Source organism: Cavia porcellus, unplaced genomic scaffold (genome assembly GCF_034190915.1).
Source record: "Cavia porcellus strain 051 isolate PalLab524CR breed Dunkin Hartley unplaced genomic scaffold, mCavPor4.1 scaffold_31, whole genome shotgun sequence".
Classification (NCBI taxonomy): Eukaryota; Metazoa; Chordata; class Mammalia; order Rodentia; family Caviidae; genus Cavia; species Cavia porcellus.
In genome coordinates, this window is record NW_026947514.1 from 41939223 (window position 1) to 42011311 (window position 72089).

Sequence of the window (72089 nt, forward strand, 5' to 3'; positions counted from 1 at the left end):
CCTCATGTCTTCATGTCATCACTTCAAGTTTCATCAAATACAGCCCAAATTACAGTGGTCTATTTTGAGGAATTGTTTCTCTCTCTCTCTCTCTCTCTCTCTCTCTCTCTCTCTCTCTGTCTATCTGTCTCTCTTTCTCTCTCTTTCCCTCACTTCATGTTGCCATCTGTGGATCTCTGTGGGCTCCTTCCTACCTGCTGAAAGTTGCCAGGATTGACTTTTCATGAGTCTTAAGAATGGTGCCACCAGTGTATTCAAGTTCAGAATCAGATTGTCCACGGGACTTGATGCCAGATAAAAGCAGAGCTAAAGACCTAAATTGCCACAACTTCTAATATTTTACTTTTAAAACCAAATTGAAAAATTTGTATCTCAGTGCCAAGGGTTCTGCAGTGAGTAGTTACTGATCCTGGGCTACCCTGGACTTCTTCAGTATAGTTATGAGCAGGCTGCAATTCCTGCAGCAGGATCATCCTCACTTCTCACTTACTTTGCATTTTAAAATTGAATTGCACTTTCTGAATTTTGTTTTATTTTTTATTTATTCCTTTGTACTTCTCCCATTGTCCCTGACTAGCACCTCAGCTTTTTTTTTTTTGACTCTTCATGGAATGATACATGCTGTTCAGTAGACAACATAGATACAGGCTGATCCATTCGGCCTGTCTATAGATGCCACATAAACACAGGCTTACAACCATTCGTATAACTTGCACCAGTAGAGCTGTTTCTTTGAATAGCATCAGGTCCTGTGCTATTTCCCTTCTGGGGAGGATAATGTCTGAGCAGCCACTAACACACCAGGGTGGATTATATTTTCAAATTAGCTGTCCAGAGCAGAAACTAAAGAAAAGAGAGTAATACTTCCAACAAGGAACTGGGGTCCCAGTTCTTAGAAAACTGTAGAAGCATCCCCAAAGTGCTGAGTGGCAGGTGTCCAGAGAGGGGTAACTTTGTCTCTGTCACTGCTCCTGCCCCACAGTGTGCATGTTCTTTCATAAGTCTCTGCCAGCGTCTGCCCACTTTCCGGGGAGTGCAAGCCCCTCCTGTGTGGACACTGGGGGTTGGGTCTTATCAGAAGACACCCACAGGAAGGAGGCTGTGAGAAGTGGAGGGAAGGGGGCCTATGCACCCAGGGGTGAATCTCTCTCCTTTCATGATTTGTCTATGATGAGCTCTGTCCGAATATAGACTGTGGTGCCAGCGCATAGTACTTCTGTGGTTTACAAATGTTGTCTCTTGATGGAAGGAAGGGTATAGTCTCTATGAAGGTAAAAACAATGCATGCATAAGCTCTAGGGGGGGGGGCTCCCTGAATGCCAGACACAGTGCCCCTACATACACAGCCTCCTTTAACCACACAACAGAGGAGAAGGCATACATTATTAATTCTGCTTTACAGATGAGAGAGCAAGAAGTGACACATACAGGAGAAGTAACACTACCAAGTTCGGAAAGCTACTGAGTGACAGAGCAAGGGGCTCAAAAACTGCCTGCCTGACTCTGAAGTACAAATACTTCACAGAGGGCTCTTGCACTCTACACCATGAGCCCTCAGCAGCCCATAGAGGCTGTAGCTCTTGCCTCCATGTGCTCAGTTTAGAGCATTTAAAATTTCTACCCACACAATGGGACAGTGATGCCACTTCCTGACTCCCACATCCCCACAAGGTTCTAGAACTTGCTTTGCACTGAAAGGACCCACAACTCCAAAGGAATGCCCTTCCTTACCTCTCTGGTAGCAACCCAATTTCTCTCCACCACTCCTCACTGGGAAAGGAGAAATAGCCTAACATGAATGTCAGATACTTTCCCACTTGAAAAACGTGGAAATGGGAGAAGGAGGCTACAGGACATCCCTGCTGGAGGTTGTAACCAGAATCACCCAAAGCTTGTCTGGCGTCTACAAGATACAAATGAGAATAAGATCAGCATTATTCTGCTTCTCAGAGACCTCAAACTGTGTCCTGTTCCTGTGGACTGAAGGCAGCCACTGGGAAATCTGGCCTCTGATCTGCAAATGCACAGTCCAGAAAGTGAAAGCTCACTGTTCCTTGAAGCTTCCCTGGAAAGACTGAGAACTTCTTACCATGAATCTAATTAGCTCTTCTCAGTCTAGACTAAAGACACCTCAGAAGACCCAGTAGTGTCTCTTTATGAATAATTGGAACCCTGGGATTATGTATCCCTCTTCATGGTCACTACTGTTAGTTTATGTTATCATTTATTTATTTATTTCACAGACAGGTTGTGACTTTCTCAGTGTTGTGGTAATTTGGCCTCCAAAATCTCCCTTTTTGAGCAAAATCTCCTGGGAATTGTGCTATTTCAAAGAACCTGCAGAGTTCTGGATGCTTCTTCACCTTTGATAGGATGACTCCATGACAGCTGTAATACTTGCTTCCTCTAACAGTAAACCACCCTAACACAAGTCACAGTCTTACACAAAGTGACAGTAGAAGTTAACATCCATGTGTAAGGACGGTCCGGAAGAACATAGCAGATAGATAGCAGCAGCCTCAGAAGCTCTTTGAGAAACTGCACTTGAAATCCAGGAATCGTGCTGGGCAGGAAATCCTAGGCAAGGGGGGATATTCTTTGCTGACCCAGGAATGAACTAAATTAAGAGAAACCAACTAGAAACGCAATCCCAGTGATACAACAGGAACAGATAAGGTCTCAGCATGGAAGCCGGACCTCACGCCACTGGAAACTGCGATTTGAATTTCCTGCAGCTGCTGTTGCATCCCGGTTGGCACAGTGGGGAGAGAGGTGTGAAAGCTCGGAGAATGGGAAGCATTGAATGGAGTCTGGGAGCAGGGCTGGCCGGCTGCCCTGCATCAACCTGCGGTGAGTGAGCAGATCGGGACCCTTCCGTAGAGAAGAAGGCTTCAATGGAGGACATACTCGGACCGGGCAGACTTCCCGGCACAAGATGCTATAGTGACTTCAGTCACATATTCCCCCTCTCAAGTGGGATTAGTGGGGAGTGCCTGACCTGCGTGACGCCACTGGCTGAGACCCAGTAGGCTAGCTCAACCCAGGTCCCAGCGCCTGGAGGTGCGCCCTAGCGGTGAAGCTTTCAGTAGGTTGACCTGGAGGGGTGAGCCCAGCATAGACTGCCCAGGTCTGTGTCTCCCTGGTGCGCTGTGGTGGGTGGGAACACTTAGCCAGCGCAATTCAAACAGTCTGTGGCTGACGGGGAAGGAAGCTGGGCCTCCTATATATGCTTATATATAAGGAACAAAGAATATGGGAAGAGGGAGCAACAAGAAAGGATCCTCGGCCCCCAATCCTGAGAAACAGGCAGTAGCAGACACGGCACCAATAGACGTAAAGCGCTATCTCCAGAGCCTCATAGACGAGTGCAGGAATGTAGTTATTAATGACCTGAAGCAACACATAAGCAGAATAGTTAGAGAAATGCTAAGCACCGCCCAAGAAAAAATAGATGGTGGAATGGTAGAACAGAAAAAAAGGGGAGAATTGTTTGATGGAGAAAAGAGAGAAAGCATAGAATACATGAAGCAGGTTCAAAGAGATTACCAGGAAACTAAAAACTCTATCGAAAACTGGCATAACAGCTTAAAAGAAACTAAGGATAGATTATCTGAACAGGAGGGAAGATTTGTAATATGGGAGCATGAAATGAAAAACTTCTTAAAAATAACAAAAAAACCCAAACAGCAACAATCTACCTATCATCTTCTAGCAAAAAGCTAGAAGATGATAAGAGGATCTATAATTTAAGAATTAAGAACATAAGAGAAGAAGAGGGGACACAAACAAATGGACTAGAAAAGCTATTCACAGAAATAATCCAAGAGAATTTCCCTAATTTAGCAAATGGTAAAGATACTCAGATATATGAGGCATACAGGCCTCCAACCACCTACAACCCAAACAGAGTTACACCCAGGCATATAATAATCTAAATTCCAGAAATCCAATATAAGAACAGAATATTAAAAGCCGTCAGAGACAAGAAACAGATCACTTACAAGGGAACACCCATCAGAATTACAGCAGACTTCTCAGCACAAACCATCAAATCACGAAGAGCGTGGGGGGAAATAATTCAAGCTTTGAAAGATAATAACCTCCAGCCAAGATAGATATATACTGCACAACTGTCCCTAGAAATTGATGGAAAAACAAGGTGCTTCCAGGATAAAGAGGAACTAGGGGAATTTGCAACCACTAATTCAACTCTACAGACAATACTGCAGGACATTCTAAAAAAGAAAAATACCAAGATTCCAGAACAGTGGCAGAGAGACCACAATGAATGGAGCAGAAAACAAAATGAAGAAGACAAACTGACAACAAATGACAGAAAAAGAGCTCAACAGAAATGAGGCAGAGAAGACTGGATGGTAGGAACAGCTATTTTGGAGAAAACAAGACATCATAATAGCTAATGCTGATTTAGTATCATCTTGTTTTGAAGTCCCATCAAACTTGTATTCTTCTGTCTCCATCGGTCTTAAAAGGTTGTATCTTATTGGATTTTATTATATATAATAATATAAGCAAAAACTTTTATAGACAAGGAGTTTATATAGAAACCATTGTTCATTTTCTGTTAATTGGTCCTAAATACCCTGTAATAATATCATTCTCTTGAATGGTTTTATAGTGTCTTGGTATGTTTGGTGCTACAGTATACGAAGTTATACTCAAAGATTTCAAGGAAAGAGACACTATGGTAACTATTTTTATGTCAGGATATCTTGTGGTGAAACACTGTTTTGCTTAAATGGTTATGTTTTGACCTGCACTGTTCTGTTGTTATGCCCTCTTTTATCCCAATCCCCTTTTTTAAAATTATTTACTTTTTTCTCTTTATCCTTTTAATTAAGGGAAAAATAAATAAAAAATAGCAAATTATAGTAACCTACTTTGATTTTCTATTAACTTGATTTGAAATCCTGTATTGCCCTCACCATCTTGTTTTGACTGATTTTCCTCTATTCTGTTTTGCTTGATAGTACCAAGTTCGAAAGTATAGGCAAAACTGTGAAGACAATAAGATTCATTATGACGCCCATTCCAGTTGACTATTATTTTCTTTTAAAGTCCTGTAATGTCTCCAATGCTTTGGTTTTATTCTTTACTGTTTAGTTCAATTTTATTATAACTGGCAATTCTTCTTAAAATAGCAAGAGGCAGTATGGTAACCATTGTTGATCACCTTATATTTTGTTTTTACATTATCTATTATGTCCATCCTTTTGATTTGACTGACTCTGTTCTGAGATGTTGCATTTGGTTTTAATCTCTTCAAAGAAAGTAATAAGAACTGTGGGAGTAATAAAACCCAAAATGTGTAATTGTCATTGTACAAAAGAAAAGAAAGTGCTCTAAAGGTTATAATTGTATATATGTTTAAGTGTATAAGATAGATAACCATATTACTGAGTGTTTTTTGGATCATTGAACAAAACTGTTTGCACTCTCACTGTTTGAAAGTCCACTTTATATGCTTCAATAATGTAACTTGAACAACTATTTCTAAGATAAGAATATATAATCTATTAACTAGTGATTTCTTACTGTTTATTTTTTAAATTTTGTATTACTTGTACCCTTTTTCTGTTTTTTTTTTTTTCCTTTTTCTCCTTAAATTAAAAAAAAAAAGATCCATGTGTAAGGAAAGCACTCAAAGAGGTCACGGCTCAGAGGGGAAGTAGGGCCAGGGTGGGAAGTGAAGCAGAGGTCCGGTAAGAGCTGATGGTGGTGAGGCCCGAGCCCAGCCAGCTGGAGAGATCTGAATTTCCAACCAGTTATGGTTTTGAAGGTAGTCTATGCAGCAAAGTCAGCACAGATGGCATTAAGCAGGTTATGCACAGCCTGCTAGGAGTTAGCAGTTTACAGAAAAGGTTTTGTAGATCATTACTTCTGGGTCTAAAGTGAAGGAATCTCTGAAGCCTGATAGTATTATTATATGGCTGGGAATAGAACAACAAAAACATTGAGCTTTCAGAGAAATTAATTTTGACTTTTAAAAGAAATCCTTGGCCTAAGTGTGCCTTGTAAGAGGTAGGAAAAAATACTAAGCCTTTGAAGAGCTTGATTCAGAAAGGAAAAAAAGGCAGATCACAGGAGAAACTTAGGGGAGCTAAAGCAAGTGGTTCGCAGACATCTTGAAAGCAAGTGAGGATGAGAGAAGGCAGAATACAGATCATTAGCCTCTCATTTGCTGCTCCTCCTCGCCAAAAATCAAAGGAAGACAATGATTCTGCTACCGCTGTGGAATGACTGGTAGCAGATTTGCACCCAAGCAATTCATTACCCAGGGTACTTATCGTGCAGTTGGAGTGTGCAGGCACCACTTCTCACTTGTTGTGCTTTGTGTTTCCAAGTGACAGGACTGATGAATGAACCACTCCATACCAATATGCTCTTCCCTCTTATCTCCTCACAAGTGCTGGCTAAACCAGTTAAAGGAACACTAGATAAGCCATAATTGTTACAGGCTTTTAATGATATAAATGTCCACATAGAATCTGGTAGTTTCATTTCTAATTTCACTTTGAATGAAATCGCCGTGTACACAATGGAGAATAAGTGATGAATATAAATGCAATGTTAAGATAGGTAATACTGGATTGTGTAATCAATTAGGGCAAAACATCACTAGTGCACTAAGGCCTCTGTGCACCCCTCCCGGCCGTCATCTGTCCCCCTTCCCTGGAAGGTGAACCAGCTTTGCTGATTTGAGTTCATCATTCTCCTGATTTCCTCACGCTTTCTCTCTTTGGGTCTTCCTTCTTCTCTCCCTTCTTTCCTTTCTCATTCCCTACCACCCTCCTATCCTTCTTTCTTCTTTTTCTACCTTTCTTTCTTCTCTTTCTTTCTACCACAACTGTGTGCACCCCATAAGATATATCACACAGATTCTTACTATTATCACTGGAATCATGTGACAGTTTTGCTTTATCCAGCGTTATGTCGGTAATAACTGTTTTATCATTACCATTTTATTCTAGAACAGTTTTACATGGATCTTCTAAACCTACTTATTTCTTCTTTGATTGGTGGGCATCTTGGATGTTCCCAATCCTAGGCTATTGTGCTATTCTGAACATACTCATGTTTATCTGTGTCTAGTATCTATTTATCTATCTATCTATCTATCCACACATCATCCCAGATGAATTCCAGACCAGAGGAAAGAGAAAGGCAAAGAAGAACACGTGTGCCACCCTACTTCTGTGTGTATCTATAGACCTCTGATTAACTTCAAAAGACACTGGAAAAAGTAGTTCCAGTTATTATTCAGAATAGCCAGGATCCAGGTGAAAATCCAGAGAAAGACCAGAATAATGACCGAGAGTCATGACCAGCTTCTGCTAATGTCCTACATGTGTTAGGAATGAATATGTGAGAAGGATGTAATTATTGGGTATCATGTTCCATTTATGCTCACTGGATGAAGTTTTTAATGATACAGTTTAAATCATCATAGTTTTGGTGCATATATTTTAATTTAAAGGGAAAAATGAAAATAAAACAATTTCAAAATAATCTAATAGGGGAGTAACAATAATGAATATATTGCAAATTGTTACCTAAATTACTCAGAGTACAAGATATGGGCATAAAATATCATCCAAACAATAGAAGCACCAACATTTATTTTCAATGAACTAAAGAAACTAACAGTGTAACAATTGTAACTATCTTGTGTGTGTGTATATATATATACATTCTTTTCATTTTCCCTTCCTTCCTTTCCCCTTTCCCCTATCACAGTTTCTGTTTTCTTTTGAACCACTTCTTCCCAATTCACAATATCCATTGTATATTTGGATCTTACTTACTCTTTCAGCTTCTCACACTAGTGAGACAACACAGCGGTTGTACATGTGGGTCTGATTTATTTCCCTTATAGGTATGGTCTTGAGTTGTATCCATTTACCTACCGAAGTCTCAAATTTATCTTTCTTTATGACTGAGTAGTACTCCATTATATATTTTTAAAAAACACATCTTTTTTTTTTTACACCTATTCCTCAGTTGATGGGCCTTTGAGTTGTTTCCAAAATTTAGCTATTACAAATCAAGCTGCTATAAACATGGGTGCACATATATTGCAGTGATATGCAAAAACATTGCTTCTTCTGGGAAGATACCCAAGAGGGGAATAGCTGGATCAAATAGGACCTCTAATCCTAGTTTCTTGAAGATTCTCCACACTGATTTCCATAGTGCTTGTACTGGTTTACACTCTCATCAACAGTGCAGAAGAGTTCCTTTATGCCCACATCCCTACAGCGTTTGTTACTGGTTGATTGCTTGATATAGCCATTCTTCTGGGGTGAGATAAAATCTCAGGGTAGTTTTCGTTTGCATTTCTCAAATGACCAGTAACACTGAACATTTTTTATATATTTATTTACCATTTGTATTTCATCTGAGAAATGTGTATTCATCCCAGATGCCCATTTTTTGAATTGGATCTTTGAACTTGGGGTTCTGATTTTTTAAAAATTCTTTATATGTCTTACATATAAGTCCTTTGTCTGAGGGACAATTTGGCTGAAATTTTTACCCACTCTGTGGGCTTTATTGGTGATTTCTTCTCATGTGCAGAGATTTTTTAATAAGGTGAAATCCCATTTGTTGATTCTTTATAATATTTTGCAAGCAATCTAGATTTTGTTCACAAAGTCTCTGCCTATACCTATGTCTTTAAGATTTCTGTCTCTTTCCTTTTCCAGCAGATTTGACATTTCTATTTTAATATTTAGATCTTTGATCCACTTTGACTTTAGTGCACAGTGTTGGACATGGATCTAGTTTTAGTCTTCAGCATGTGGAGAGCCAGTTTTTCCAGCACTATTTATTAAACAGGCTATCCTCGTTCCAGTGAACATGTTTGGGTCCTTTGTCAAAGAAAAGGTGGCTGAGTGTGCTTGGAGTTGCTTCTGTATCTTCTGTTCTGTTCTACTGATCCTCAGGTCTGCTTTTTGCCAATACCATGCTGACATTACAGTAGCTTTGTAGTATAATTTCAGGTCAGGGATTGTGATATCTCTGCCTTGCCTTTGTTGCCCAGAACTGATTTTGCTATTCTAGGTCTCTTCTGTTTCCAAATGAACTTTAGGATTGTTTTCTCTAAGATTGTTAGATATCCTGTTGGAATTTTGATTGGAATTGCATTAAATCTGTATAATGGTTTTGGAAATACGGCCATTTTTACTGTAGTGGTTCCTCCTACCCAAGGGCAAGGGATATCTTACTATTTTTTGATGTCCCCTTCAATTTCTTTTCCAGAATACTATACTTTTTCAATGTAGGAGTCTTTTACTTCTTTTATTAGATTGATTCCTAAATATTTCTTTTCTTTTTATAAAAAAAAGAAATAGCATCAAGCTATTGTGAGAAGTGTTGTTTCCCTAATTTCACTCTCAGGGAGTTTGTCACTTTTGTGCAGGGAAGCTATTGATTTTTGAGAGTTGGCTTTGTATCCAGCTATGCTACTGAATTTGCTTATTAAATCTGTAAGTCTTTTGATGGAGTTTTTGGACTCTTTCTGTCCTATAGTTATTCCTTTCTCTTGTCTAATTGCTCTTACTAAAGTTTCCAGGACTATAATGAATAAGAGTGGCAACAGTGGTCATTCTTGTCTTGTTCCTGATTTTAGAGTGAAAGATCTTAGTTTTTGTCCATTTAATATGATGTTGGCTATTGGTTTGTCACAGGTGGCTTTCATTAGATCGAGCTAAAGACCATCTATTCCAATTTTCTGTAGGGTTTTTTTTTTCATGAATGGGTGCTGGACTTTATCAAAAGCGTTTTCTATATGTATTGAGATGAGCATATGGTTTCTGTCCTTGAGTCTGTTAATATGGTATATTACATTTATTGATTTACATGTGTTGAACTATCCTTGCATCCATGGGACAAATCATACTTGTTCATGATGTACAACCTTCTTGATGATTTGCTGCATTCTGTTTGCCAGTGTCTTATTGAGGATATTTGCCTCTATGTTCCTTAGGGAGACTGGCCTATAGTTTTCTTTCTTAGTTGGGTCTGTCTCTTGTTTTAGTATCAGGGAAATACTTGCTTTTTGGAAGGAAATTACACGTATTGAACAGAAATCAATGAAATTGGGACAATAATAAAAGCATCAAAGAGATAGGTCTTTGAAAGAATAAACAAAGTAGACAACCTTGTAGTCAATTGTACCAGAATAAAGGAAGGAAATTCCCAAGTCCATACAATTAGAAATAAAAAAGGTGAAATTGCACAACACACTACCAAAATCTAGAACATTATTAGTAACTATTAGTAACTTCCAAACCTGTACACCAATAAATTAGAAAATTCAGAAGAAATGGATAGATTCTTAGATACATATGAATGGCCAAAGCTGAACCAAGATTTCAAAACCCTGAATAATCCAGTAACAGGAAATGAAATTGATACAATAATAAAAACCTGTGAACTAAGAAAAACCCAGGTCTGGATAAATTCACTGATGAAGTCCATAAGAACTTCAGGGAGGGTTCAACAGCAATACTCCTCAAACTCTTTAATGAAATTGGAAGGGAACTAGTACTTTCAAAGTTATTCCTGGAAGATATTACTTCCCTGATTCCTAAATTAGACAAGGATCCAGCCAAGAAAGAAAGCTACAGGTTAATTTCTTTGGTGAATATAGACACAAAAATCCTCAACAAGATACTGGCAAACAGGATGCAAGAAATCATACCCTATGATCAAGTAGGTTTCATCCTAGGGATGCAAGGGTAGCTCAACATAGGCAAAATAGTAAATATAATACATCAAATAAATAGAAGCAAAGATAAAAACCACATGATCATCTCAGTAGATGTGGAAAAAGCCTTCAACAAAACTCAACATCCATTCATGACAAAAATCCTGAAGAAAATAGGTATAGAAGGACATGATGTCAGTCTGATAAAAGTCATTTATGACAAACCAATGGCCAGCATCATATTAAATGAGAAGCTGAATTCTTTCCTTATAAAAGTAGGAACCAGACAAGGATTAAATACTTAGGAATTAACCTAACCAAGAAAGTGAAAGACCTCTGCCACATTCTGAGAAAGGACGTCAAAGAAGACATCAAATAATGAAAAGATACCTCCTGTTTCTGTATGGGTAAAACAATATAGTCACAATGGCCGCACTTCCAAGACTGACATACAGATTTAATACAATCTCAAGCAAAATACTGATAGCATTTGTCACAGAAATGAAGAAAACAATACTAAAATTTATACAGAACATGACAAGATCCAGAACACCAAAGTAATCCTGGGTAACAAGAGCCAAGTGGGAGGCTACACACACCTGTGATGTCCAGCTATGCCCCTGTCATGCTGCCTTTGAAACAGTGTTTCCCAGTAGTGATCAGTCTGTTAAAAGGGCTGTGGAAGGTGCTTATGATTTCTCTAACCAACAGCTGGTAAGGAGCTGAGTTCTCTGTTCGACAGCCGAATAACTGGCTTCTATCAATAAATACATGAACTTGGAAGCAAACCCTTCCCCAGTGGAGCCTAAATGAAACCCTAGCCCTGGCCAACACCTGAGCTTCTGCTTTGTGAGCAATCTGAAAGCAGAGAGTCAAAGGCACTCAGACTGCTGTCCCATAGAAACTGAGAGATGGTACATGTGTTCTCCTTCCAGTTGCTAAGTTTGTGGCATTTGTTACCCAGCAGCAGATAACTAATGCAATTGGTGCTGCTGTCTTGAAAAGTAATGTGGAGCTGAGCTTGGACTTAGCAGGATGTTCACTGGGGACAGGTTCCCACAGTGGGACTGATCCAGCACAGTGTTCACTGGATTTAATATCAGGTGGAGCATGTGTGCTCGTTACTTCCAACCCCTAACCTAAACTATCAGAGATCCTTATATGGAGATCTTAGTTGCCACCCGAACAGTCCAGATCACCAACAATCTGAGGGCCCAACATGTGGTCCACAGCCTATTTATTACTTATTACCCAGAATTTTCTTGAAGTTATTTATCTTATGGAACAATGGGGCCCCCACTTGCCAACCGTTGTTTATAATGAACTCTCACTGGTTATTATGTTCATATACCTAGATTAACTAGTAATTGTTTTTGTACCAAATGCAGTTATTGTACAATTCTTAGCCTTTTAATGTTAATTCAGCTACACTGGAGCATCATTAAAAATGATGGACAGAAGTAAAATAATTTGAAATAAAGACTTGCAGATTTAATTAATATTTTATCTATGCTTCCTTCCCTCCTCCTGACGGCCAAGGCTGGGGCCAAAAACCCCAGTTCTAATCATGCTTCACTCCCTCTGCAGGCCAGCTGCCACCCAGAAACTATTCAGGGGCCCCCTGCCAGCAGCTACCTTTCTTTATATTCTTTTTCTCTTTTTTTAAAAGTATTCTTATTTTTTAAATTATTTTCCTGGTTTTAATTTTCTCTTTTATTTTTTATTTCTAAAATATAAGTCACATGGCTGGTAAATGATGGAATTGGGACAGGAATCCATCACCAGGTGAAGTCTAAGGAGGTCCCCCCAAAGGGGTGATGGGGACCTTAACTCACCCCTGACCATGGTGTAGGTTTGCTGACTTTCATCAAGAAAAGCACCCCAGGGTGCCCCAGTGAGACACATGAGCAGATTAGATAAGCAGAAGAAGAATGCACGCAGGAGGGAGGGTGAAACCTGGAAGTCTGGGGCTGGGGGTGTTCATGTGGTCTTGGGGGCTTCTTAGGACAGACCATCTAGGATATACACCCATAGTGCCTGTCAGAGGGCCTATTAGTGGGCTACATGAGGCTGCAAACCATCTGTGTGTGTGTGGCGTGTGTGTGTGTGTGTGGTGTGTGTGAAATTCAGTGACAGAGTACCTGATTGATAGCACTGTGTCCTAAGAGTGGGTATCTGGGATTATGAGTCATAGTATCAGGAACAGAGTTCAGGCCCAACCTGTATGTGAAAAGCATGAATCCAATTTACAGGATTATGGTGTCTCTCAGACTCACAGATTGTGGGGTGAGTTATCTGCATAGAAAAAGCAAAACAAACCCAAACCAAAAGCAGAGTGAGATGAAAACAGACATGGATACCAAAGGTAACAGACTGCATCCTGGACCTGCAATTTTCACACAGGTACAATTTTAAAATTGCAATCTTTCTTTGCCTCCTTTCAATCTGTCTTTATTCTTTCTATCCTGCCTCAGAAACATGTTGATTTGATTACAAATCCTGAGCTATTTTTGTTCTGTCACATCATCTCCCAGAAATTAGCCTAAGAAACATTTCCATCCTGCAAATGCTGCCTATTGTAAACCCAAATAACAAGTTCAGTCATCCACGTAGTATAATTCTCTTTTTAGTTTTTCTCACAATCCAAAAAGTTATATTTGTAGCCCCTCTGAGATGTTACTGGAATTCCAGTAAGTTAATTTTAATCTACTACCACCAATGCAACCGATGGCGAGAGTAAAGACACCAAGACATATTCCAAGTTAAGGGCAGCCTAGGGGTCCTAAATCCAATCCCCTTAAGAACATGTGGACAAAGGCCTTGATCCTAGGCCTCTCCTAGCTTTTATTATCTTGTGAAGAAGGCGGGTGGCTCAGGGATGAGTGATAGTGAGGACGTCAAATTATGTGAGTGACTTGAGCTGGCTGGCCAGATGAAAGATTGGCATCTCTGTAAACTGCAGAGATAAATATATGCAGAAGGATCAATTTACATAAGCCAGTTAAAGTGCAGTAAAATTGTTTTGGGGGGGCTATAGAGAGAAAAAACTACTCTAGCTAGCTTTTTACATATCAGTATAAAGATGAGTCTCCAAATAGTCAAAGTCACAGTAATTGTTTTGGATTCAAAGGGAGTCACTGGAGTGGTCTCCCACACTGCCCCTGCTGTGTGTCCTTCTCAACATCAGCACTGTCCTGCTCCAAAGCTGAGCCTCACCAGGCAATGACCCTTCCCTTCTCTATCCCACTGCCCTGCTCATGCTAGTTGCCACCTTAACAGGCTAGAAGCTCCACGTCAGCGCCCAGTATTTGGCAGCCAGTCCTGTTCTGTGCTCTCTGCTCCCTGATTTTGCGTATAAGAACACAACAAACAGTCACTGTGGAAATTCGCCTTGAGAATGAGGACTGTCAGCTGGGGGAGTATCTAGCTAGACTGGTGCTTAATGTATGATAAACATGAAGGAAAGCTAGTGCTAATGTTGTAGTACTAAAGGAAGGAGCACTTGTTCACTCATCGATTTCTATATTTTACAGCTATTGAGTGCCTCTTTTGCAAAGAACTGTGGCAGGTGCTCTGGAGAAGAGACACGGAGTGAGCATGGCGGGTGGATTAGGGAGGACACTGAACCTGGAAGTCAGTGGACTTTCCTGCCTTTCAGGAAAAAACCCGTTGAACTCTGTGAGGAAGAACAGTGGACACGAATGGCCTCCAAGCCCTCAGTGCCTCCTGGCACTGAGTCCTGCTTGTGGGCAAGGGCCCTGCTGCTTTGGATAAGGCTCAGACAGACACAGCCAAGAGGCAAGGTGGCGAAGGAGAAGGAGCAGCACCCCTGTGTGGCGCCGTCCTGCCATATGACATGGAATCTGTCCTCACCCATCTGGTCCTCAGTTTTCCATGCTCGGTGATAATCTGAAGTCCTCTTCCCTCCATCTGGCTGGAAGCACGGATCTGGGGCCCACTTCCGGGCCCTCTGGCCATGAGCCTGGCCTTTGTGCCTACTCCCTCAGTAGGGCTGTGCCAACCACACAGCAGGGTTGAGTGCATGCTCCGTGCTAAGGGCTGATGGTGACCAGGCCTTGCTTGTTCCTTGCCAGTCACATCAAGCGAAGACACACACATGCAGCAAAGCTTACAGTAGCTCTGTGACTGCCCCAGAGTGCTTGGAAATGGCTGAAATCAGTGGGGGCGGCTTACCGTGCCTGGCTACCAGCTACCAAGCCTGAGCCCCACATCTGGACTGGGTTTTCTGCATTTGGCTGGCAGCCCTTGGGCAGAAGATTGTCTTCATGCCTAGTAGGAGCTGCACAGGAACAGTGGATCAGTGTCAGGGGAGCTGGAAGGAGCAAGTGAGGCAGCCTTGTAGGTGAGTGCCAACAAGCTGGCACTAACAGGCCTGACCCTCCAGCAAGAAAAGCTTCAAAACTCAAAAGGCGGAGGCAGCAGGATGGGAACCTTGCCTCCTGTGCCAGGAGCAACTTCAACACAGTTCCACAAATGACTTTCCAGCCCCTGCTACCTGCCAGGTTTCTTCCTGACACACTCAGTACATCAGTAAGCAGGCAGACCAGGATCCCTACTTCCTGGAGTGTATACTGCACAGGAAAATAATAGATATGCAATAAACACAATGAATAGGAACACTCTTTGATATGTCACAAGAAAAATACTTCAGAAAACAAACCAAGTCTGAGGACATGAGATGGTTCGGAAGGGCACAAGCGTACATGATTGTCCTTTATTTACTTTTCTTCCAGGACCAATAAGATATTCCCAGACAGTCTTTCAGGAAACGGAAGCACTTAGGACAAGGAAGTCAGGATGGGACAGGACTCCATGAGCCATGTCTAAGGACCAGCCATGGCAGGGCTCACCTGCAGGAACACCCAGAACCGTTACTTGCCTCTGTGAGCCTGTGGGGGCAGATGGGTAGCTCGTGTGCTACCAAATTGTCTTTGAAGTGATAAGGAAGCTATCTACAAAAGGGGTCCAGCTTGGAGCCTGCAGCCCACCAAGCATAAAACCAACCGTTTGATTAAGTTTGTGTGAAAAGGGGGGCAAAGCTTTGCAGCTGGCAGTTTATAAGGCCAATGTTAAGAACTGAGGCTCTGTGGGCCTCCAAATGTGTGTTGAAGTCCCGCCCACTAAGGCATTGCTGCTTGGAGCGGGGGTTAGATTTAAAGGAACTGGTGAGAGACACCCTTGTAAGAGCAGAGAAACCAGTAATGGCCTCTTCTTCACAGATGAGGACCCAGGAGAAGCTGCCTGGGAGCCAGGGAGAGGCCCTAGCTGAGAACCGAACCACTGCGCTGAGGATAGACCTCCAGCCCTCAGAGCCCAGAGGTGTGGAGGGTATGCCCAAGCCCCCTCCCTACAGTATTTTGCTAGAGTAGCCTCAGCTAACACAGCTCTTGGAAGAGTAAACATCAAAAGGCCTTATAGTGTAAGATCAAGCAAACCATCCAGCTCATAGCTGCGGGGGCTTCGGGGCTCCACACAGATCAGAGTGAGAATTTAACTAAATGTCACCGGTTGTGTGCTTGTGGGACAACTCGGGAGCAGATATGAGGCTCGCATGACTCAGAGGATGATGCCAAAGCTGCCATGGAGTGGGGAAGCCTGGGTCTCCTGGAAGCACACACAGGGGACAGCAGGGTGGGCACCTTATGATGGTGGGGAGAAGAAGGAGCCCGTCACTGTTGCTCTGCGGGCACAGAGATGAGCAGCAATCAGGAGCGAGGAGAGGGGGCAACGCTGCTTCCCGAACAGACAGAAAGAATAGCGCAAAACTCATGGTTTTGTTTTCGTCTAATCACTTTTTAAAAAAGAAAACAACAACAACAAAAAAAAAAAACTAAGGGAAGCTGCAAATTCTTCTCACATGGGCCAGCGACAGGCACAGGGGGCAACGTGGCCTGGGCGAGGAAGTGCGAGTGGACGTGGGAGACCATTACTAAAGGGAGTCCATGTCACACGATCTCGGCACTTTGGGAGGCTGAGGCAGGAGATCGCAAGTGTGTAGCCCAAACTGGGTAACTTGGAGACTTAGTGAGACCCAGCCTCTAAAAACTAAAATGGAGCAGGGATATAGCTCACTGTGGAGGCCCTGGCTTCAACCTCCAGGCAGACACATAAAGCAAAGCAAGGCTAAGTGTCCAGCTGCACAAGAAGCAGGAAAGCCACAGTCCAGAAGCCGCAGCCCTGTCCTGTGTGGGGCTGCCTGCTGAGGAAGGACAGGCTGGCCGGAAGCTGCAGAGAGCTGGAGTCTCAGAAACCCAGGCTCCAGGAGCCCATGTCAGGGCCCAGCGAGAAGTTTCTAACTGCGGACCAGCAGTGCCCAGGGCTGCCCCACACTGGACCCAGCAGACAAGCAGTGCCCAGAGCTCCCACAGACTGGACGCTGCAGGTAGAACCTACACAGCCTGTGCCAGGAGCTAAGTCTCCACAAGCGTGGCAGACCGGGCCTCCCCCGGCTCTGCTCACATGGACTCCCTTGCAGTGGGCTGAAGTTTCTAACTGTTAGCTAGATTCTTCTTATTCTCGCTATACATTTCTATATTTTTTATTACTGCATGTTAGTTCCACAGACCGGGGCTTTTGTTCTGCATGCAGCGTGCTCCTTCATTTCCCTCCTCCTTACTCCCCTTCTCCTTGTCTCTTCCTTTTTCCTTCTGATTTCTTTTCCTCTTCTCATCTTTTTAATTATTTTTCCTCGTGTGAGAGAAAACATGCTATTTGTGTGAGCCTGGTTTATTTCACTTAACGTGATGACTTTTGCAGATGGCACAATTCCATTCTTATTTATGCCTGCTTAATATTCTGTTGTGTTTCTATTCATCTGCTGATGGGGATTTAGCTGCTCCCACAGCTTAGCGGTTACAAATTGAACGGTAATAAATATGGGTATGTAAGTATCCCTGTAACATGCTGGCTTCAATTACTTGGGGACTGTACTGAGAAATAGTATAGCTGGGAAAAATAGAAGTTCTATTTTCAGGTTTTTGAGGAGCCTCTGTACTGATTTCCATAAGGGCTGTCCTAATTCACATTCCCAACAGTGAGAAGGGAGAGGAAAATTATTTGTGGTTGACCAAAGGGTGTTCCTAAGTGCCCAGGACCTCAGCGAGTCCCAGTCTCCATCAGAGACTCTAAAGGCAGTGCCTTCCCTGAGAGAATAAAGTATTGTGCTGCTGTCTTGCAGGAGGTGGCTGGGGATGCCTGTGGTCGATCGTGGTTCTGTACAGGTGTTGTACTTGGCTTGTGGCATGGAACAGAGGGTAGAGCTGCTGGCTGCTGCAAAGCCACACGCTGTCATTTCTGTGTTGGTTTTTTGTACTGTTTCCTGCTCGAAAAGATTTCAGATGACACTGGAGGGTATAAATAGGTTCCCTAAGTTTTTGTACAACTGTTCCCAAGGCAGAACATCACTGAAACTTGGTATTTATAAATCTTTTTCTATGGTGTTGCCAATGACCACCCAACTGTAAATATGAATTACACAGTCCCGTGTAGTTATGCGCTTTTTACATATAGGTGGAATTGCATTGCATATGCAGCTAGGCATTCTCTTGGTTAATACATTGGTAAGCACTTCTATTTCTGTACACACAGATATGCCTCCTCTTAAAGACTGCTTCATTTTTCATCCTGAGTATGGCTCAAAACAGGCTCCCTATTGGTGGTTATGTTAATATTTCCATTTTTTTCTATTAAAAACTTTGCTATACAAAACCTTATATATTTGCGTCCATTTACACTTGTTGAGTATTTTCATATGAAGTGGGATTGCTGTGTTGGCAAGTAGGCACATTTAAAGTGATGACTGTAGTCCCAGGTTTCTCTAAAGGAAATTTCGGCCTATTCATAGAGCTGTTGACATAGAGTGGGTAGCTGTCCCCTCCATCTTCTCTTGTTTGTCTGCTGCCACCATTCTCATTCCAGGATGTACCCGGGCTGGATGTCGATGTGCTTATTGGATGTGAGCACTCAGCACCTGCCCTTTGCCACTGTCATCTCGAGAACGTCCTGTCATACCAACCCACTGTGGCTCAGCTTCAGGGCCACAACCAGAACAGTGCAGCCTCTGTGACAGCCATCAGGTGCGGTCATGCTGCTAGTGCAAGATACTACACCCTCATTTTATGCTGAGGAAATTGTGGGCACAACCTTTCTCTTCCTTACCTATCTTCAAGCCTGACCACTATCATGGAAATACTTTATTTTCTGATTTGCTTCCAGGTGTGGCTAACATTGCCAAGATACTTTATAGGATTTAGCCACAATTGGCCAAGGTTGAAAATGAACAATCAGAGGCAGTGGTTTTCCAGCTCTGATCTCTTGAGAGGCCTTCAGGGATTGGGAAGGGATGGAGGAGTCTCTGTGTCTCCCCGGCTTCATCCTCAGTGATGAAATGGAGGTTAAATGGCCCCTCCATCTTTAATAGATTGAGTGGAGCTCCACACCTCTCCCTTCTCTCAACTGGGAGACATCCCTCTGTCTGGTATGTATTGGGTTTACAATGTAAGGTTGCACTTTTTGGAGGAAATATTACAGTGCTTTATAGATTTTGAAAATGATTGGTGGAAACCCGGAAACAAGCCTGGTTCCAGCCAGTGAGTCAGTTCTCACGCTATCTTGAGTCCAGGCTCATGTGGGCAGCCAGTGGCAGCCCTGGCTGCTCTGTCTGTGTCCTTCAGCTCTGTGGGTTTCTTTGTCCCTGAATCTTCCTGGAGCATTTTAAAAAATTGTCAGTCAGGTGAAGGTATCAATGTATTTGTCATCATTGACAAATTCAGGCTGGTGAGATTTCAGGGCTACTGTGTCCAGGACAGTTCTATCGGGGCCACAGTGGACATAGTGAACACTTTTTATAGTTGATCTATCAACAGGGGACTCTAGTTTCACATTCCTTAGGTGGCATTAGCTTGGCAACCACCATTCCATGGGTTCTTTGCTCAAACCCTCTCAAATCTTATCTCCTGATTTATATAGATGCTTTCTAGATTAACCGCAATCTAGAATTTACCCAATCACCTGACAGTCCTGCATTTCTTCATATTGAATTTTTTTCTCAGATGCCTTTCATTCTTTGGTCTGACGCCTCAGCCACGTGAATGAATGTCACTCGGTGAGCCTGGTGGCTATCCACTGCTCAGCACTGCCACCAGTGGGCCCCAGACATGGGTCCTCTCTTTCAGCTTTTCACACAAAGGAAGAATCCAGTTTTCCCTGATTCAGAATCTTCACATATGTGGGGCCCTCTGTGCAGAGGGATTCCTATCAGAATTCCTTCACTTGTCTAATCTCTTCCCCTTCTTCCCTACCAGTTTAACATTTCTTCCTTGGGAAAATGTCCTTCCTGAAGCTAAGACTTCTTAATTCTCAATCCTAGAGTCTATCTTCAGGATGACACTCACTGAACCTTGACTTGGAGAATGACTCCTAGCCTGCAAAATATTTATTTATGTAAATTCTAAAAATTTTGATCCTGACCCCAGGCAGACATGGAGCATCATGGGAACCCCCAACACAGAGCTTGGTGCAGAATGAGCTCTTGACGAATGCATGGCTTAACAAGTAAATGAACTCTGGGCCAAATGCCTGAATGAGCTTCCTAGGAGAAAGAATGAGGTCACTAATATAATTAGACCTAGGGTTACATTCTCAGACAGGAAGGGTGTAAGATACCATGACCTTAGGTGACTGAGATGCATACTCTGAGATAGGAAAGGGACAGGTGTGTGTGAATCCTACTTACTAGGCTCTTTTCATGGGATGTAGTTCCCAGCTCATTATGACGGGCTCGTGAAGGGGATACAGATGAGTGAACTGAGTTTCTGAAAAGAACTTGTCCCTGGTTTCAACAGTAGTGAAAGAAAGAGGCAGGCTTCAAATTAAAGTCTATCTCCAAATACATAACAGATGAAATAGGAAGAAAATGTTCAAATAGGAAGGGGAACTGCGGATATGTGATGCTTCATGAGCAGGTAACATGGAGACCTGCCGCGGTCAGGATGTCAGGGGAGAGGACATCTTGGATTAGTCAGGACTAGAGCTGACGGAAGAGGGTTACAGGTAGAGGTCGCTCTAAGCAAAAGCCTGGCTAGCAAGAGGAAATATGAATATTCAAGAAGCGAAGTAAAGCGAGTGTCCAAAGGGGGCAGGCCCACTAAAGCTGTACCATGGGTGGTAACCAGAGTGCAAGTTCTCCGTGTTTTCCTAACACTGATGGAACATCATTGAGGCCACTGAAGTATGATAGTGGTGGAGAGGAAAATGGAGACAGTGGAGAAACTCAAGAGATATTTAAGACTGCACTGTCAAAGGCATGCGGTGATGGAAAGGAAGAGGTGCATAACAATTCCTGATGTTTTGGTTTGAATTTTTTGATGAAAGGTGGTGCTGCTCCTTGAGTTAAAGAATGATGAGAGAGGTTCAGGTTTGAGGAAGGAAACACTCAAATTCCTTATGTAAGTAACATAGTACTTGCGTATGATCTACCATATCCTAACTCATGTTTTAAATTATCTCGACGTTATTTACAATACCTAAGGCAATGTACACGGTCGTACAGTACCATCTAGAGAATAATGACTAGAAGTGTACATGTTCAGCATGGATGCTATTTTCCTCAAATATTTTCAGTTTACAATCCGATGCTACTTGCCCTCGATACAGGATCTGAGGATCCCAAGGGTGAGCTATACAGTAATGGAGGTGTGTTTTACAGCCCCTCTGGTAGGTGATCTTGGATCTTATGCCTAGTCAATTTGCAGAAAGGGATTTTCATCTTCTATAACAATATTAACGTACAATGCACGATGCTTTCCAGATCTCCAATCCCTTTCTGACCTACTGTGTAACTCTAGCTTCGTGACCCTCACTGAGTTACTGTTTACATTTCACATTTGAGAAAATGCTTGTTCATTCTGGAAGTGTGACAGGACACGCAGAATGGATTTCTTCTCCATCTCACCTATGGCATTTTTCCTTTAATTTCTCTATCATTCCTAAATGAGCATAAAAATTGTAACTCTTATGGAGTGAGTTACAGCACCATTTGCCAGGTGATGCACAGAGTGCCAGGGTTTTACTTCTTGTGGAGATGACTTCTTTGTCTGGGAAGACTTTTGCACAGTGACCACATCCCTTTCCAAGAGACAGCACATGGGAGATCCTGGTCAGGTTTATTTGTCCTCATTTTCTTCCAAAGCTTAATTTCATTTTCTTTATGGTCTGAGCTTCAAAGTTCTGAGATTCTTTGTGCTAGCCCTGCATTATATTTTGTGAGCCAGTTAAACCCAGAAAATGTCAGGTGATTATATGAAAGCTTTACATGAGTGTGAACTGCCAGGCAGATTAGTGGAGCTCTGCTAGTGTGCTTGGGTGGGTTGTAGAGGCAGGGCCTAGCACCATACGTGGCTCCTCCTCACCCCCCCCCACCTCTGCTTCCTGATTCCTATGAAATGAGCAGCTTTGCTGTCTGTCACCTCCCCTCATGATGCTTTTGCCTTCTAGCTGAGGATGATAGACTCAAAAAGTGAGCCAATTAATCCTTCTCTCCTTTAAACTGTGGGAGTTTGGTACTGTGCCCAGCAAGGGGGAAGAGGACTAATGTGTGTCTTTATTTTATCAGAAAGTCTTTGCCAATCTCCAAGAAGCTGATAATTCTCAAAAGATATGGATACTAAATGATGTTTATTTTTAAAAAGAGGTGTTTCTATTGATAATGTCTTCTAAGGGAAAGAAGACTACAGGATAAGAGAAAGAAGCCCGTGCTGTCTTCCTAGAACCAAAGGCGTCCCAGTCACAGCCAATGCACTGACCCTCCCATCCCGGGTCTCTACAGCACCCCGACTTTACAGCTCAGATGCTGAGCTCAGCAGGTAAACTGGCTTCCTTCTGATGGCAGAATCTGTTTGCCACAGCATTTGAAAAGGGTCTCACTCCTGCAAAAGCATGCAGTATGGACCCAAGAATCTGTGTTCTGACACAACAGATAAAGAGGAAGTTATGCGGAGGCCTCCCACACGTCCAGTTCCAATCACAAGTCAGTGGTGTGATTCAATGTCAGCAAAAGAGGTTGCAAGGATGACCACTTGGAGTCAGCATGGGAGCCAGCCCCATGTGAACATGGGACAGCAAGCTGACTGGCTTCCTGGAGTCAACACTGAGCGGAGCATATGACTGAGCTGAACACATGCACATGTGTGCACACATCTGAGACATCTGCAAGGACACATCTGCAAGGACACATCTGCAGATGTCACTTATTAGTGTCTGATTCCTGTGATACCAGATGGTTGATGAAGCAGTTTTATTTTGGAGTGGGGTGAATACTGATAGCCCCCGAAAATATCTGTGTGTTCCTTCTTTGTGTGGAAAGCTCACGAGGGAAAATGCCTTCAAGTGGACATTCATCCTGAATTTCAACAGCACTGCTCTGCTGGGACCGGCTATGGGGCTCTCCACATCAGGTTCACCAAGCAGTGGCTACAGTGTGCGTGGGGGAGGAAGCGAGGTGTGCTACCCAGTTCTTGTGCTCCCCTAAGAACAGGGATAAGCAGTGCCATCCCCAGGCCTGATGATGTTTAATTAAGAAGGAATTGGATCCTTTTTGGCTAAATAATTCCACTAGCCTTGCACAAACCTGCTTTTGGAGAGGATGAAGGAATCTAGTCACAAATACCACTTCCAGACTTCCCACAGGGATCTCCTGTTTCCTCACAGAACATTCAAAATCAACAACAAAGAACAGCAACAGGATCCTAGGTATGGTACTAAGAGTGGTATAAAGTGGTTTCTCTAGTCGTATGTGATCTGAACACTGAAACTGATGCTGAAATTTGGGCCTGGCCCCCAGCACAAGTGTTTTGAAAGGTAGAGGGATACTAAAAAAGGAACACCTTTCTCATGGGGCAGGGCTAATTCTTCAAAGCATGAATGAACGCTCACTCTCTTGGGAAGATTAGTTACTGGGAGACTAGGTTATAAGAAAGACTGCCCCTCACATTTCAGCTCTACTACAGATGCTTCTGGTCCTTTAGCTTTTCTGCTATGCCATGATCGTAAAGGACCCTTTCTGGATACAGCCATCTGATTGGCACTTCCAGCCTCCAGAATCACTAACTAAAACTCTTCTATGTTTTATAAACCATCAACTGTCAACTAGTCTGTCATAGAAAATGGATTAAGACAATAGTTATAAGGTAGATGCAAAATATTTATGGCATTAAGTATTTACCAGTTTAGTCAGAGTTTGCTTGTTCTGACTACTTCTTTAAGAGAAATACATATTTTAATTATAATAATCAATACAAAAAGAATTGCAAAATCTATACCTGCTTATTGATAGAATATAGAAGTGATTAATATAGAAAATGCTATTATACTTTAACTTCATACTTCTGCAGGTATAATTAACAAAAACTGATGAGATAATTGTATAGTGATTCCTACAATTAAAATATCTGTGTACGTACTTTGAACAAATACCATGAATATTTCCAGTCCCTCCACTGTACTTCCTAAGCACATAGTCTGAACCAGTTCTACCTCCAGGGTGAGGAAGTAAATTTCCAATAGTCTAAATCCAACAGAAGACAATGGCAAAGTCTGGACAAAATTTTATAAAAAAGACTCTGAAGGCTGTATAGAGAAGCAGAGAAGGACTCAAAACTTGGAAGAAATGATTGCCAACACCAAGAGCCAGTTTTACCAGCAGAACAACCCTTGGCAAGAGAGTTTAGTACTTCTGTAGGAAGCCTTTGCCCCTCTGGTGAGAGGGTTGGGGACCAGAACAGCTGGATAATGGTGGGGTTAGCCTGAAAGATGGAAGCCAAGAAGCAGATGTCCTCATCTGTACGAACTGTGTTCTGAGCCTGTGGAACTGTGCATATACAGCCACCTGTGGGGCAGGCAAATCTGTATTTGAATCTCATTCAGTTAATTACCTTCCAAAGAAGAAGGGAAATTCTACTCTTTGGAGAAATATAACAGAATTGTGAGTCTCCATAACATAGTATTTACATGTTAATTAAATAATTCAAAATTACTGGACTTGTGAAGAAGTAGGAAAATGTGAACCATTTCTTAAGGAAAGAACAGCCAATAGTTGTCAGTGTCAACTCTGAGATAATGGTGATAGTGGAATTGTCAGAAATGCATATTCAAGGAGCTCTTATGTTACAGCAAAAGAAAATATGCTTTATTTATTTACTAATTATTCCAATTGAATGTACTTAAAGCATACAATGTGCCTTTTAGATAGCCATACATGTAGTGTGTATGGATTGTGTGCTATTACACAACACACGTTTCATAAGCGGAAGTATTGTCTGGTAGATGATGGCCTCTTGATAGCTTCAAGATGGGGACTGGTTTCTAGTAAGACAGACATGATTAGAAGGTTGAGACTTTTCAATCTCATCCCTCAACCTCCAGGGAGGGAGGCCAAGGGTTAAGCAGATCCTCACTGGTCAATGATTTAGTCAGGTGATGAAATCTTCCTAAAAGCTCGGAAGCACTCCATTTGGGGCTTCTTTGTAACTGAACACCTGGAGCTTCCTAGAGGCCAGCGTACCCAAGGAGAGCACGAAGCCTCCCACACCTCCCACACACTATCTACGCCTCTGTGCCCGCCAGAATAAACTAGTGAATGGAAGTAAAGTGTTCTGAGTTCCTCCCAGAGGCACCAAAGATCCAAACCTGAAGCTCTGAAATGCCTATAAAAGACTTAATGGCAAAGCTCCTGGAAATTGGCCACACCAAGAATGTTTTGGCTGTCCAACCAAAAGCACAGAGCACAGGCAATGAAAACAAAAGTAAGCCAGTGGGACTATATCAAACTAAAATATACTTTCAATAAATGAAAAATAGGCTATACTGTTACCCGACAAGATCCAAGGAGGGTCCCTCAAAAGGAGATGGGAGCCTCTGTTCATTCAGCCCATGGGATAAGTGTGGATTCCTGACTTCATCACATACAAAGAATTTTCAACGCGTTTCAGCAAGAGGCACAAAAGTGCCAGCACCAGGCAGTGAGTGGCACTGTGGTCTGGGGCTGAGCATTTTATGTGACCCTAAGGGAGCTTCAAAGTGGGGATCCAGGCTGTGTACCGCCACTGCCTCTCAGGCCACCCACTTGGAGTTCAGATTAGAATATAAGCTCTTTCTGTGTGCTTGAAGTTGAGAGATCGGCTACCCCTTCACAACACTCTTCCTTGGGGATGGAGGACCCTGCAAGGCAAAGCACAGGCTCACTCTGCAGGGGAAAAGCATGGCCCTTAGGGCTTATTGTGTCTTTAAGATTCTCTGGGATTTTTTTTTTTTTTTTGAGTGAGTTTTCTGGAAGGGAAAAAAACACTGAAACTTTGGTAACTAGGTGTCCTGAAACTCCAGTTTTTCTTAAAACTGCATTTGTAAATTGTTATTTTCTTTTTCTTTTCTCTACCCATCTTTATTTATTCTCTTCTACCTCAATATCATCCAAAAAGTAGAAAATTTCAATAGACTTTCTTCAAGGTGAGGGAAAGGGAGAACAAATGTGTAAAGAGTTGTACAAGAACCAGTTGCAAGTTGCACAGTGATGGTATCAGGTGTGTGACTGTGCCTGCTGCGGGGATCTGAGTGAGAAAAAGACACCACCACCATACGGAACAACAGGTTAAACACTGCTCATGTTAGACAAGTGCTGAGCTGCTAAAGCTGGTTGGTTTTTAGGAAAGGTTGTTACAGTCAGGGCTGTAACTTTTAAAAAATTATTTGAAAATGTATAGAAAATGAAAGAAAAAAGAAAATTAAAGAAGAAATATATAAAGCACCATAAAATTAATAATAAACATAGCAAAACATCCAATAAAGAGATGACAGAGACCTATAGTGCTAAAAGAAATGTGGTAGGCAGTGGACAAATGTATGCAAAAGGCCAAACTCACTCTAATTAAAGAATATAATAGCACCTTTTCCTAATTAAATTAGCAAATTAAGTTCTAATGGAAGGGCTAGGAAAATGCTATATTTATATATAAAAAAGCAGTTCAACTGATTTGGAATTAAGTCAGATAACAGTTCAACTGATTTGGAAAGTACTTGGCAATATGTATTAGGAATTATACAAATATTCATCATTAAATTTAATAATACCACTTTTGGATATTTAGGAAATAATGTCAAAGATTAAAATCTTTTTAAATGAAGTTGTTAATCATCAAGTGGCACAGTAACAAAGATTTTTAAAAAGATAATGCTAAGAAAAAATTCTAATGATAGAGAAATTGTTAAGTAAATCAGGGTATAACTATGGGATGGAAGATTGTATAGTCATCAAAGTCTGATGGTTGTGAAGAATATAAGGTGAAATAAACATAAGTAAATTAAGTATTTACCAATAGTACATGGCTACTACAGCAGTAATCTCTTAAAATACATTTGAAAAAGAATATAATAATAACTGCATGAGCGAGATGGGGTTATAAATAATTTCTCCTCTCTAGTTGTAAATCATTGTGTTTAAACATTTTTTACAAGTCTACACAAGAGTTGATATGGCCTAGGACTAGACTAGGAATTCTAGGGAAAACATAGATTTAAAGTAGGCGGCCAAACACACAGCGTGTGGGACTCTGTGTGTGTGTGTGTGTGTGTGTGTGTGTGTGTGTGTGTGTGTGAGCTGAGGGAGAGGAAGCTGTCAAAGTATTCAGAGTCCTCAGTCCTTAGTGGCTGGGAAGAGTCCCCATGCAGCACATACACACAAGTGCTCAGTCTGGGAGACTGGTTGCACTGTTCCATCCAGCAAACCCCCAGAATGGGAGAAGCCAAGAGCCTGGGAGCGACACTCATTCCCAAAGAGTGAGCAGCCGAATTTGTGAAATGCAATGTAATTCCCAAAGATACAGACAAGAAAGAGCTCAAGGACAGAACCCAGGGAAACACATCCATCAGGAGCAAAAATAATACCAATGAGCAGTCACTATGAGACCAGAACAAGATTCACAAAACTCTGAGTTACACTCAGTCCAGGCACTCATCTCATCACCCAGACAAAGACCAGCTCTCACAGAGGCGGCTCCTTTGCAACATGCAGCACCTGCCCTGCAACTTGGGTGCTGCCTGCAATTTGCTCTGCATGTCAGAATACAGTGGGTCTGACAGTTCAGCCACTCTGGACTAAGCTCTAAGTGGATGTGTATTCTGTGGGGAGCTCTGAGCTACACGTGTGACATCCCATTACTCTGCCATAGAGCCAACACAGAAAGGGACAAGCCCTGCTGCTGCATGGAGAGAGAGACCCAGCCTTCCAGCACCACAGCTGAGCCCAGCCTTTTAGCTTGTCTCCTGCCAGGTGCTAGACATGTGAGTGAGCCCTCCATGACACCCTGGCCCCAGCCACCATCTGATGCAGCCCCAAGATGAATCCCAAGAGGCCAGTGCTGGGGCCAGTCCAGCTGAGCCCCAGCCCACTCACTGTCACCCGAACTAATGAATTGATGTTCATGTCAAATCATTGAGTTTGGTGTGGCTTTTATGCAGCATTAGATAAGTGAAACCCCAGGTTAATCTAGGAACTCACTGTACCCTCAGCTTTGTTTCCTACTAAAATGAGTAAGAATTATATTGTCCTGATCATAGGCTTGCCGTGATGGTCAAATTAATTCATGTTAAACCACACAGCCAATTGTGCATTCTCCATAAACTGTCTGTCATTATTTAGAAATGAATTTTTAGAATTAGACTTTTCCTGGTTGTCCTGTGTCTTCATATCCTGCAGCACTGTGGGGAAGCTGCTGGGCTAAAGGCATTTGGTACAGATAGTCTGTCAATGTGCAATGAATGGGATCCCTGGTAAAAGGAGACGAAGAGTGGTCAAGAGATGCAGGGGAGACCTGAGCACTGAGAGCAGTTCGACTCACAGTCGAGTTCTGTGAAAGCCACGGGGCTCAGCGCCGGGTCAGTCCCCTACGGAAACTATTTCTTTGGTGAGGAGCTAGGAGACTGGGATCAAATGGAAGTGAACAGATGGGGCAGGCAATGGGAGATAAATTCATAAAGAAGTGGGGGCTTAGACGGTTCAGGTCTGCTCAGATCTGTTTTAGAACAAAAGAACATTGTGCATGTTTTTAATAATGGGAAGAAATTAAAAAAAATAAAGCAGGCAACTTGAAGGGTACAGAGAGGGGCCAGTGAAGCAAGCCGGGTTCAGGAAGAGCACAGAGGCTCAGGGCAGCTAATGAGCGGAGCACCGTAGGAGGGGAAGAGCAGAAGGTGGGAACACAGAGGCCTCCAGAAGTGAGGTGGGGCGGGCTCCCTGGGACGGCAGGTCGTCCTCAGAGAGCGAGGGGAGACCTGAAGAGCAGAGAGGCTTACTACACGGCAGGAGTGATAAAAGAAGTTGCTGGAGGCGAGGAAACATCTTAGAGCTTGTGGAAAGCATGAATTTATTGTGCCATGAATCCTTGGCTTCATTCGGTACCCTTCTGTCATAAGAGAGTGAGAGAGAAAGGGAGGGGGAGAGAAACAGAAGCAGGGAGGGATAAAGAGAGGAAGGGAAGGAGGAAAGGAGGGGGAAGGAGGGAGGAAGGGAAAGAGAGACACAGAGACAGAGAATGTTTTCTAGCAGTGGGGCTTGAAGGACAAGAAGGGATGGACGGAGGAGGAGCCAGAGGGGAGGTTTCCCAGGACACTGACCAGGACAGAGGTGGGCGACCCAGGATAGCAGTGAGGGAAGGCTGGAACAAGGTGACAGGCTGGCTTGAGACAAGGTGGGCCTGATGAAACTGTCCATAAGACTGAGGAAGTAGGAGATGCTAAACGCACTCAGAGGGATTTACCTTTACAGATCTTAAAATTCGAGCAACTCCCCATAATGCTGTGAGTAGTGGACAGTGTGAGGGAAGTAAGGCCAGTGAGCTTGAATGTTGCCCTGCGAACCGAAAGACAGTTTTGTGCATCAGCGTGGCCTGGGTACAGTTGCCCGTTACTCCTTCAGTGAGTGAAAGTATCCTGAGTAATCTGTGGGCCGATTCAATCAGTTAAAAGGCCTTGGAAGCAGAATACAGACTCCACTGAAAAGAAGAAATTGCACCTATGGGCTGAAGCCTCAGCCGGGACCCAAGACTCCCAGCCTGCCTGTCCTGATGCTGTCCTGGACAGGACTTTGGACCTGCTGGGGAGGTCCCCTCAGCCAGGCACGCAGTTCCTCCGGTAAGTCTTTCATTAGCTCTACTGTCTCTGTTGCTTTAGTTCTGTCTGATACACAGGGATGGACTAGGGAGAAAGACTAGAACTTTTACTTTCTCCCATTGTTTCTACGATTTTGGTATTTCCTTGTAATACAATGTTTGTAAAACAATGGATCTAATTCAGGTTTGAGATGGTGGAACAATGGGCGGATGGATGGGTAAATGATTGGTAAGCAAAAGAAGAAATGTGTAAATGTTTAAAAGATATGAATGAATTCTCTCTAAAATATGAAAAAATTCCTGCTATTTATAAGCTTTGTTTGGGTGAGATAACCCCTAAAAAGCTAATTTTAAAGCCTAGAATTCTTGTTCTCTGTTTTAAGCATCAACTGGAAGTATGAAAAGTGTAGGAAGCATTTCAGCTGGTGTTTTGACAGCCCTTCCATGTACCCAACCTTCCTGCTGTGACACCAGTGTTCATCTAAGAGACACGAGAGTGGTGAGTTTGATTCAGGACTTAAGGTGAGTACAAAATCAAGAGTCCTGCGTACACTTCTGCATTCTCCACCCCTGTTTCTTTGGCAGGAGTGTGAAACAGACGTGGATTTGATTCAGCTAGTGTTTCCTAAGTGGTTTTTGTGAGCAAGCAGTAGAATGATATGAAATACCTCCTGGAAAAGTGGGAACTGCTCCCAGCTATCTCACCAATGAACCCTGAGTTGATTCTTTCCTTATGACACTTAAAGAACTTCAAATTTCTGAACATTGTGTGCAAACCTGGGAACCTCACCTCTGAAAATCAAAATGTATCAGGACCTCTCAGACAAGTTACAGGGACATCAAGTCAGACAAAACTAATAAATAGGAAAGAGTTGGGATGATTCTGACTCTTTGTCTCAGAGCATCAGGTCACTGTGAGACATCCTGTATGACATGTTGGAGAGCTTTCCTGACTCGAGAAAAAGAGAGACTTTCTCTAACAGCCTTCTCATTTCTCCCTTTGTGAAGGGTGATCAGGTGATCTGGCTGGAGCTTCATTTGTGGGTGTTAAGGGAACCCTCGGAGAGAAGGTAGGAAGAGCAAGACATGTTGTGTAGCCTCCAGAAGAGCCTTAATCATCAGAAAGCATTGTGTCTCTGTTATGGATTTTATCTAGATGTCCCCAAAGCCTTGAGAGGTCATAAGGGTTTTTGGGAGGTGGCTGAATCTAGAGTGCTTAATTGATTCATAGTATACAGCTGTGATTAAGAGTGGATAATTGCTGCATGGATTGGATTGGCACTGCCCTAATCATGGTAGATGAAATAAAATATAAAGGACAAAAAAAGCTTCTCCCCCCCCCCCTCTCCTCTCATTGCTTTTTCTGTTTTACTCTGACATGAACTGTTGTACCTCTGTCATGAGTCATCCTGCCTTGGAACCCCTTGATTATGGACTGAAACCTCCATTAACTGCGTTAAATAAACCTTTCCCCCTTTAGCTTCAGGTGTTGGGTATTTTGTCCCAGCAAGGAGAGAAAATAACCAGCACAGTCTCCACAGACCATGTATGGCTGCTGCTGGATTCTGATCCCCTAGAACAAAGCAGAGAGAGAATGGCTGTGAAACAATGAAAGAGCTGTTCTGCCAAAAAACAACAACAGCAACAACAACATGTAAGTTCTGGTATAGCAGAAAGCAAGGCTTTAAAAGAATCACTGGGGTGAGAAGAGGGCTGCTACCCGCTTTGTCATAATGCCCTGAATGACCATGAGTCAAGGGGATCGAGGTGTTGTGGTCGCGGTAGGGGCCTCCAGCTCTGGGCAGGCCATGTGCAGAGTACAGCAGGAGGGAGCCTGATGGAGAGCCTGATGATATCTGTGGGGTGGGGGCTGGGGGGGTGCCTCAGTCTTCCATTGGGCACATCAGCTCCACCCACAGGCAAGTCTAGGGAAGGATGTGCCACATGAGGAGCCAGAGGCAACGGGGCCCCACCTGGCTGGCTTTGTCTGTCAGATAAAGCTTGGGGTAACAAGCAAGGTTCAGAAGCATCACATCCCACATTTTAATGCTTTGGTTCATTTTGTTTGCCATGACCTCCTGTGTATTTGTAAACAGAGTTCAGTTAAGTGCCAGCCGGCTCTGTTCTGTATGTACTTCATGTGTTTGCTTGCCTTTTCAATCAAAGAATTTGAGCTATAATCACTCCCACTTTCTTCTGTTGCAGGGCCGTTAAATGTCCCTCCAGGTACTGTATTTCCTCTTCCAAGAGTGGCCTCATTGCTGACCTCCAGCACCAGAAAACTAGGCTAGGTTGCAGCCAACAGTGGTGTATGGCTCTGCCTGGCCTTTGTAATCACTGGATAAATTGTGCAGCGATTAGAAGTTCAAGAGTCCCCGTGCACACAGCAATGGAGCCTTTCCCACTCACTGTTGGGAAGGCACTGGGGTCCCCTGGGGACTTCTGATACACAGAATGACTTTCTTAGAGAAGAGGGCCCGGTCAATTTATGAACACTAGAATGTGTGCACTAATCTCTGCTTTCAGTCATTTGTTGAAGATTTATCATTCCTGGCTCTGTACCATTAGACAGAAGTAAAGGGATGAATAAGACTTGGAACTGTTTAACAAAAGGCCAGTATCTTCCTAATTATATCTGTAATAACAGTCCCCTGGATAGTGCTTGGATCTGTGAAAGCTAGTGGGTCACAAGCTTCTGTGGCCTGGGTAATCTTACACCCCGGCATTAAGTGTGGGATGCCCACCTGTGGGAGGCAGAAGGCACTCCCACTGTGCTCAGAGAGGTCCCATGCTTTTCAGGAAGCACGGATGCCTCTCCACATTCCAACAGTTCCTCCTCCTGTGCTTAAAGAATTATTCAAAGATGGCACCGGTTCCCACATGACCTCCACCGTTGCTGGCACAGAATGATTTTTGGCTGCAGACATGAATTTGTCAGGGCTTCAGCTCCTCGCACTGGCCTTCCAAACATTCTGTACCTGACATGCTCGAGTGTGTGCTGCTGAGGAGATGTGATGTCAATGCCACATAGAAACAAATACAAAACATGCCTCGCCGCTTCCCAAAGCTCCGGCTGCACTAGTTGGTCAGGATGGATGCTGTCTAGACTTACCTCATCCGCCTCAGATTCTGAAGGGTCCCCTGTGAGAAAAGCACCTGGGACAAGATTTCCTCTGATAACATCTTTCCACAGTATGGTGTAAAATGCTGCCCTGTAGAGCAGCGGTATAAGAAATTCTGTCAACTCATTTGAAGACCTCCTAAAGAGAATCTTCAACGATTCTTGTTCTGACATACGTGAGACATGAGGCTGTGTTACTCAGATTTCCATTACTATAATAAAGTACATGAGATGATCAACTTATGAGGAGGAAACAATTATTTTGGCACAGTTTCAAAGGTTTCTTGGCAAAAGCACATGCCAGGGAAAGCTGCTCATCTCACACTCACAAGGAAGCAAAAGAGAAAGGCCCAGAAGGAGCGGGGGTCTCACCACCCTCTGTAGGGCTCACCTCAGGGACCTAACCTCTTCCCACAGGGCCCAGCCCCTCGGGGTTCCGCTGCCCCCCAAAACTGCCAGCTTTACCACACGGCAGCCTGCAGGGGCTCTGCTCTGTAACTCAGTGTCTCCCAGTTCTGGGACTGCTATGTACTGGTTCCCGGAGGACAGGGAAGGGAGGAAAGCTAAACGTATTGAAAAAGGTACAGGCTATTTCACATAGAGGCTGAGGGTGGGTGGCAACCAAAAATGACTGAATTCCAGAATGCCTTATGGAGTCTTCCTTCCAGAACTGCTGGGCTCCAAATCTCAATGACATAGTACATTTTCAGCTATTGAAAGAGACTCAGCTCATACAGCAGAAGTGTGTCACTAAAGGGTCTTTTTTTAAAAGAGATGCTTCCATGGAAAAAGTCAGAACTGACATGGTTTGGGAGGTTAAAAAAGGTCCTGACACTGATCTTTGTTTGCAGAGAAACAAATGATTCTGTCTGGATTCTTCACAATGGGGGTTATAAGTTTAGCGAGTTTAGCAGCTCTGTGATTCTCATTTACATGGAAAATAAAAGTTTAACAAATAAACCTGATGTATTTTATTATTATTTATGGAGGAGAATTTTGCTATCAGGAAACATGCTGCCTGATCTACTTTGGCTAAGTTCTCCTTAGAGACAGTGATTAATAGAAGGAATGGTCGGAAAATTAGCATACACACAGCTATTCAGAAATGGGAGTAAAATGTTAATAGAGTGACCTTTAAATCTTCATTTTTCTTTATTTCTCTGAATTCTAATTAATGGGCATGTACAACATCAGGAGGAGTTTGCATCCAACTCTATCTCCCTGCTCAGGGGCATTTGGAACGTTCCTGGAGCTTAGTCTCAGAGAACTGACTCAGATTTCCCAGTGTTCTCCCTCTGCCGCTGCACCGTGGCTTTTCTCCTGAGAGTGTTTCCCTGTCCAGTCACTTATTAGCATAGCTGTACTAGCTGTACTAGCCGCATGGTGCTGCAGTTAGAGAGATCATTAGTTACAAATCTGAGGGGAGATGTGGGAGGCTGGAGACCCAGGATGTTTATTGAGGACGGTCCCTGCACAACAGAGCTTCTGCCTGCTTGTTAAATTATTGCCTACCCAGAGCACCTGGGTCCTCAGAGGAAGCCCTGTGGTAATTGGGGACTTTCTGAAGCAAAGGGCAAAGGTGAATTTGTAATTCAGGCAGTAACTCCTAGAATAACACCAGGGAACGTGTTCTGGGAAATATAGCCTTCATGCAGGGAGGGCTGTAGATAGAAAGTACATGCTGAGCCTGGGATGGGGGTTCTTATCATTTGGGAAGAGGAAGAAACAGCTCAAAATGGTTGCAGGGACAACTTTTATGAGGTGAACTTTCTATTAGGCATCACAGAGCTGAAAGGCAAGGAAATTTCAAGCAGTGGTTGGATAGATGTCTGTACCTCTGTCTTTACTTTTCTTCCTGTGTCAAATGGGTAATATTACCTACACTGTAAGGAAATGGAAGCAAGATTTTCTCACAGACAGTTGAAGTTCTTTTAGTACAGACAAAATAGATTCACAAACAGGTCTTGAATCTACTCCTTCCCAGGTCTTTTGTAGTGGGGAAGTAATGCTCAAAGTCTTTTGAAAGCTGAGATAGGTGATCCTGCACCAGCTGAGAGAAAGAAGGCCCTGGCTCAGTCTTTCAAAACCTCTGCTTATGTTTGAAACAGGTCAAAAATCTCAATTCTCATTCATTATCCTCATCATTCCACTTTGACTTTGAATGCATCCGTTTTACCTGACTGCTTGAACACAGTTGTCATTCTCTCCTGCAGTGATACATTGTATTTATCCTGCAAATTGAGTAAGCAAGATTTGTGTCCCATTATGTGTCATTTAAAAAGCAAATGATGATGGCATTTCTACAAGAAACCTCTGGAGCAGCTTTAGTAACTCAAAAACTCTAGCAGGTGATCTACCTTTAGAAAGTCATATATAAGAGAAGACTTGTGTGCTCAGTAGCCATCTCCTTGTGGCACTGTGTGAACAGATGTATTTTAAAGGATTACTTTATGTGGCTGATAATTTTAATCACATACTGAAAAACTTTGTTAGGTTCAGGTGATATTATTCAGTTAGGCAGCACTTCTCTATGGATCTCACAGCACACAGGGTCACATTCAGAAGTAATCTCATTAACCAAAATGGTGAAGCCAGAAAGCCATCCAGTCATAGCAGCTGAATCATCTGTGAAGGTATCAATGCAAAATGGTTGGATCAGTTCTCCTGATATGTAATCATTCAAACACTTGAATAGTTTCCCAGCTGTGGTGTTGATTGGGAGACAAAAGTGCATATAACCTATCTTCATGCACATCCTCCTGAAAAACAGATCACACAAAAACAGGCATTGTTTTGGTTTCAATATAAGTAGACACATCAACCTGAATTGTGTGCCACTGTGACTCATAAACCCTAATAATTCTGCCTCAATATGCTCTGCTGTTTCATCAGTTTGTCTAGTTATGGCCCTAGCCAAAGAGGAACTTATGATGTCACCTTTTTAACTGCAACCTCTCCTAAAGTTCATGAGAAATATCTTTAGCATCAGGCAAGATCAACTCTTCTCCAACAGCAAAGGGCTCCTAGCTTTAGTGGTATGGCCAGCCACTAAGAATGGTGCTCTCAGGGCAGACACATTTGATGAAGTGGTGACCTTCAGTGATCCCTTCTATTCTTTGTGCTCAAATTTTTTTCCTTGGAAAAACTCCAAAGATTTGTCTTTCAATACAAATTGTTTGGTGTCCATGTGGTAAAACCACTTTCAAAGTCTCATGGTTTCATTGAATAGCCAGTCACTGTATTCTATAAAAGGCAGGCTTGGAGAATGTGAATCACCTGTTGCAATGAACCCATAAATTAAGTAGGATTTTTGGTATTTTCTTTTAAACACAAATTTTTCCCTCTGTCTCATCACTGAGTCTTTTCTCTTTTTCAAAGAAGCTCTTCAGTGATGTTTTATTTTTACTCAGTCTTATCAGGATTAACTTGACTGAGACAATTGCTCAGCCTGGGAAAGAGGCATACATAGATGGACGTAATAAAATAATGATCAAGCCACACAAGGACTAAAACAAGTGTCAAGTTTTGACCAAAAGCTTGCCATCAGATGCAGCTTAATTGTCACTTGGCCCTCACTGATGGAATTTTGAGCCGAGTTTGCAAGAACTTGATTTATCATGGTCTCTATGCAATCAAGCCTCTCTACTAATGTGAATCTGTATTTACAGCTACTCCCCAGGACCAGCATCACAACCTCAGCTCCACCTCAGACCATCAGGCATTAGAGTCTCATAAGGACTACAAAACCTGGATCCCTCTCATGTACAGTTCATAGTAGGATTCAGGCTTCTGATAATCTAAGGCTGTTGCTGACCTGACAGGAATCAAAATCCACTTCCTTTTACTTTATCACTCAGAGTTATTGGCCAGAACCTCTGCCAAGTCCTACTAAAGATTATGATGATGTATGTTGCTTAGCATCTCACTTGGCTTTGTGTTTTGCCTTGATCATTTCCTGATGCCTGACCCATATAGCTCTAAAAGAAATTCTATCTTAACCTGATAAGGAGCATTGGTAAAAAAAACAAAATCAAAGCAGTGTTATACTTAATAGTGAAAGAATAAATTATTCCCCCTCATGTAGGAAAGAGACAAGAATATTCACTGTTACCACTTCCTTTCAAGATTATATGGGAGGTGTTATTCTGTGTAATAAGAGTAAGAAATTAAAAACAAACTAATTGGAAAGGAAAAAGCAAAACTGTCTTCATTCACAGAATCATAATCCTGCTTATAGAAAATATTTAAATCTAAAAAACAATTACCAAAACTTATAAAAGAGTTTTAAGAAGTTTATAGGATGCGAGGCTAACATAAAACCAATTGTGTTTATACACTTTTAATTAAAAATTTAAAAATAAAATTAAAGAAAGGATTCTTTCTTTAATTTCTTCTATTAAAATAGTGCCTGAATAGTGAGAATAAATTTAACCAAAGCATTCAGATCTCCAAAATATTGTACTTACAATGTCCAGAAAGCAATATTAAATTGCTTGATGTAAAAATATAACCAACACTCAAGAAAAAAGACCAAATCAATGGGAAGCTACCCCAGCATGACTTACCTGTTTGAATGATCAGAAAAGGATTTACAATAGCTGTGATCAATGTGAGAAAATTCATCAAAGAGCTACATTATTTTTAAAAATCAAATTAAATTTCTAAAATTGAATATTATGTTATCTAAAAAATAATTACTGAAATTAGTAAAATAGCAAAGTCAAAGAATTTAAAGACATAAGATAAAAAAAGGTAAAAAGAATGAATAGAGTTTCAGGAATGTACAAACTAGCAAAGGATTCAACACATGTGAGAGTAGCCTCAGAAGGAGCAAAGGAAAAAAGAGGGACAGGAAAAAATTTGAAGAAATCACAAAAAGTTCTCAGAATTGGTGAAACACTTAAATTTACAGATTCAAAAACTCCAAGAACCCTCAAACAGGCTGTGGATCAAAACAATCGTGCTATGTTGGATCTTAGTTAAACAGCTGAAGTCAAAATCTAAAAATATCGTTTTTCCTTTAGTGTAAAAAATAAATAGTAAAAAACTAGTAGAGTGATAAGATCCAAAATGTATCATAGATATTGTACTGATGAAAGGGAAAGAAAGTGCTTGAAAGGAAAGAACAACTTGTAGTTATAGACATATAACTATATATATATGTTTAAGTGTGCAAAATAGATAACCATATTATTAAGGTTTTGTTAGTTCATCAAACAGAATAGTTTGTACTGTCATTGTTTGATTGTATTTCCATTTTTATGCTTTAATTTTGTAATTTGAGCAACTATTTCTAAGATACATATGTAATTTATCAACTAGTGATTTCTAGTTATTTTTGAGTAGTCATATCTTACAGGGTTTTTTTTTTGAAATTCTGTTTTTTTCTGTTTTGCTTTTGTTCTTAAAATAATTTTAAAAAATAAGGCTAGAGTGACTATATTAATATCAGAAAAATAGATTAAAAAGATTAATTCATCAGGAAAACATGATAACCATGTCACTTTGGCAGATAGTAAAGCTTCAAAATACAAGATAAAAGTTGGACAGAATAGCTAGGTAAAAGTCAGCATGATGCATTGTGTAGTTACGGTTGTAGAACTTGTGACTCAAGTTCAGATCATAAAGTTACAAAGCATTTATTCATGCTTACTGGACATCGGCCTTAGATAATATGAAGCAGTATGACAAGATCTTTAACTTTATTGAGCCACAGTCCTTCTGAGGCATGACACTTGTGTTTCCAGTGGAAGACTAAGAAAGTATTAGAGATAAGGAAAAAATCCTGTGCGCTGTTCCTCCAGCATTGACATGTGGACCAAACAGCCAGTTTTGTAAAGGTGACAGCTGTTATAAGCAGAACACAAGAAGGTGGTGAGATCTAGGACTCAGACCTAGAGGAGACTAAGGTGGAACAAAACAGGCATTGTTTGTTGACATCCCAGTTGCCTCTTGTCACTTATAATGAAATTGTTTTGTCAGATGTCACTGGCATCTCCTCCACATCCAGAATGAGATTTTGTTAGTACAGAATCTCATGGCCATTGCCATAGCAGCTGTCCTAGAGAGAACGCACTGGTGGTAGTAGGTACAGGCCTCTCCCTCCTGCTTTCTGTGGTCTAGGACAACATACCAGTGCTGAAGGCATCCAAGACTGGTGCAGTTCTAAATACAGTAGCGCCACTTTGCTTTGAGAGAAATTCTAGTGAATACATTCAAAGCGCTTTCAACAGCTCCTGGGGAGAAGTAAATACGTAGCACTTGGGATCAGTTGCTACAGTGTGAATGTACCCATTGCTCCAAAATTCACATCTGGGAATTTAAACCCCAAGATGATAGCATTAAGAGAAGGTCACTGAGAGGTAAGTACAGTTTAGGCCACTTGGTGTTTGTTTGTTTTAATCCTAGCTGTTCCTAACTGGTACTCAGAATCAGCATTGATTTGACATAAGTGAAGAAAGATAGCTTTAGAGGGGTAATCTTGTGTAATGGCATGGTGACTGAAGTTATGTTTAAAGTGACATTATTGACATCACAAGAGAAGTGATTCTCTCCAACCTCCAGAATTCTTTATCTTTTGCTAATTGGTGTTATAGTAGGCACCTAGCCCAACTATATGGCTCTGGATTGTCCTACACTTCTAATGCCAGCAGGAGCTGGCTCCAATGTGGACTTGGCTGTTGTACCCAACATCACCATCACCACCACCACCACCACCACCACCACCACCACCACCCTCAACATCATCACCACCAACAACAACAACAACATCACCATTACCACCACCACCATCACAATCACCACCCTCAACATTACCACCACCATGACCATCACCACCACCACAACCACCACCACTGCCATCACCACCACTGCCACCACTGCCACCACCAACATCACCACCACAACCACCACCACTGTCACCATCACCATGACCACCATCATCACAAACACCACCATCACAACCATCACCACCACCACTACCACCACCATCATCACCATCATCATTACCATCACCACAACCACCCTCAACATCACCACCACCACCACCACACCATCACCACCCTCAGCATCATCACCACCACTGCCACTACCACCACAACCACTACTACCACCACCACCATCACCACCTCCCTCAACATTACAACCACTACCATCATTACCATCACTGTGACCACTATCATCACAACCACCACCACCCTCAACATCATCACCACTACTACCACCATCACAATCACCACCAGCTCCACCATCACAATCACCACACAACACCCTCAACATTACCAACACCATCACTATCACCACCACCACCACCACTCTCAACATCACCACCACCACCATCACCATCACCATCACCACCACCACCATCACCATCACTACCACCCTCAACATCACCACTACCACCACCACACCATCGACATCATCACCACCACTGCCACCGTCACCACAACCACCACCACCACCATCACAACCATCACTACCACCACCACCATCGCCTCCGACACCACCACCATTACCATCCTCACCAGTAAGCAACCAGATCTACAAGAGACCACAACACCCCTACCCTGCTCCAACCCTCTGGTATAACAGGAATGTGACTATTTCACGTATTCCTTTCAAATTTTCCATAAACAGCTTTGTGACTAATAAAGATCTGGACCTGTGCAGGGAAGGAAATTCTCCAAAACACAGATGCAGCTTAGCTGAGTTGGCCAACTCACTAGACCCCATGCCTTCCTTTTGCAAGAGTAGCAGTTCTATGGGGTACATTTCCACCATCAGGGTATAAATTCTTCTGAGCTGGGAACATGCCTTGTTTATATTTGTATTTAAAGCACTCAGTGTACAGTAGAAATTTAATTAATGTTTAATAAAACAACAAAGTCATAACATTCCTACAAAATCAACACTGAAATGTTTGTTTCATTAATATTATTTCTTCTGTATATTTATTAAGGGTTGGAAAGCTAGTGTTTGGCACTTGTCTGTATATCAATCTGAATATCATCCCAGAAATTTATTATCATACATTCATGGATTGAATTATGAATGAAAATTATACTGTTTTATTGATGGACTGTGAGGATATTGCCTTTAAGAATGATCGAATAAAGTATTCCTTTTAGAAAGTATTGTAAAGACTTCCAAAGAGGTAGCGAAGGTTAACTATTTTCAGCATTTAGAACTTGGGAACAAGTAGGGCAGAACAAATGTATTGCTATAGAATATTCCATAAAGATCTCTGAACATATGGCAAGCAAGCTTTGTTTATTTTTTTTCTTCTGGAATCATCTGTCAGGACATGAGCTCCCACCTAATTACATAGTCACATTTTACTACCGATTTTCCACATCCTGTCTGATTTCTCAAAGCCTTCGACCCCTTATTTTTGTAAAAATTATTTTTTTAATTAATTTTATCTGATCTACAAAAAACTGAATACTTCTGGGAAGCACTTTTAAAAAGCAAGAAAGTGCTAAGGGGGTAGCTTAGAGGTAGGCCATTTGCTTAGTGTACATGAGATCCTGGGTTCAGTCCTCAGCACCACACACACACACACACACACACACACACACACACACACACACGCACACACGCATGCACACACGCACACATACATGCAGAAAGAGAAGGAAGAAAAAAGAGGAAGAAGAAGAAAAGGAAAAAAAGGAGAAAAAACCCCAAAATATATGATTCTAGCTCTTATACTCTCCATTGTTATCAAGGAAGTACATATCTGAGTGAGAAGGTAACGCTGTCTTGTTCTGCTAAGAAAAAAGTGTTGGAGACAATGGTGAGAACTACTGGGGCCACGGATATAACAGCAAGTGTGTTTAGGGGTGTTAAACAGCTGACTATATTAATGTTTTTGGATCATTGAACACAGCTGTTTGCAGTCTCTCTGTTTGAATGTCTACTTTGTATTCTTTGATACTGTGATTTGAGCAACTATTTCCAAGATGATAATATGTAATCTATTAACAGGTGATTTCTTACTGCTATGTTTTTTTTCTTTGTAGTTCTGTATTATGTGTACCCTTACACCGCTTTGTTTTGTTTTGTGTTTTTCTCTTTTTCCTCTTAAATAAAATTAAAAAAAAAAAAAAAAGAACTACTGGGGCCAGATGTTCATGTGTTCTTGAGCACTGCTGAGCAGTGCTGAGCAGTGTTCCTGTGAGTATAACCCACTGGTAGCTCTTAAGGTTGAGGTGAGGGGCTGACTTAAAAATATGAGACCTTTGTTTGATTCATATATGCAAATGATGCACAGTTGTATAGATTCACTATACAGTGAATTAAGGATTGCTGAAATTTGATATTCAGAAATTCGTACAGGTGAGCTAAAGTAAATATAATTGTTCTACTAAAATGTCTTAGTTATTTGAAATAGTTCTTCCATATAATCCTGTAGATAATTGAAATTTTTGAAAAATTTGAGAAAAAAAACGCAACCTTATCAGTCCCAAATGAGTTTTGCTTTGAATGGTCATAGTTTTTCATTGATAATCTCCTAGTATTAGTCTACTTGTATTTATAGCTCTTTTTGCTATTAAGAGCTTAGTGTATGTGTGTGTGTGTGTGTGTGTGTGTGTGTGTATGTGCGTGTATGTACTGCACAATGAGTTGTTTGATTTCTATTTAGTCCCTCCCCAGTGCTAATGATCGTCTTGTTCTTTCTCTTTTGAAAAATAAGAGTAGATGAGTTGGTGGCTCACAGAGCTTTTTGACTTCAGAGGGCTTCACTCAAACAAGTGAGTTGTTTGCTGTTATTGACCACATAGACGATAACCAGCGGACAGAGACCCAGAGACCCAACACCATCAAGGCTGAATCTGTTCTCATGCTCATCACCTGCATTGATGCTTTCACCAAGTAATTATTTTTAAGATCACTATTAGTAATAAAATAATATTCCAATGAGACAGCATCTAAGATCCTTACTCATTATCCAGGAAGTAGAGAATTGTCTGGCCTTCAACATCTTATCTTGTGCAGGAGAGAGAGCTTAATAAATGATCCAGACTAATAAATGTTCTGTCATGCCTTGCTGCTTAAATATTTTATAACTTTTAAGTTCTATTAAAGGAAGGGATGTCGAGAGTGTTTAGTGAAGACAGTTTCTCCTCGTAGCTTTTTATTAAGAAAGATGACACTGATCATGTACTTGATGATGGAGTGAGAAAAGATATTATCTTGCTGAGGATGGGCTTATTATTCCAGCCCCGTGATGGCTGGATTTTGGTGGAAAAGGTTGGGGAAGAGAGGGCAGGAGAATTAATAGTAATGACTCGACCAAAATGCTTGCATCTCAGCTTTCTTAGTGGGGAGTCATTGGTGTGGAAATGGTCTGGGACTGTTAATTTTCATTTCAGCAAGAGCTAGTCTTTACCAAGTCTACAGAAGATCCACTAGGCATAGAAGCAAATGAACTGTACAATTGCCCCCTCTCTCCAGTTGGGTGATGGGGTGGACTTGTCTTCACATTTACTTGTTTCCACAACTTGCACTAAGCAGATGCAGGACCCACTTGCCCAACAGCATGGGAAGCATGCTGCCTAGGACCCTTCAGGCTTCCAAGACTCTGTGGAAATGGTCTTAATTTCTGTTAAAATCAGGAGAAAAAAATCAAACATTTATATCAAAGAAAATGTTTCCATGTTCCACATTAATATATTCATCTATACCAACATAGTTGTTTAAAAGTTTTAAATAGTTTTTGGGGACGAGGGGAACCATTGGACTGGTGTGCCAGGGCTCCTGTGAGTGTCACAACACATGGGTCTCCACAAATGCTTATCAATTAATTTAAAAACAGCACTGGGGAGTTTCAGTGTGCTTCTCCAAGAGGACTCAGACGTGTTGCTCCAGGAGGCCCTGCAGGAAGGTTGAGGCAATAGGCAAAGAGCCCTGGACAGAAAGTGCAAGCCCAATTTACAACTGGTTATTCTAATCCAGAGTATGTAGCAAGCAAGTTTCAGCATATGCCCACAAAATTTATATAGATGCTAAAAGTAATGTTTACTCATTACTTCTCAAGCTTGTTGCTGGCCCTGGACAAACAGTTGTTGAGTAAAGGACTTCAGTAGTGCTGGGTCCCTGTAAAAACTTCTGCTCTCTCGATCTCTACACATGGCAGGAGCTTCACTGCCCAGGAAGATATGGAATGCGGGTAATTGAAACTGTGTGTTCTCCAGTGGCTCTTTACAAATGCAAGACTGTTTTCTTTTTTTGTGGAGAAAGCTAGAGTTTTCGTTCTGGATAAGCGGTGAACAGAGAGCCTGTAACACAGAATTGAAAGCTAAGTGATAGTTCAGGAGATCCCCCTGTTTGGCCCTGAGTTTCAAGGCAGCATGGTCTCTTTTGCACCCCGGCCCCCTGCTCACATGGTCTTGTCAGCCTCAGCTCTGGAGCAGCTGGGAAGTGTTCAGGTACTGGGAAGTGTTCTGTGAGCAGGATAAAGCCCAGCTGAACCCATAGCTTATTTTCCAGAACCCTAAAAATGAAGACAGATGCAATGAAGGGAGTTCCCCAACTCCAACAGCTCCTTTTGCCACCTATCAAGGCCATGAAAGATGAATAACTATCAATAGACACTCAGGATCTTAGTTCATTTTGTACAGCTCTTACAGAATACCGAGATAAAGTCAACTGTGAAGAACAGAAATTTGTTTGCTCAGAGTTCCAGTAGCTGGGAAATCTAAGTGTCAACATCTGGAGGACCTTCATGATGCTTCACAATGTGGCACAAGGACAAAGCCAAGACCAGAGGGGCGAAAGGAGTCGATCTATAAGAAGTCTGTTCCTGTGGACACAAACATATCCCGCCGGAACTGCATCAATCCATGGATAGGGCAGAGTCTTCACGGCCTAATCGGCTTTTAAAGACCTCACCCCTTAATGCTGCAATGGCAGCATGTGCATTTAATGTAAGTTTGGGAGAAGACACTCAGACTATAGCACTCAGATATCTTCTATTCTAGACACCTAAAAATTAATTTTTAAGGACCTAGAAATGGGTATAACATTTTAAGTTATGTTTATCAAAAAAGCACCAATCACTATAACAGTAAGTTAAATAGTTATAGATCCTAGGTTTTAAGACCACAAAAATCTCAAAGAAAAATCCGAAGTAGGAAAGAAAGCCAATAAGAAATACTAAAATATTGTTCTAATATTTCCTTAGAAGAATATAATTGTATTAAAAATTCTAAACCTTCTTAAGAAAATAGATCCAAAGCGTTAAATTCCTAGTGTATACTAGGCCCTAACTTCCATGTGATCGCAGCCATGGGGCATGCTGGGATTAACTTCCACATGATCTCAGCTGCAGAGCATGCTGGGACCTAACTTCCATATAAGCTCAGCAGCTGGGTGTGCTAGGAACACAAAAAGAAGCTGAGAGCAAAAGTGAACAGTGAACCCAGAATTGGGGTGACTTGGAGCTAAAGAGAGATTCTAAGTCTGTCCTATAGTAGGGTTGTCTGATTGTTTCACCAAAATTTTTGTTATACCCTCTCCATCTATGGAAGTTACCATTAGTGTGAGGAAAACTTTGGACCATATGTAAGCTTGTGCTGGCAAGAGGAAAAGGAAAGGCCACATTCTCCCCATTTTACAGAGGGGCAATGCTGAGCTTTGAAGTTCAGCGCGTAGAACTCTGTCCCACTCATTCGCAGTACGCCCTGTCCTCTCCTTTGGCTTGGTGTCTCATCTATTTTGACAAAGCAAAATATAGATGGAAGGTGACCCAGTGGGTAGGGAGCTGCCTGATTCTATATTCTATACCTTGATTGATTACCAAGAGAAGATTCAGGAAATGTTGGCAGTCAGATTCTTCTCAGTGCCCTGGGTGTTTTACATGGAACATGAGCCATCCACCTGCTTTCCCTGCACACAGGAAAAACTTGTAACTGCTGCCCCTGCTGTTCTTCCACGGCCATAATTCCTGTTTTCATTTTGAGCTTTGTTGTAAACACTTCTTAACATGGTGTAATACAAGAAAATGTTTTTATGCTATCACCAGTTGCCAGATATGTTTTTAATTATGCGTTTGACCCTAAAATATATAAAGCCAAACTGGATATTAATGACAAGAAGCCAAATCCTTTCATCCTCTGGGGCAGGCATTTTCAAATTACTTCTCACTACTGAACCTTTATGTCTTTAAACATCCAATTTTACCCATCTTGCCATTTCTTTTAAGTCCTGATTAGACAAGGTGACTTCTGTGATTGTGTTAAGTCAATATTTTTGCTATTTTCTACTTCATTATCTCCCATTCTCATAAGATTTTTTAGACAATGAGTTATTTCAGGATTTTTCTTAACCAGTGATTTCTGTTATGTTCTGATCAAAGTGAGGGCCTGATTTGCTGTCTATGAGCATCACAGAGATTTGCAGAGATGACAAATCACAGAAATGAGGAATACAACATACTGGGAAATGAAAACAGGCCACAGGGAGAAATATTACAGCCTTAGTAAAAACAGCAAGCGTAACAGAAATTTATATTAGAAATGAGAATGCCAAGGAGATATATTTGGAAATTTTTAAATATATGATTACCGGTACTATGGTTTATATGTATATATCCCCCCAATCCTCATGTGCTCATAGGTGGAGATTGGGGAAGTGATTGGATCGCGGTGGCATGATACTCAGCAGATGAGTCCACAGATGAGTTTATAGTGACTTTAATGCTGGGATGTGAAGCCAGGTTGGAGGAGGTGGGCCACTGGGTCATGGCCTGTCTCCCTCCTTTTTCCTTGAGCTCTCTCTCTGCTTTCTTCTTGACATGCTAAGAGGTTTTCTTCTTTGCCATGATTCCCCTGCTATGGAGCCAGCTGACTATGGGCTGAACCCTCTACAAACTGTGAGCCATTTCCTCTTCAGTGTTGTTAGTGTCAGTTATGAGGAGAAATGCACCTGAGACAATTGCATTTTCATCTTGGGATCTGTTCTCCACTCCTCCATGATCCTTAAAGAATGGCAATCAATTGCATCCCAGAGTGTGAGCAGCTAGAAAACAGTGAGTTTGAAATTTGCACCCCTCCATTACATCCTGGTTGGCAGACTGGCTGGAAGACAGTGAGTTCACTCTGCAGGCCTCTTCCATTACTTCCCAAGTAGCAGGGCCAGCTGGAAGCATGTAAGACCAATAGGAAGCCCAAGATGCAGGACAACACCCTGGTACACAGACACACACATACTTTCAGAGAGCAAAGTAATCACTGAGACCAGTAACGTGGATGTGTCTGAAGCAGCAGCCAAGAGACAGCAGTTGGACTCTAGAGAACTCTACTGACAGAAGACCAGTCCCAGCCCCACATCCAGAGCCCGAGATCGGCTCCATGCCAAGCACACCTCTGGCATGTAACATGGACAGTTTCACAGAACTGTAAACACCAGGAGCTATAAAGAACAAACTACATCATGAGGACACGCATGAGGAAAAGACATCTCCTTTCTTTCTTAAGAGAGGCCTCAACATGGGAAGTTGGTAGGCATCAGTATAGAAAACAAAATAAAAGAAAAAGGAGGTGGAGAATGGCAAGATACAGAGGCGGGGTGCAGCCCCAAACCTCCAGCCTTCCCAGGACAGGCCTGGAACTCAATAAGATGGACGAAGCTGAAAGTCAAACACTAGAGCTTTCTGAAGTGGTAACAGAAGAGAAAACTCAAGTGGAAAAAGGTTATAGTAAAGATGATCTCTCAGGTACAAAGTGGAATGATGCTAAAAATCAAAGACATTATAGAAGACACAAATAAAAGAATAAATGAGCTTAGAAAATGACAAAAGCAAAACATGCCCAACAGAGAAGAGAAATTAAATCCATGAAACAGATCCAGAGATCCAGGAGATTAAAGCCTCCACTGAAAGTATATGCGACAGATTGAAAGAAGTACAGGACAAAATTTCAGATCTTGAAGACAGAATTGTAGTGATCGTGAAAACACAGATATTTCAAAAATAGTAAGGGACCATGAGAAATCAATCCAACAGCCATAAGACGAGGCAAGGAAGAATATCATGGAATTGATTGGGTCAGTGAGAAAGTGGGAGATAGCACAATGCATAACAATCATAAATATGTACCTAATACATGAGCACCCAACTATATAAGACAGTTATTGTTAGATACAGACAATCAAATGAGTAATAACACAGTTGTAATGGGAGACTTCCATACCCGCACTGTCACAGAGAGACAGATCAACTAGACAAAAAATCAGCAAAAAAATATGGGAGCTTAGCCAAACCTGTGAAGTGCGCTTAATAGAAAGTAGCCACATCCCAAGGCTATGCACCCAGCATCCCAGCGCCAGCCCAGAGAACAAGCCTGCCCTGAGGCACCATCACTATGGGGAAACATTGGTGAACCACTGCCTCTCCACCACTCTAAGAACCCTGGGTCGGAGGAACACCGGTGTCTAGTCCAGTCACTACACTGAGCAATGGGAAGCCAATGCAGGAAGCACCCAGGATGTAGCAAAGGGCTGATTGAGAGAAACACAGGAAAATATCAAGACGGAGGAGCAAAATATAATCTCAGACCTCCAGCCCACACAGAACCAACTCAGGAGATACAGACACTGTAGAAATTAGAAGACACACACCTGAAATTCCTGAAATGAACAACTGAAATAAAGAAGCAACTTGGTTGTATTTTTTTGTTTAATGTTATATGCCTATGTTTTGATGGAATGGGAAGCTCTTTTGAAGATAACAAGAGATGTTATGGTAGCCATTGTTAGTTTCTTATTATTTTGTTTTGAAGTCCTGATTGTTTTCACTATTTGGTTTGGTTTGGTTTTATTCTGTTTTATTTTGTTTGATTTTATTATGTCTGATGATGTGGGCAGCTACTTTGAAGATATCAAGATATGTTATAGTAGACATTGTTGATTTTCTATTACTTTGTTTTGAAGTCCTGTATCATTTTCATTGTTTTGTTTTGATTGGCTTTATTCTGTTTTATTTTGTTTAATTTTGTTCTCTTTAAAACAAAAAAATTAAAGAAAAAAATGTTAACTGTGGGAGTGGGATGGGCCAGAATATATGGGTCAAAGGCCAGATACTATACTGGGAACTTCATTTGCTAAAGTTCATTTATTCTCTTAATTACCTTTCCTCCAGATAAAGAAAAGAATGGTATCAGTGATACTAAGGAACTTATTGAAAGCCAAATGATTTAGAAATAACAGAATTATTTACCCAAGTTAGTTTTATCCTGAAACTTATGTCCTTGCCCCTATATCAAGAGAGAAATGGCTGGTAAAAATATACATATTCATTCAATAAGTATGCATATTTATGAAATACTACATACACTGCATAAGACATAGAATGTCTTGTGCAAACAATACTTCTTTATTCTTTATTACTAGGTAAGTAATTATCCCTAAGTGCCAACATGAGGGTAGTGGAGGGTCAGTTAGTCCTATCATTAATTAAATGTCAATAGCTTTCAGAGCAATAAGGTACAGATGGAAATAGCTACAATCCAAGACTGGTCATGTGTTCTGGGACCCAGAGTACGGGAAGATTCCACCTCCCTGGAAACTTCGAAACTTGGGAACTTCAGAAAAGGCTAACAGGAAACTTTGGAAAAGGCTAATAGGAAAAGGTGGCTGCTAGGATGCTCAGCAGTGGGGCCTGGATTTGAACTTGAGATAGTGAGAAAGTAGGTGTTCTAGACAAAAGAAGTGGTTTGAAAAATAGAAAAGGAAACTATCATCAGGAGGGATCCACAGGTGCCCACAGTTTTGCATATGTCATCTCATTTCGTTCTTACAGAGCCCTGTTGGGTCGTTTCATTCTTTGCCCCATAAGCACATCAGACATACAAATGTTTGAACTGAACTTGTTACTTCCTCTGCCTCCTCCTACACCAACTCCTTGCATCCTATGTAGCTGTCTCAGTAAAGCACATCACTGTGGCCTTTGATTGCCAGAATGAGTCTCAGCTTCCCAATTAGTCCCTGCTGGATCCATCTGTAAGTACCCCTGGAGTGCACACCACTCTCGGACTGGCTGCCCCTGCGCTGGCCTGGGCTGCACCATTGCTTTCAAGGATTACAGCCAGCTTCCATGGGCTGGACTCACTGTCCCTGATCACACTTCTGCATGCTCTCTCCCCTCCAGTCCCTCCAGTCCCCTCCATCCCTCTCCAGTGCCCTCACCACACTGAAGCCAGAAAGATCCTCCTACGTTCTGGATTGGATCACTTTTCCCTCTTTAAAGTCTTGCAATTGTTCTTCATTTACCTGAGAACAAAATCCAAGTTCTGAAAGTTGAAAGATCCTTTTTGTCCTCTGCTTCCTTCTCCAGTTTCTCTGGGGAGCCCCATCCTCCTGTCACTGGGACACATTCTTTTGACTACCCTTGTGTCACTCACCAGCAGAAAACCAATCTGCTGCCCTATCCCTCGGCAAGAGCCAGGTCTGTGGACTCCCTGATAAATATTTTTTAAATCAGTGTATTCATTTTTCAAAACTGAGGCACCGAGAGCTTTAGTTAATTCCTCCAGGTGAAATTACTCCCTCGTATGGGTACTGGGGAATCATTAATGGCTTGGGGGCACAGAAGTAGCAAGAACAGAGTAATCAGCTTCCCTTGTGCCTTCCAAAAATGAAAATAAGGGCAAAAGAACACAAGAAGCACTTGGAATTTTTTTTTGCAATGACCTTTATAAAATCCACCTACTTGCTAAGATTTCTGTGAAAATTAAATGAACAGTGTGTATAGAAATGCTGTACAGCCATAAGACTCTTTATAAGTGACATTATGTAGCTTTCCCCTCTTAATGTTTACGAAAATGGCTTTAGAGCTTTAGAGCTACTTCTAACAGATTCTGAGCTGAGCAGGGCTCTGCTCTCTGGAGGAGGTATCAAGAATGTGAGCGAAGCATTCAAGCTCCTGAGAGAGGTGGGAGAAACCACCTGCCACTGGCGCAGCCAGAAACTCTCCAGGTGAGAGTGAAACTCTCCGGGTGGGGTGCCACAAGGGACAAACCACATGACTGTTCCTACTGGAAAGGGAGCAGGCAACCCCAGAAAGAAGAGCAATTCAGCCAGGTGGGAGGAGGCAGAGGGGCATGAGGAGGAGGGGCTGGCAGCCTCTGCTGCCCCAGCCTGATTTGCCTTGGGAAGGATGTGGGGGCTTTACCATCTGCTAAGTACTAAGAAGACAGCTAGAAGTGGCATTTCAACATGAATAATAATGCTAGCTATTATTATTACTATTACATTGACTATATTTTAATCTCCTGATTCTGTTTGTGAACCGAACCTGCAAAAAGACTACTTGCTGTAAGGACAGCACCTTGGGCCCAGGAGTTTTGCAGGTGGTCACGAATGTGAACTTGTGTCTTTGGTTGTCTGAAGAAGTAGCTTCTTATGTACTGCTCTCTAGACCAACTTTTTGGAAAAGGGCATGCTGGAACATGCGAGGTGAAGTTGTTCTAGAAACTCCACCAACCTAGATCAAGCTTGGACTTGAGAGAAATATTTGCACATTTTCTGTGCAAATATTTTATTCATTTCCAATTGGCATTAAGAACTGCATGCAAGCTTAGAGGCCAACCAGAGGCAAAGGAGATTAATTTGTTCTTTTTGCATCCTTAGTACTATAATATATGTTTTGAACACCTAGAGAACTGACTGAAACCCCTAAATTGCTTTCCCTGTGACTCAGCTCTAGGCTGCAGTGCAGTATTCATCAGGTAAGGTGATTTAAAAGTCAAACCTTCTCAGTTCTATTCACTTTTAAGAATACAGTGACCTGAGTGATGTCTGTGACTGACTGGTTTTCCTGATGGTTCTCAGAGTTTTTCCTAGCATCTGAAAATACTTGACTCATCATCATCTTATCTAACAGGTCCTCTCCAGTAAAAGCTGTGTTTATAATTATAATCAAAACTCTCTAGTGCAACTTTTCAAAGAATTAAGTTTAAGCATATTATCAAGGAAAAAATGTTCTACATGGCTGCTATGGGCTAGATTTTCCCAAGTTGTCTATGAAAAGACCACATCAATGAAGCAGATTCAACATCACTTTATTAGACCATCTCAGACTAACTTGGGCTTACTATTGTTATTTCTTTTAGTCAAATTGAGCTTTTTGCACATATGACTGAGAAAACTGCCCTTTACTTTGGATCTAGCTTAAATTATTTAATGAATCCTCTTTCTCAGTTAATTGGACATTAGTTTTTAAGGAAGAATGAAAGTGCTTCCTGTGCCACCTAAATAGCTAAACAGGGTCTGCAGCGAGCAGTGAAACCAGCTGAGGTTCTTGAAAAGACAATCAGTGGCCTGGTCTTAGCCTCAGGCCTGGGAAAACTATTCACCAAGCAACTTGAGTTTTAATTTTAATTTGATACACTGTGTTTAATGCAAAATGTATGGGCATTTCTCTAGGTGTCTTGCTCAATTGTGGGGAAAGGCTGTAATCCTGCCGGGTTTGTCTTGCAAGTTTGTGTAGCCATTGTTGTTTCCTGGTGGGTGTCTAGGAGAGGAGGCAGGAGAATGCAGAGTCTGGGGAAATGAAGCCTCATGAAGCCGTCCTTTGAATAGGTTCACACAGGCTCCCTTATCCTGTGTGCCTCAGGCTCCAGGGCTCCCTGCGGAAACCATGATCCAGGCAGTGGGGGAAATGCCAAATCATTCTTTGGCTACAGACTGGTGACTGCTGGCTCCCTGCAGAAATGCAGGAAGCAGACTTCGAAAGACCCTTTCCTGGGACTGATAAAATCCTGGAAAATCTACTAGAGAAAGGGGATGAGCATGGCTTAGGAAAGCTCCCTTTCGTTTGACCAAAATTCTAGAACATTTCATTCAAGTAAGTAGTACATAAACTAAAAATTAAGGTTCTCAGGATTCATGGAGGGTTCCCTGGGAATATGAGGGCATCCTGGTCTAATGCTGGGTTGTGTGCCTGTCTCTGTCGTATGTCATGTTCTGTGCTTGGGGCCACTGGCAGGCTTGATTAAGGGAGTTTCCAGGTCAGTGCGCCAAGAAGGCCATGGAGGAAGGCTGCAGGTCTGGATTTCAAGAAATGAGGTAGGCCCCATTTAGTGAAAAGAAAGGGAATCAAATTAAGCAAGATAAATAGACGTCGAAAAATATGGAAAGTGTGTGTGTGACAAAGAGAGAGAGAGAGAGAGAGAGAGAGAGAGAGAGAGACTGAGAAACTGAGGAAGCTTTGAAGACCTCTGCCTGCCAAGCTACTGTGTTTGCTTTTAGCCCGCAGAATTTTCTGGCCTGAAAGATTAATGCAGAGCATAGCTTGAGTAACACACAGTCATGGCGGTGGTAAACCCATGGCAATTGAAAGCTCTAAAGGGCTCACCATCACTGAACTCTAGAACAGTGACTCCAGCAGCCAGAGAACAGGAAGACCTTGGTGTAATGATGCTGTGGCCAATGAGGAGAGTGGCTTTTAACCATGTGACTTTCCCCAAAGAGGTCAGAGAGGGTGACAACGAAGGGCACTGGGTTTGTAGTTTGGAGGTTAGTGGGGACCCGTCCAGAATAGCAGCACACTGGCTCCAGGGAGAGTGACTTTCAGGAAAGCAGAGAGGAGTCTGTAATTGTCCAAGCACAGTAGCTTTTTGTGGTTGCGCCTCGGTCTAGGGACTGTGGTGTACAGCGGAGTTGGGCTGTGATGTGCAGTTGTCTTAGTGAGACATTTATCTGTGAGCTGAGAAGACCAAGCTGCCTCTTGGCAGCCATGGGTCAGTCCAGGGCTCCTTTCTCCAGCGGAGGCTGCCAGCTCTCTAGAGTTGGCAGGGAGCGATCATCCATCCCCCAGCGTCACAGGGGCTTGGCTCCAAGACTCCTTCCAGGGCACCAAAACGGGAGGACACTCAAGTATCTCATAAAAAACAGTGTAGCATTTGCATTTAACCTATATACATCCTTCTGCACACTTCAAGTTATCTGTCAATTACAGTACTTACTAGAATATAAATGTTATGTAAAGGGTTGTTAGTCTATATTGTTCATAAAATAACGAGAAGAAAAAGTCCACATATTTTGAGTACAGACATATTCTCCCCCTCCCCAATATTTTCAATCTGAGCTTGGTTGAATCCCCCAGCTGTGGAATCACATGTACAATGGGCTGATTCTATCTTGATATTAGTTTCCAGAATGCTACATACCCAAAGGAAGCATTACAATTGTTCCCTGTCCCCAATTATAATTCCCATCTCCTGGTGATGAGCCCCTGAGCACCTCTCTGAGTTCTGATGGGGCAGGGCACACCCTGAATTGCTGCAACAAAGCCCTGATTGGAAAATCCACAAAGGTGGGTCAACCTCAGGGACCCTATCTGCGTGCTGATTGCCGGTTCTGTTTCCCTGCTCGGCAATAGAGCCAGCCTGTTTTTATGACATAGTGACCCAGCCAGCATTTTGCTATAATCAATGTTTCCATTCTTTCCAAAATAAACATGTTGACAGTCATACAGGATCAGGGAGATGAACGTTTTCCATCCCTAGGTGCAGGGCGGTGTGTTTTTGAAAAGAAGTATTTTAACAGAGGAATTTAATCTAATCTCTGGCTGCTTTGTAATTTGTCTAGGATATTAGACTTTAGGAGGTAATCTTTTCCCTTCTTTTTAGATTCAGTTAAATTTCTTCACCTCCACCCACTTCTGGCTTTGTTCAGAATTATTGTATCACATTTAGGGAATGAGCAACAGGAAATAGGGGCCAAGTCTGAAACAAAAGTGTCCTTTTAAGTGACCAAGTGAAGGTAAGTGTTACAGCAAAGACTGTTATTGTGCCAGAGAATCCCCCCCTTTGAGCTAATTGGTGAGTGCTATTTTGCATGTGTATGCTGTTTTAAAATTAAAAAATTCCATCCTGCCTTCAGGAATGAAATGTAATCTCACACTTGTTTTGAAGATAGCCTTTCCTTTGCTGTGTCCATAAATATGAACAAGCCACTGCCTGTCAGCATCCCAGGTATCAGACCTATTTCATGTAAACAGAGTTTATTTGGCTTGGATGATTAGTAATTTTATTTCAGAAAGAAATAGCTGGTAAGTCACAGTGCGGAGCTCAGGATCAAAGCTTACTTCTCAGGCACTGAGGTGTCAGGCAGCCAGCTGTTTATGTATCTACTGAGCTAAATTAGTATCATTATCACTTCAGCAAAGCCCAGATATTACTGTGCTCTCCACTAAAGAAACCAATTACAGTATCTGTTGGACGGTATATTAAATGACACCATTTAATTAAAGCCTAATCTCTCTCTGAATGAACAATATTTTAAATTATTGTACGTTGTTTCATTCAATTACTGTGAACCTCTGTTCATTTTTTAAGAGCAGCAAAAACTCATTTGGCACCTGACAGCCCAGAAAAATCATCACTGCTTTGTGTAGTGTTCAGAGCTATGCTGTCAGTAACAGTCAAGCCAGGACCCACATCAGGCCGCGAGCTTTTCTCATCTTAAAATATTTCAGATTTGCTTCTCAAGCCTCCCGGCAGAGAGAGACCCTATTTTGTGATCACCAGTGATTCCCCCAAGGACCAGGGGATAATGGAGACCTCTACAAAAGAATACGTTTAGAGAATAAAGCCATTAAAGGAATACAATCCCCATACCAGGAGCTGAGCCACATAACTGACAGGATAGAAATTCATTCTGAATGAATATCTCATAAGGGGATGCAAGAATTAAAATGGATTTGACAGTGAACTCCGGAGATAACCTATAATAGAAATAAAAATTTACTTGCTAGAAGGAGAAATGAGATAAAATGATCCAGCTATTAAAAAGTGGGGAGGCGGTAACATGACTCTCACTCCATGGAGTCATTTAGTTAGTCTGGAGAGATACTGGCACCACTGAAGTAGCAGAAAATGTGGCCACTAGCCAGATCCGAGTGCTGAGTGCTTCTGTAGGACAGAAGGTGAAAGAACAGGAAGTGTGGAATGAATGTTTTATCAGTCTACTGGGCCCTCAATAAGAGCCAAGGAAGCAAAATATATAGTAGGATACATCCCACATGTGTAGAAACATACCCCAGAGCCTGCGAGCTCGTGGAAGTTTGAAACAAACCTTAGGACCCAGCACTGCTTTGCTCAGGCTGTCCGTCCTATGCCAATCTGTTTCAATTTCCGGAAGCCGTGACCTTAATGTGTGAAGTGAATGGTCCAAAGCCAAGTGGATCTATTTCTTCTAGTCAGCATGGCCTGCTTGAGTCTAAATTCAGACACGAGGGACAGTGGTAGAGGAACATACTAATGACAACAGGGTGGGGGCCTTCTCCATGCACAGAATGCCTTGGCCTATTTATGCAACTTTATGGAATTTGTTCCCTTGATATTAAATTTTTAAAACAATCCTTAGTTTTATATCACTTTAAGCCACCTATAGTTAGGGAATGTGCATGCCCAAAGCTTGGTATCATGGCTGTAAATCATATAGTAGAGCAGAGGTCAAAGATGTAAATTTTATTTTATTATTTTGTTTATTGGTACCAGGGATCGAACTCACGACCGCCTGCTTGCAAGGCAGGTGCTTATGCCGCTGAGCTAAATCTCCAGCCCCTTAAATTTTAGAGCTCCTAATTTATGCACTTGGCAGGGAAAATATTTACAGATTCTTGCTGATAGACAAGACAGAATAGAGACCTTTCCCAGAAACTCTTAAATTCAGCTTCCCTGCCTACCACTGCTAACTGAAAGGCATTGAGTATATTACTTTACTTTTCTCCCATGCAATGTGAGTCAGAAACACACATCTCTTTGGATTACTATGAAAGTCAAGACAGGTATTTTGGTGTCTCCAAGGCAATAATACAGAAAACTTAGCAAACAGAAGATACTTATTATTATAGGTGTTGCTGTATATAAGGAAGTACTGGTTATCTCCCAAGGACCGTTTTGGCCCACAAGTTGGACACATATAGAGATTTGTTAAAAGCAGCATGTAATAAATCAGAAAAGTCGATGTTACTTGTATGGAGCAGCACACCTGACATCTGAAAGCACATATACACATCATAATAAATAGAATTTTTAAACATTGGAGCGTACTTACCACCCAGGATCCTGCATAATTGAAATGGCAGTAGGATCCCTCTCTGCACCGGCAGGGTCTCCAAGAAGGGCCCTGAAATTATTAGATGTAATCATCAGGCTGCGTTCCTTCCACAAGTCAGTTCTTCGCCATCTGCCACTTGGAGCAGGGCCTGCAGGCGCAGTTTGGAGAGACGCCCATTGCTCAGTAGAGAAGGGAAACATTTCTGTCCAAGAAACTGATACCTCGTGTCTGAATTCTGCTGAGAGAAAGAACTGCACAGGGCGGCTCTGGCTTAGTGATAATAAGGACAATGGAAGCCATTGTGTTGTTATGAACAGGAACAGTGGACAGGACCTGCATTTGGAGGATTTTAAAATAGAGAGTTAAAGGACAAAGTATTTAGAAAACTTAAACTGGGCTCAAGATAAGAGTTGGTAGAACTTTGTCCAGTTGGTAGAAGGAAGTCCTGTGTGTTACCCTGAGGCAAGCATCATAGGCAGTGTAAGGGTGGAGGCTGACCAATACTAAGATGGTCGGTGAGGCACGTTATGGCAGTAGCTTATTCACTGTGGTTTAATGGAAATAACAATGGGCATCAGTAGGTAGAGACCAGGGTGCACCCCAAGGTGGTATGAGGATGCTAGGAGCCAGGGAGTGAATGGTACAAAATCATTTCAAGGCAGGGACAGCACCTGGAGTGATGATCAGAAACTTCATCTTCTGGTGGAATGTGTAAGGGAGGGAGCCCACTGTGAGCTCACCCAGGACTGCAGCTGTTATTGTCACTAACACCAACCGCTACCTCTCATCTGTTCTTGTTCTCATGCATCTGTCCAGACCATTGAATGATTCTTCCTGAAACACTGCTTTGAATCTCACCACACCTGTTAAAAACCTTTAGTGGATCCCTAGTTTTCCTGGATCTAAGTATAGGATGCTGTATTTGAATATCATCTTTTTAGCTTTGTTTTATAGTTGACTTTATCAAAGGCCTTCCACTGGGCTGCATTCTCAGCCTTTTTCCAGTCCCTTTTAATTATTCTTTTAAATGTGACATAAGGTCTTAGTAAGTCACTCTATAGCCTAGACTGGGCTCCAATTTGTGAGTCTCCTGCCTCAGGTTCCCACAGTGCTGAAATTACAGTCATATACCACTATGCCTTGCTCATGTTGTAATTGAAATAGATTTAAGGAAGTAAATATCGAGTTCAATGATTTTTTTTAAGCCTTGTTTCTAGGAACTCGGTGCTTCCTTGAAGCCTTTGCTTGAAGAGGAAGCTCACAAAACTGATCAGAACGCCCGGGGCCCATCTTTTCTTTAGATTCCTAATCTCCACACTTCAGTGTTTTAGGTGTTTGGATGTGAATTCAAGGTTCCCCAACCAGCAATCTTTTTTCTTCTAAACATTTTTGTTACAACCCCTTTAACTAATGACCAAGAAATTCGAGTTTAGAACCATTAGCCAACTCTCCTCAGGTGACACGGCTGGCTGGTACTGATGTAGGGTCAACTTAAGGTCTCAAAACTCTCAGCCCATTAGTAGTTCTGAAAAACACAAACAAAAGCAAAACAGTATCAACCTAAATGGGTGACCAGAACTGCAGAAAGCTGTACGGTGTGCGCAAAACACTGCACGGCACAACTGGGGTCAGCCCCTCCAAAGCCACGTGGTACAGGGTGGTCATCACCTCCATTCTAAAGGATTCACGGTCTGGAGAGGTTCAGTTCATGTTTGGTTGTGGAACTAAGGACCTGAGGCAAGATTCCTCCATAAGGAAACACAGGCAACAACTCTGAAAGTGTATTTGGGAAGAGAGCAGCGGGGGGAGGAGTCATCTTCCTGCTCTACGTGCCAAGCCCCTGAGCAACCCTGAGAGGCAGGGAGGGTTCTGGTGTTGCCTGGGAGCCCACCCCTCAGGGACAGGACAGGCAGGTGATATCAGACTCCATACTGGGCTTAGGGACCCACGTTGGTGATTCCCGGTACCGCATCCCCATCAGCTCTTACCCCTCCTCAGTCTCACTGCCTGGGCTCTACTCCAAGCCTTTCTTAGCTGAGGACCTCCAGGGAGGAACCCAGCCTAAGACAGTGGTGTGGAAGGGGACATATTTAAGTCCCTTAAAGCTCGGCACAGTGGCCTGAGCCTACTCAGGAGGCTGAGGGCAAGAGGATCACATGAGCTCAGGAGTTTCAGACCAGTCTGAGCAACATCACAAAATTATCATCTGTAAATAAAGAAGCATTCAGTCAAACAACTGCTCCCTAACATTGGTAGCAAAGCACTAGAACAATTTTGCCCTGATGCTTATGGAGGGAAAGGGACAAAGATGTGAAAGGCTTTTGATGAAGATGATGGTTAGAGCTCCAAGTGAAGTTAGGAAGGAAATCTTTTAAAATGCCGCTTGCTCCATGGCCAGAGCATCTCCCTGGGCACCAAACACTGTCTCTAGAAGGCTAAAGGCACGTGCCCACCTCCTCTGGCCTCTGCAGCGAGGAGGAGGACTGGAGAATGCAGGACCCCTTGGCCCCGGGCAATGCTGTCTCCTCATTCTGTACTCTGGCTTTGGAGATGAGCTGCACGTATGTTTTACAAATGTCTGAAAGGCTTTGGCGGTGGAGGTCACACACCACTAGGAAGCAGCCTTTTCAAAGCCTAATTCGCAGGCAGCAAGAAGGTAGGGCATGGCCAAGCTGACTGGAGCACGAGCATGAGCAGGTTCCAGGACTCACTGCCCAGCAGTTCCCACGGGGCCTAGATGGAGTTCTCCCAGGTCCCTGTGATACGAGAAATCAAGAGGAGGACACCACCGAAAGTGCACTACCGGGCTTCCCCATGGTAGCCTGCCCTGCATTCTCCAGTGTGTACTTTTATTTTTTTCCCTTTTTTTCATTCTGCCAAGTTCACTCTGCAGAGCCAACTTCTCCCTTACCCTCCGTATTTCAAATAAACTTCACACCATTCTTGTAGGGCTTCTTCAGTTCTTTATTCAAGACAAGAAGAGCCTGTGTACCAAGATGCAAACACTCCCCAAAACATTACTTAGCATAGCCATCCAGAGGAGACCAGGTAAGGTCCAATGGGCATCACTCTTTTTTCTCTCTAAAATGTCACAAAGGTCTTTGTCGTTCTCTGTTTCTCCCCTTTGCTGGGACTGTAGGGGACTCTGGCCATGGTGCCAAGAGGCTTTTTAGCCCTGCCATGGAGGATGGAGAAATGGAGTGTACCGTTTGGTTTTTCCTTCCCGCTGCAGTAGACTTTGGTTTCCTTGCTTGTGCTCACTCCTCGGGGATGAGTTAGGTAGCAGGTCCTGTTGTCCGTGCATTTGTCAACCTTTTAGGAAATTAATGTGACATCTGTTAGAGTGTTCTGGCGCAACAGAGAAGCAAAAAGTACAAAACAAATAGGTTTATTAAGTTGAGGACATGGAAAGGAGCACACAATCCATGTGGTTGGGCTGTCTCCTTTGACCAGATACAGAGGGAGTGAGTTGTATGACCTCAGATTGGAAGTGGCACATGGGGTGGATATTGATGATGTGTGAGGAACCCATTGGAATTCTCTGTGCATGCAAACAGAAAAAGGAATTGCATTTAGGGCTGAAGAAGAAGCAGGGAGTGGTGAGTGTTCCTGCTTTGGCCTTCCGCCACGTTAAACTACCACCGTAACTGTACTGTAATTTACACTAGAGCAAAAACCTTTCAACTTCCATTTACCTTAGTTTGTAAATGACCTTCTCTCAGTTTGTGTGGTGCGGGGAGCCATGGCACCTTGTCACATGGCCGGCCACCCTCGCTTCTCATCATTCAGCTAGATGGGAGATTATGTTAACCACCACCATCTTTTTTTACCCTGTTTTGAGTAACTGGTCTAATGAAACCCTCCTCCTTGAAGTTATGATGTAAACCTCTGATTTTGAAGAATAAAAAGGAGGAACCTCATCTTTTGGATTATTTCAACCAGCACACGGACTCTTCCACAGGAAAGAGAAAAATCTGTCCATTTTTAAAAATCACCCAAGGTTTTTATAGGGTGGGGCTACAGCTGGGAGAGCCTGTTCCCCAGTGGTAGGTGGAACCCCTCCAGCAGTATTGGGCAAGGCTGGCAAGTGGTACCACAAAGAGGCCGAGGAGCACCCAGCACCCCCTCCCCACCAACCCACCACACACCTGTGTGCCTTTGGATCCCTGCAGTGCACACACCCAGTGCAGTAGACAGCAGTGACAGCAGCTAAACCAGTGCCCACTGACCCAGCTCCCTCCTTGTCCAGGAGCCCCCTGAAAGCTACAGCTTCCTGGCTGGACTTCGTTCTTAAGTGCTATTTAAAAATCTATGCTCTGTGGCCTGACAAGAATAAATGGACAATGTTTAAGAGCTTTGAAAACTCAACTAAAGTGACCATGAATATACAAACAGAGCCATCCCTCCTCTTAGGGGGAACACAAGGTATTTCTATCGCTACTGCCAAGGATTTTCCTTTTACTACCTGAATAAACGCAAGCTGTCTTTCTCATAGTGGTTTCACTGTGCTTAGGGAAATAGGCATTTAAGTGGTTCTACTGCATGGCTAAGACTTCACTTGGGAAAGTTCCATGCCCATCTCAGGAGGAGTCAGAGGATCAGCGAAGGCCAGCAAGTAATTTAACCCCTCCTCACAGTTGGTCAGTGGGCTCCACTGTGGACACAAAAATCCTCAGTAGCACTTTCTTCTGTGCTTTTGTGAACTCATCTCAGCATCACTCTAAAGGTTCAGACAGAGATGCCTGCCTAGTGTTAGGGTCTCATAAAGGTCTTTTCTTTCTGTCTCACACCTCGCCTTCATGAGTGAATATCTAGCTGCATCCTTCACTCTACAGACCCCAAGATGAGCCAATGGGAAACCTATAGATCTCAGGATGAGCCAATGGGATCCCTCTCAGCCCTCATCACCCACTACCCACCCCCCCGCACGATTTCACTGTCTTTCTCACTGGGCCATAGTCTTGGTGCACAGAACTGTCTAACCCTGAAAGTCTGAAACAGGAAGGGTTTATCCACTATTGCAGCACAGTTTCAGTTCAGTATGATCTGGGAGGTAGAGAGAGATGGGTATGGGGTGGTACTTTAAACTATGAGACTTTTCTCCAGTAACAGTGTTTCTGCTTAAAACATACATGGTTGGGTGAAGTCCCTTATGTTCAGGCTTCTGAGAGTCTTTATCACAGAAAATGCTCAAAACTAAGGGAATGGCCCTGTACTGGATCGCCCATTGCCTCTCAAGGAGAGTTGATCTCTTTGATCTGTTTAATGATACCATGAAGTCTCTTCTCCCTTCTCCTTATAGTCCTCAAGTCAATAAATCAATCCCCTTTCTCAGTCACAGCTGTCCAGCAGTGCACAGCCCAATGGTCAGAAGGATGAAAATCCTAGAAAAAGCTGGGAACTATGCAGGTGGGCAATGTGCTTTAAAAAGAGAAGAATTCACCCTGGAGAGGTTACTCTCCCTTTGATGGGACCAAACTAGAGCTGTAATATTAGAAGTGGGTAAAAGAATGTCTGCTATGCTGGCTGCTCTTACTACAGAGATAGAGAGCCACACTGAGTCCTTCACAAATGTACTAATCAGGAAAATACAGTATGGTTCAGATCTCCACCTCATTTATGAGGTTGTCATTGTAATTCATCCGCTAGGGGCAGATCCATGTACAATTCTTTCCCAAATGCCAGGGAACACTAATTGGGTCTCAGTACTACATTTAAAAGTCATATTTTTCCATCCCCCAACATCTAGAGTCTCAATTTCTGTTTCCTTTGAATGGAATTCTATTCTGGCTTACAGCCCCAGATGATTTGGCATAAACTACAAAAACTTCACATGGACCCACAGACACCTGTGGCTCAGTTGCTGGACGTGGTCTTTTCTGTGTTCAAAGAGCCAGTAGAGGGACAAAAGAGAACAGCTGATATAGCTTCTGGAATTGCCAGTGCTTTAAACTCAGCCAGGAAAATTCAGGGACAACTGGTAAAAAAAAGTTTCTGTTTTAAGTGCAAGAAGTCTGGACACTGGGCATGAGACTGTACCAGGCCACTGCCTGGACACTGAGGGAGCCAATGGAATTGCATGGCACTGGAGGTTTGACTGTCCCATCACCCAGAGAAGGATGAGGCCAGCCCAATCCCTCCTTTATTGAAGAGGCTCAGGGGAACCTATAATGCTTCTGTCCACAGACATAGCCATCTCCTCTGAGGAACCTGGGCAGCCCTGGACATGAGAGTGAGCATGTTCGACTACTTCATTCTGTTTTCATTTCTCCAGAAATTCCTCCTCTGAATCGATAGCAATAATTGGGATCAAGGGACGGCTAATCAGAAATTCTTTACTCCTCTGCTCGGACATTAGCCACCCTTGTAAACAAGTCAGGCAGAGCCCTGCCCCTACTCCTAGACCCTGAGGAAGAATGATTCACTGATGGAAGTAGCTTTGTCCAAGAAAGAGGTTGAAAGGCAGGTTATGCAGTTGTCAATCCACAACAGGTCAATGAAGCCAAACACTTTCTCCCAGAAACCTCTGCTCAAAAGTCAGAGCTAACAGCTCTTAGCTGGGAACTGATATTAGGACAAGACAAATTTATACAGACTCCAAATATGCCTTTGTGAGGCTACACGCTGATGCAGCAATCTGGAAAGAGTCCTCCTGACTAACAGTTACCTGTAAAGCAGATAGGAAATGTTGCAACTCCTGGAGGTAGTCCTTCTCCCCAAGCGGGATGCAGTCATGCACTGTAAAGGACACCAAAGAGACATGTTTGAAGCCTCCTTAGGGAATCAAAAGGCTAATAGGAAACAAAAAGGGAAGTTTACAGCCTCGTAAGACTCTAACATTTTTCCCAGTTCCTGAGGAACCATTCTGATCTTTCCCAAAGGACATAGTAACAAGCTATAAAAGTCCTACACGGGAAATGTTCCTCAGTCTTCTGGAAAGGTACAAAGAGCCAACCAGACCCTAAAGAGAGCTTTGGCCAAATTTTGCCAAGATACATCAGGGTCCTGGCGCCCACTGCTGTCCTTGCCACACCCCCTACAGTAAGGGTGACTGAATAGATAATTGGATTCATCTTTCTAGAATAAAGTCAGTTTCACCTGAAGTGTGCAATCATCCTAAAGGAAAAGCTACTCCTGTGAACCTCTGGAAAACTTGAAATTTCTCTTCAAGCAAATGTCCAGTGCTGCTACAGACCAGTAAACAGGGTCTTGCTAAGGCCATGGCTGTCATGAATTGATAATTTATGTGAATTTCCCCTTTAACATAACCCTCCTTTGCAGTAAGCATAGAAATCTGAACCGCTCCTTATATTCGGGCTCATAATAAAGCTCCTTTTCAAACAAGGATCAGTCTTCTCATTGTCTCCTGATAGATTTTTTTCTTTTCTTCAACCCAGCCAGTGAGCTACAGCAGCCCAAGGTAGTTAGCAAACGCATAATCCCCAGTTGGTGTTGTCTACAGCCCTTTCTAGCTGAAAAGGCTACAGAAGACAGAGACCTGCACTCCCTTAACACCCCACAAAGAACTACAGAGATTTGTGTCTCCTGGGGGAAATGAGGCAGGAAGGCCGGGCGTGCCAAAGCTGGTGGGGAGGGTAAGCATGACCAGAACACACGCCAGATGATTCCCAAGTCCTCCCACATGGAGTTGTCTCAGGTTCCTGCAATGTGTGGACTGAGCAGCCAGGACACCGCTGAGAGCAGACTTCAGTGGCTTCCTCGGGGCATCCTGCCCTGCGTTCCCCAGTGTGTACTTTTAGGTTTTTTCTCCTTCTTTTACTCAGCTCGTTTGCTCTGCAGAGCCAGTTTCTCCCTTACCCTTCACTTTTCAAATAAACTATACCATTTTTGCTTATCTTATTCAATTCTTGTTTGAGATGAGAAAAACCTGGAAACCAAGAAGCAAGCACCCCAAAACCCAGTAACACTTAAACACTCAACCTCTCAAATAAACTCAAATAACCTCTCAAATAAAACTAGTTTACGAATTATTTCTTAAGAGGGCAGATGCATGATTTGGGTGACTTTTAGATGTTTAAGTCATTGCCCTTACCATTTTGAGATTTCACCATCCCACTTTATTTGTTTTGTTTTTTATCTAATGCAGGTTCTAGCTGAAAGTGGTAGATAGCACACATTTGTTTCTCAGAAACATAAATACATAAATGTTAATTTGCTCAAACATTTTTTGAGAAAATATTCTGTCTTTTAGCAGATTACAAGGATATGAACCTATACAAATATTTACTGTACTTTAACCAGAAGAGAAAGATACGTTAGAAAAAGTCTACAGTTAATATCGAGCACAAGCCAGAGGTCTCGAGCAGCATAGATGAGGCGAAGGTGTCCCACCTTGATGTTGCTGTGTGTGGGTGCTCAGGTGTGCAGCCACTTCCATGTGCACGGGGACTCTGCTCACAGGGGACCCCGCTGAGTCTCACATCGGCATTTTAGATCCTTGCGGGCTTTGAACACAGCTCCTGAGTTTCTAAAATTTGACGGATTCCTCAGTGCTCAGTTTTTGAGACTGGGTCTGAATGCTGGTTTCACCTTGGTGGTTGTGTTATCCTGGCAGTCATTTTACTTCTCGGAAACTCAGAGTTTAGAGGTGAAGGGGCAACGATGCCATCTTTCAGCTGCGGACTTGTAGAGGGCAAAGCTGAGGGAGGAGTAAGGGGCTGAGCTTCCTTGGAGAGGCATCTGCACAGAGCCTTTGGGAGGTGGGGAAGGAAGGGGTGAGAGGAGTGTGACCATGGACTGTGGCACTGCCGCCTCTCATGACCAGGGAAGGGCAGGGTGGTCACTGGACAGTTTGTAATAAGAAACACATCACAGAGGTGTGTGTGGGATGAACAAGCGGGGAGCTTGCTTGGGTGAGTCTCTCCTCTCTCCTGTCTCCTTTGAGGCCAGGCTGACCTCCCTGGGAGCCATCTCCTCCCAAACTCCAGGTGGCCCCACGTAGTCCTCCAGGTCTGGTCGCTGTGCAAATCCACCAGTCTGTGAGGGACCCCTGTACCCCAGCAAGGAGGTGAGGGGATCCTTAGGGGACAGAGCTCCTCCTGTGCACTACAAGAGACAAGAAGACCAGGGCTAGTGTGGGCTCCTGTTGGCCAGGAACATGAAAAGAGACAGCAAGGTGCCACCAAGGCATAGCCTGCAGGTGTCTTTGGGTAGACGCAAGTGGCCCAGGAAAGTGAGATATTGAGCACGTCGGATTTTTACCAGGATTGAATTCACAGAGAGCTCTGAACCATGTCAGTTGGCTGGTAGCCTTGCCACTTATTCACTTGTAAACAAAGGCAAGTTACTTGCTTCAAAACTGAGGAGCAGCCAGGCATAGGGAACTGTGCATATAGTCCCAGTCCCAAGGAGGCTGAAGCAGGAAGATCTCTTAAACCCAGGAATTGAAGGCCACCATGGAAAAGACAGTGAGACCCCCCCAACCTAAAACAAACAAAAGACCACTCCCACAAACCTCAGCAGCCTCCAGGTAAAATAAAAGATATTAATTAAACCTATAACTATTTTCATAGTTACTGAGAGATACTAAAGTACATAGCATAGTATCTCTGGGTGATAAGTACACAGTCACTGTTAACTGTGACAATGATGATGAAAATGACAATAATTAAGCAACACTGCTTTCATATAAAGCCAACATTTTCTTCCCAAACCCCCGGGTTTCTAAAGCAACTCTTCTTTAATGTCACTGATCTGGAATCATCTATGAGAAAGTCATCGGTCTGTATGAGAAAGTCATCGGTCTGTGTGTGGCATTTTCTATTTTGTTTCCTATCGCCTGCTTGTCATACTTGAACTATATTAAACTTGATTTCAGTTTCTCTCAAAACCTCAGTTGCTGGAAATTTACCCAGGGCTGAACATGAGAGCAGCCAGTGCTCTAAGAATGTCGCTGCACAGAATATCAGCTGCAAGATCTCTTAATAAACCTGGAGCCCATCTGAAGTCTTATGACTTTGAAGGCAGCAGTTGCTGGCCAGTCAACCACGGCGCTCAGCTTTATTACTAAGATGCTGTGGCATCCCTATCTCGTTAGGCATCAGCCAGCACCCTGGCAACAGAACCCATCTCAGCGCTGTCCATGGCCAGGTCTGGCTTCTGCTGTGCTTTCTTAAGGCATGTTAGAGCTAAAATATCTTCATGAAGCAATAACACACTCAATACACTTGACTTTAACATCTGTGTGCTTTGGGTAGAAACTATGAAACACTTGAATGCGCACCTCGATTTATGTGGTTGCAGGACGAAGCTCAGGTCTGTCCCTGTGACAGCACAGCAGGGTGACAGCTGAGCAGCAGAGGAGCTGCAAAGCCAGAAGCGGCTCCGTCCCTGAGCACCATTCCTCTCGTGCCTCCAGCACCCCTCGGCCTGGGAGCCCCCTCACTGCTCCGTCGCCAATTCCAGAGCAGCAAAAGATAAACACAGACCTCCAGGTCGCTTCCAAAAGCCCTTCCCCTTAGCTGGACCAACACGTGAGAGTCTGTATCAGGGAAGCCATTTCCTCAGCAGGCTCACGCGCCACACGCCCGGAAGGAACCTGAGACACGCTCAGACTGGGAATCCAGACTGGCTCAGACGGGAGCGTGAATGCTTTTCTCACACTTACGACAGAGGAGACTGCTGGGTTTCTCTGTACCTCAGTTTCTTTGTTTCTAGAACAGGGGTGATGATGAAGAAGGCGATGATGACCTTCTGTTGAGCACTTACAGAGCCCCCAGAACTTCCCCATGCTCTCGGCCTTTCTTTGGGCACTCATCTTCTCTGTACATGGCAGTGACCTCTATGCCTACTTCGAGTGCCAGCGCCACTGCTGCTCCTGCATGGAAATCTTTTATCCCCGTGTCTCTCTTGCACTCATAGAGTTTTGGTTTCCAGTTTCTGCAACACTGGTGGGACATGACTAGAGTGTCATCTGCTGTCTTGAGGCACCAAAACCTTTCTCTTTTTGTGCCAGTGCCAGGTATACCTAACATACATGAGAGGGAAATATTTTTTTCCATCATTTGTTTCTGTGAGAGTTGCGTGTGATTTTCCTTCCACTCTGGGTTTACTTAATGAGAGGATCTATATCTGGAATTGCTCTGTGGATGCAGGCTGCTTTAAAATTGGATTAAAGTTTTAAAGCTATAAACAAAAATAAAAGCAACAAGAGCAAAACTAATCTTCCTTGTGATCCAGGACAAGTGCCTCTGCTTTCAGAGCTGAATTTTCTCTGACACTGGATATCCTGCCATGTCAGCTGGTCTTTCCCCTGCACAGGCTCTGTCACCTGTGATCTGTTCTACAACACGGAGCCCACGGAGCAGGTGCCTGATCAGGACACGCAACTCAGGAAGGTGAAGTCTGCACAAGACAGTATGATATTCGCTTCTACTGTTTGCCGTGATTTATTATCGGTGTTTAGATGGTAGTTTAATTTGACCCATCATGCATTGCTTTCCAAATTACAGCGTGTTGACCACGTGGTCAGAGGCTTCCCAAAATAAGCCAGCCCGGGAACCCCAGACTGTCACCTCCTGACATGAAGCAGCAGTTGATCACAAGCAATGCACTCTCAGTTCCCTAGACCACTCTGGAACCAGGAGAGACAGGATTATTTGTCCTTTCTCAAGGAGGCATATTTAGTTTGGTTAAAAATGGCCACTTTGTACAAACTTCTTGACTCATTTCTCTGTCTGTCTCCCTCCCCACACCTAGGCCAGGCCCTTTGTCCAAGCACTTGGAACATTGTTTTGTGTGGTGGAAATGCATCACATCTTGGTTGTGTTGGGGTAAAAGGAACATACATTTCATAAAAGCTATTGAAATTATGCATTTAAAGTAGCCTCCAAGGCCACGACCCCTAGTGGGAGCCCAGAGACCCTCCTACCCACAAGTCCCAGGCGGCGTCCATACCTACCTGTTTTCCTTGGTAAGTAACATACTACCGCATAACTATACCACAGTTTCTTTTAGCCATTCACTTTTTGATAGACATTTGGGTTGTCGCAGAATCTCTAGCTATTAAAATAAATTGCTATAAGCAATCAAGCAAAATGTCTTTGTGTAGAAATTGCTGGGTCATATAAGTGTGTGCTTTACTTTAGAAGAACTTGCCAAATTCTCTTCCAAATGGTTGCATCATTTTAGGTTCTCAGCAGCACAGTGTGCCCTATCCTCACTAATATACGCGTTTGCAAATCTTTTTTAATTTTAGCAACTCTGTTTGGAAAACACAGACATCCGCACCTTACAACCACTTTTATTTAGGATTCTTTGACTTTATGGCAGACAGAGTAAGAGATGCATTTTCAGTAGAAATCAGAGTTCAAATTTTGGACTTTGACTTTTTCTTGGATCAGCAAGGTGCAGGACAGTCTGCTTGGGATGAGGATGGTGTCCACCAGTTGCAGTTGTACAGTGCAATAGGGTAGGTGCATTCGACCTTATGGTGTTTGCAGCTTGAGATGGGTTTCAGGGATGGAACCTACACAACTCTGAAGCACAAGAAGAAGATGAGTCCCAGATCTATAAAATAATCAACCCCGACAGCCTAAAGCCTTGAGTGCAGCTCAAACCCCAAACCCTACCCTCAGCTCTGAGCCAGGGCCACTTTTCATTTAAATATGTGGAAATTGCTCCTGGTTCAGAGGTTGCACAAACCTAGGGAGGAGCAAGATTTGATCCATGGATCAACATTTGCGATCCCCACCCTTAGTTTCTCATTATAGCATTGGTTATGGCCACCATGACCAGGAAACTTTCTCCTGCTTGCATCCCTGTCTCTTACCACACCATCATCGCCCTCTCTGCACCGACCCTGCCCCAAATCCTGCCAGCAGAATGCTTTGTCTATAGTGTGAGGGCCATTCGTGCCTCAGCCCCTGCTCGGCTCTGCGTGGCACCTTCTGCTCTGGTTCATTCCCCACCCCCACCCCCATGCCTCCTCAGCGCCTCCCTAGCCCTGCCCCTCCTTCAGTCATCCCCAACCCAGCCCGTGTCCCTGGGCCCAGTGCATCCATCAGGCTTGGTTTCTTACCCTTCTCTTTATAAACCATTTGATTTTGTTGTTAGTTATTATTTTATTGGCAATCATTGTGCATGTCTGTAGGGTGGAATAAGCTACGTCTGTCTGTGCAGGCATTGTGGGAAGGGTTGATCCAGGTGATTAACATGTCCATTATCTCACAAGTTTTTTGTGAGTATGTGGTGAGACTATGAAGAAATCTCTTCTTTCACCAATTTTAAAATATGCAATCCATTGCTAGTAACTGGTTGCCGGACAATGCATAGATCATTAAAACATACTCCTCCAGGCCACCTGAGGCTTTGTACCCTCGGCTCAATGCATCCCCTTCCCCTCCCTCTCTCCTTCTCCAGCTCCTGGCAGCCACCTCTCTGCTCTCCATTTCTATGAGAGTGATGCTTTTAATAATCCATGTAAGTGCAAGACAATACAGTATTTGTCTGTGCCTGGTTTACTTCACTTAGCATAATATCTTTCTGCTCCTCCCATGTTATAATGAATGACAGAATTTTCTTCCCTTTTAAGTCATTCAGCATTGCTCACAAAAGCCAAGATGCAGGGCATCCAAGGTGCACACTGCAAACAGTAGGGAAGAAGACGTGGTCCACACATGTGGGGGGAGGGGACTGCTCTGCCTCAGCCTCCTCTCCACTGGGTTAACTCCTCCAGATGCTTCCAGCTCTCCTGTATCTTCCTTCCCTCAACTCCAGGACTTCCCACCTTGGTGAGTGGGGCTCCCAACACTCCACAACCACAGGAAAATTCAAGCAGCTTGCAAGCTGTACCCTGTTCCTGTACAAATGCATAGTGTCAAGTGCAGAGTAAATGCTCTGTAGATACTTTAACCAATTCACAAAAATCCAGGCCTATTTTACATAACACAAATATACTGTATTACATAAAATATAAATATCATGTATCTATTCTTGTACTACTTTCATTTCACAAGTTTCATACGCAATCGCCATTATTAAATTTTAAGTTTTCCAGTGCAGAGAGCCTGTTTTCCTTCCAAACGCAACGGACCCCTGCACTCTCCAGTGGGGCTTCTGTGCGCTAGCAGTGGGTTTGCATCACAGCTGAGATGACTGGCCTGCCTCAAGGAGCCACAGTGTCACCAGGGCCCTGCCAGGCCCTCCTCTGACAGGTGAGAAACTGCCACCTGAGGACAGATGGGCTTGCCCAACGGTGCTTGGCTGGTGAGAGACACAAACAAAACGCACCCGGGCCCAGGCTTGCACATCATCAGCTCCCTAATGCTCAGGGAAGCACCATGCTGTGTGTGCCGGTTTGCGAGTTCTAAGTGTGCAGGTGTGTGTGTGTGGGGGGGGCAGGGATGTCCTGGGAGGCTGGGTGGCGCTGACCTTTTCTTCTCAGTGGTCTCTGAATAGGGCTCCTTGAGGGCTGGGAGCTTTTTCTTGCTCCTCCATAGATCAGTCACTGCCTTAAAACAGTGATGCTCATTACAGCTGCCCAACAAATGGTCGGGAACTAGGCAACTCCAGTTATTTTGCTCAGCATGTGAAATCATTTAATCAGAGCCCTCGGGACTGAGGGGCAGAATGACAGGGAAACAGGCACCCTGCCTGGGCTTCAGAATGAACCCTTTTCAGGAGAGAAGAGAGCTGACATTATTTATTGTGGCAGCCAGATATTTTGTGGTATCTAAATGAGAAAGGGACTAGATAAGAGTTTGGAGACTAGGATTCCATTTGTGCTCTGTTTCTGATTTATGCACCTTATGTTTTGCAGTTACACTGCAGAGCAATTATTTAATTATTCTGTTTAACTCCATTTCCCAGCCTAAGTTGGAACTGCTGCTACTCTTGTGCATTTTTTTAAGATCACTCACAATGCTGTCCGAAACCTGGGCAAGTGAGTGCCGATCCTCCTGAGTTCGTCAGAGTGGCTGCAGTTCCTGAAACACCAGCAGGACTGTATAGGGTGCAGCTCAGTGGTAGACCATGTGCT

The 72089-nt window shown here is 43.0% G+C and overlaps 2 long non-coding RNA genes across 2 annotated transcripts; one reads left to right on the forward strand and one right to left on the reverse strand.

The window, feature by feature from the left end:
* Positions 1-29238: 29238 nt before the first annotated feature.
* Positions 29239-33957, forward strand: LOC134474193 (uncharacterized). The gene is made up of 4 exons (XR_010044856.1): positions 29239-29929; positions 30291-31561; positions 32113-32133; positions 32707-33957. It is a non-coding gene; the product is annotated as an uncharacterized LOC134474193 (long non-coding RNA).
* Positions 33958-35513: 1556 nt separating this feature from the next.
* LOC134474216 (uncharacterized) lies at positions 35514-57215 on the reverse strand. Its single transcript, XR_010044905.1, has 2 exons — positions 57089-57215; positions 35514-35787 (listed from the first exon to the last, which is right to left on the reverse strand). It is a non-coding gene; the product is annotated as an uncharacterized LOC134474216 (long non-coding RNA).
* Positions 57216-72089: the final 14874 nt, after the last annotated feature.